Source organism: Hydra vulgaris, chromosome 01, assembly GCF_038396675.1.
Source record: "Hydra vulgaris chromosome 01, alternate assembly HydraT2T_AEP".
Lineage (NCBI taxonomy): Eukaryota > Metazoa > Cnidaria > Hydrozoa > Anthoathecata > Hydridae > Hydra > Hydra vulgaris.
The window spans coordinates 4,433,574-4,505,662 of NC_088920.1; the positions used below are offsets into that span (position 1 = coordinate 4,433,574).

At 27.2% G+C, this 72,089-nt stretch overlaps 1 protein-coding gene and 1 long non-coding RNA gene across 4 annotated transcripts; both read right to left on the reverse strand.

Annotated features, from left to right (window-relative positions):
- Positions 1-3,993: 3,993 nt before the first annotated feature.
- LOC136075039 (NACHT, LRR and PYD domains-containing protein 3-like) lies at positions 3,994-38,572 on the reverse strand. 3 transcript variants are annotated; one of them, XM_065787261.1, is made up of 5 exons: positions 38,395-38,572; positions 29,498-29,782; positions 20,660-20,707; positions 8,734-10,080; positions 3,994-4,765 (listed from the first exon to the last, which is right to left on the reverse strand). In XM_065787261.1, the coding sequence occupies exons 1-5, from the start codon at positions 38,417-38,419 to the stop codon at positions 4,137-4,139; spliced, it is 2,334 nt and encodes a 777-aa protein (XP_065643333.1). In that variant the 5' UTR covers positions 38,420-38,572; the 3' UTR covers positions 3,994-4,136. The 3 variants fall into 3 exon arrangements, with proteins under 3 accessions (XP_065643333.1, XP_065643335.1, XP_065643334.1); XM_065787263.1 differs by lacking the exon at positions 38,395-38,572 and adding an exon at positions 34,198-34,263; XM_065787262.1 differs by lacking the exon at positions 38,395-38,572 and adding an exon at positions 31,842-32,176.
- A 12,428-nt stretch (positions 38,573-51,000) lies between these two features.
- Positions 51,001-53,097, reverse strand: LOC136075040 (uncharacterized). The gene is made up of 3 exons (XR_010635648.1): positions 52,947-53,097; positions 52,293-52,468; positions 51,001-51,099 (listed from the first exon to the last, which is right to left on the reverse strand). It is a non-coding gene; the product is annotated as an uncharacterized LOC136075040 (long non-coding RNA).
- Positions 53,098-72,089: the final 18,992 nt, after the last annotated feature.

A 72,089-nucleotide genomic window follows, 5' to 3' on the forward strand; every position in this document is an offset into this window, starting at 1 on the left:
TAGTAATTTCTTATGTTTTTTTTTAGGTATTGGCAGGCTGTACTTGACAACTTACTTTCCTGCAACGAAATCAAAAGAACCTTCAACTAAAAACCAATTTAAAAAATTTTCATAGCAGCATTTTTTTAGAAGAACTTTCCCTTTATTTTATTTACTTATCAGATAACTTATATTTCATAATTTCTTTAAGTTATTTTTGGAGATGTTTAATTTTGATGTTTTACAAAATTTTAGTTTAAAAAATAATATTTACATTTTGATTTTTAGTTTATTGATAATTAATTTTTATTCAGGAGTACAATTATAATTGTAGTATCCAATTTTTTGTAGTATTTTTTCTGTAAATATCAATTTGATATTATGTTATCAATGTGAAAGTATAATCTCAAGATATAATTAAAAAAATGGTACGACGAGGTACATAAACATACGCTTTGTTTGCTAATAAAATTCAGGTTTTGCGCAAAATGTCTGTACCAATAGAAAACACTCGCAAAATTTTTTAATTTTGATTGGTCTATTAAAATTTTACCGTTATTTTCACATGGCTTTTACTTACTATGACTGTAAGTGGAAAAACACGCGCAAACTGGCGATAGGGAAATTCTTCAACAAAAATTAACGCCGTGGTTGAAGAATTTGAAAGATAATCTTAAAAAATGTTTAGATCGAAGACGAGCTGTTACAAGATCTGGAGCTGATCAAATGGTTTTCCTTTATGAAAAAAAGTTCCAACAAACCAACTGACAGTAATTTAAAATTGACTACTGAGTTGACAAATCCTAAAACCCTGACTGAGAGTAATATTAGTTTGACTACAGAATTGACAACCCCACCTAATATTTCTCATTTGTTTATACCTGCAGATAATTCAAGTGAGAAATGTATAGATATACATGTAAATAAGAAACAAAAATCAGTTATAGAAAAATCAGATAACCTTTTTTTTAAAGCAAATGAAAGATCTTGACAATCGCATAGTTGATTCTTTGGTAGAAAAAAATAAAACAATCTGTGAAATGTCATCTTTTTGTAATAGTCTTATTCCTGTGTTGCTAGGATTGTCGATAAAAAAGACAAGATTAGCCAAGTTAAAAATAAATCAACTTTTTTTTGAAATAGAATTTGGAGTCGAATATGAGGACATTTAGAAGTTGTACTTATTTTTCTCTCAAAGATAAAAAACAAAAAAGTAATTATTATAAATTAATATATAATACTTTTAAACATAATTTAATATTAATAGTTTTAATTTTATTTTACTTGCTTTACGATATCTAACTGCCAATCGACTGCACCTTCTTGATTAAACAATTCTTTAAGGTGGCTCATATAAAAAAAATACTCAATTAAAAAAAAAAAATTTAATTTTTTTATAATATACCATTTGATTCGAAATTTATAATTCTTTCATAAAATATATACATTTTGCATAAAATACTTACTAATATTACCTTACTTAAACTTTTTTATTGGTCAGTTTCATTTTTTTGCTAATAATTTCTATTTATCGGAAAACTTTGGTCATGATTTTCATAGCTTTTTAATTTTATTCTTTTTTTGAACTTCAAAACATGATATCTCGAGATTAAGAAAAGCTTTTTGGCTGAAATTTTTAGTGTATTTTCCTTAATCATTAAGATTTCAGATGTACTAAAATGATCAACTAAGAATAGTTTTATCAATTTTTATAACACAACACCCGTTTTTTATTACGTAAAAAATTGTGATTTTTTTAAGTATTGCGTCCCGTTTGCATATTTACATACTCCACAAGGCGATAGCACACATGCGTAAAAATCAAAATGCAAGACCGGAATTTTTTTTTTTTAATAATGATAGACTGCCTGCCCCAACCAAACCCTCAGTCGATGTAGCAGCACTCCCTTGCGGGTCAGGCTATTTGTCAGTCGATGTAGCAGCACTCCCTTGCGGGTCAGGCTATTTGTCAGTCGATGTAGCAGCACTCCCTTTCGAGTCATTTGTTCCATTTTTCGTACTTTTTTATAAAGAAACATATTTTTAAATTTGAGCCTGACTTGAAAGGGAGTGCTGCTACATCGACTGACAAATAGCCTGACCCGCAAGGGAGTGCTGCTACATCGACTGAGGGTTTGGTTGGGGCAGGCAGTCTATCATTATTAAAAAAAAAAAATTCCGGTCTTGCATTTTGATTTTTACGCATGTGTGCTATCGCCTTGTGGAGTATGTAAATATGCGTCCCGTTTTTGATATTTTAACTATTTTTTTATTCTTTTAGTAGAAATGAATGAAAATAATGTAATGAAGCTATAACCAAAAGGTTTTTGAGTTTAAACCAAAATTAATCAAGAAACATTGTTTTGAATTTTTTCAAATTTGCGTTTTTTCCCTCTTATTTTGTTGAAAGTTGCCTAAAATATAATTCATCTACAGTTTTTTTGATGAAATTTGAGTTTCTTATATCATCAAAAATAAATAAAAATATACATGAACCGTTGCAATTTATTATATTAAGAAATTCTTTTTTTCTATATGAGCCACCTTAAAGGAGTCCCTTATTTTTTTTGCAATGTCAGTGTAGTTATTTGATGTACTATTTATAACTAAACCATTTACACTTGGCGCCTCTTTTCTCCAATCATCAAGTTGTATTTCATTCGGTCCATTCCATTCCTGATCAAAGTTTTAAAGGCAGTAACTATTATTGTTATTTATATTTTCAGTCATTAGAAAATTATGTAAAGCGACTACAGCCTTTGTTATTGCAATAGTTGAAGGTTACATTCGAAAATTTATAAAAAATCTCATGATTATAAAGTGTCAAATCATTAAAAAGAGTCGGATATTCCCCCTTTAACTTTCTCTCTTCGTAAATCTTTCTTATCCAAAAACGAATTTTTTTCTTTTCTCTCTTTGCCATATAAAAATATTCATGTATAACTTTCTGACAAAAAGTAAAAATCTTAACTTTTCCATCTTATTTTTTATCGCAAATTTTTATAAAGCAACAAAAGCTTTTGTTTTCATGTGGAGATTGACACATTTTCGCGGTACACAAGTTTGATTCATCTGCGCATGTGGAGCAGCGAAAAATATCGCGCATGGCGACTTTAATTCGACTAGTGTAAAAGCGCCTTTAAGGTCTACTTATTAGTCGTAAAAAAAATGTTTAAATTAATTTTTAAAGAAAACTTTTCACAAAAAAATTGAAAACCATTTTTAAAAAAATATATTAACTTAAAATATTTATTAACATTTTATATTTTATAACATTTTGATCGATTAAGTAAAATTTAAAGACGGTTTAAAATAAAGTAAAAACGTGAGATGAAACATGAAATTTCGAACTATAAAGCTTTGAAGAAAAATTCTTCTAAACCATCGAATTTTTTTATTTTCTCGAAGACACATATCTCTTTAATAAAGAATGGCGAAAACCTTAACAAATTATTTCTTATAAACATAAATTTGTGTAAAAAGTGTTTAAAAAGTGCAAATCTAACATAAAAACATTTTTTTTTAAAATTATAAAATTATGTTTGTTCAAAATTCAATCAAATCAAAAACTTATGATTTTATCTTAAATATAGTACGATACTATTTGAAAAGAATTAGATAATAAAATAAAATAAAAAATATATATTTAATTTGCATATTTAGTAAAGGTTCTTAAACATAATAAAAAATAAAAGTATACATAAAATATTTATCAAATATTTATTAACAATATACTTGAAAAAATTATTTATTAATAACATAATAATTAAAAACTGAAAATATAAAAATATAAAAAAAAAAACAATAATTATGTACCGTAATTTATCACTATAATTATTAGTATAATATTACTAATAATAATAGCAATAAAATTAAATATATATATATATATATATATATATATATATATATATATATATATATATATATATATAAATTTATAAACCATATTAATAGTTATATTTAATAATTTATATTATAATTATTACTATTAATATATTTTAAAACGAATTATTTTATGATATTTTATTAATAAAAATTTAAACTTTTAAATAAACCGGAGAAATTAATTCGTGTATTTAAAAAAATATCTATTGTAAATTATTACTTAAAATATTTCATTAGTTATTTGTAATTATTGTTTTTATTTAATATAATTAAGGTATTGAATATTTTATGGTGTTTTTTAATTTTTCCAATTCGTCGAGGTTACTAATATCTTTTTCATGGTACGCGATCCTAAACTTGTTGATTTTCGAACAACTAATCCATTTATAAATTTCTTTAATAAAATTTAATAAAATGTCTCTGTGAAGGTCAAGGTCTAATTCTTTACAAAAATTAATATACGGAAGAAAATTCTCAAAATCTTTTTTTTCTATAAAATATTCTGGGATCCATATATCCAACAATTTAATTAAATTCAACACTTCAATCTTATCGTTCGGTTTCCATTCTTTGAAATTATTCGGACTAATAAAGCAGACATTGTAAACATTAGTTGAACATCGAATTAAAAGTTTTTTTTCTTCATCACTTAAAATATTTTTATCAACACTTAACAGCGTTAACTTTCTTCCAGAATTTAAGTAATGATTTACGAAATAATTTTCGCAAGAAGTTTCGTAAGAAGTTTTTCCATTGTTAATCAAAATAATCCACTCTACTTTATCAACAATTGATTTTATTTCATCAGTAAATTCATCAAATGATGATTGACTTTCATAAAAACATTCAATGAATAAAACACGGAATTTGTTCATATCATAACTTTTATATAGACGATCTAAAGTAAAATTAAATTTTAATTAAATAAAAATAAAAATTAAAAATAATAATCAAAATTATGACATATACATTATAATATTCTACATATTCATACATATAATTTTTATGAATTTAATGAGTGAATAAAAAATCATATAAAATTTTTTATTTTTATTAAATAGATTATATTTTACATAATAACATTATACACATAAATTAATATTAGATTAAAATGATATATAAAAATATCAAAATTTTAAATAAAATAATTTAAAAACAAAGATATTTTTTTAACTTTGTTAATTTAAACATTTTATCACATTTTTAAAACAAAATAATTTAAAATCAAGTTATAAATTAAACATATCTTAAAATAACATAACAAAAATTATTTATTTATATAACTTAAAAATATTTTCATTTTCCAATTCCTATTCATATTCCAAAAAAATTTCATTGATCGGTTGTTTTAATTAAACATAAAACATTTTATTAAACAAGTGAATGTTTTTATAAATTAAATTTCTAAAGAAATTTTGTAAAAAGAATATTTGTTTATTCGATTTTGACGTCGATTAAAAACTTTGACGAATTTATTTCTTTAAGGGCGATTTATATTGCATTAGTATAATACTGAAACTTTCAACAGGTCAGAAATAAAGTGCAGAAAAAAAGCCAGGAACAATAAATCGCACTATATTCCCACAATTTACCTATTCAAAATATCCGCATTTTCGCATTTTAACTGTCTCCCAAAATGATAGGTTTTTATAATTTATAAGATAAAATATAAAATCTGCGTTTCTTGAATTAGACTGAGCAATTAAAGCCTAAACAGAAATACGACTTATGAAAAAATTCTGTCATGGTGAAATACAAAGTAATTAGAACGGTTGCTCACACACACACAAACAAAAAAAAAGATTCATAATAAGGAGACATTTACTCATCATAGTCATCATACCTCAGTAAAATAAGTATGACAGATACTTACATACCTTAATAAAACCTCATAAAATAATTATGAAATAGATACGTACATACCTTAATAAAACCTCTTAAAATTAGTATGACATAAATACGTACATACCTTTATTATATTGTACTAGTTTTTGCATACTAAGGCATGCCAAACATTTTTTAACGTGAAAAATTGGTAAAAGCAATGTTTTTTCGCTCGACAAAACCAATTTTTTTTTAAGCAACGTAGAGTTTTTGTGGCGTAGGTGATGTGTTAACTTATACTTCATAAAAGAAGAATATTTTTCAAGGTTTATAAATATGCATTTTTTTGAAGGTAACTTGATTTATTTTTCAACATATTTATTATTATTCGATTTACCTATTCATAGAAAAAATCTCTTTTTATAAAAAATCTTCGTGAGACCTGGAAAGGCATAATTAAATTAGAGTTGGTTAGGTTAACTTATGTACGTTTAATTAACGTTTGTTTTGTTAACTTGTAAACAATTTGGAGGTACATTATTGACTTTTTTGACATTTATTAGACTTTATATTTCATAAAAACTTTATGTATGAAGTCAAACAAACAACTGTCGATCTTAATTTCGTAACTTATATAACACGTTTATCCTAGTAGTAGTATTATCCTAGTAGTAGTACAATTAATGGATTAGTAATTAATAATAGTACTCTATTATTAATTACTAATCCATTAATTGCGTAGATATTTATTTGTAGGGATCAAGAAAGTACAAGAGAGTAAAGTTTCAAGACCAATACTCCAGACTTTCAAAACTAAAACCAAGTCTCTAAACCAACAGCTTGTAAAAGAACCCATATTTCTTTAGTAAACTCTATTCTGTCTATTCTTGTCTTTGATATAAATGGGCATTATTAAGAGAAAAAATTGGAAATGTGCTTTATTTTGTTTTTGTTAACTATTAAAAACAAAACAAGTTTTTGATGTTTTTTTAAAAGAACATCAAAAAAGTAAAACATGCTGGTTTTCATTGTGTGTTTATAATCAAATTATATAAAAACAGTGTTGGTTAAAAATAAAAAAAAAATAAAAATATTCTTTCATTTATTACAATTTCATTATACAATGATATAATTACAATTATATGCAAGATTAACTATAAAACTTTAGAAACATCACTTAATTGTCTTAATCAAATCATTAAAATAAAGTGCAAAATTTGCATTGCAAAAAATAATGCATTTATTCATCACAAAAAGACAGTTTGAGATCCAAATGGATTAGAAAGTTAAACTTTATTACAGGAAACCTTTAAACATTTTTCAAAAATATTTTCCACATAACTTAGTTATGTTTTAAATATTTTTAAGCAAACATTTTGATGTCTTAGTTTTACAAAGACATCAAAATATTTACTTAAAAATCGTAACCGTTTCTAACCTGATCATAGTGTAATGTTTAAACTCTGATACAACACTTGTTTATGCATAGAATTTGTTATTTTTATTTTATAAAAAATGTCAGAAAAGTTTTTGTTAGAAAAATAAAACCCTAGCGCAAACTGAAGACATAAAAAATGCAGAAAAATTTGGCACAATTACTTTTGATAGCCTTATGTCACTTTTCCGCTCTATTAGAATTTCTCTATTACAACTTTTCCACTCTATTACAATTTCCGCTCTATTACAAAAAAAAAAGTTGTTTTTTGATACACTCAACTCAAAAACAATTTTAACAAAATATTTCTATGCAGTCATATGAAAATTAGTATTTTTATTACAAACAAGTATTGTTTTTAAAATTCTGTGAAAATATGCTTTATTTGAGATCAAGATTGACATAATTTTAAATAATTTTTTTCACCCCAAATGCTAAAGATTTAAACCCCAAAATTTCTAAAGCTTTTTAAGTTCACAAACATCAATTCAAAACAATAAATAGTAGATTCACATATTTTTAATGATCCTATTTTAAATTATACTTTAAATAATTTTATATTTTTTTAGTTCTAAACATAAAAGACAACAAAAAAAAGCTTATATGACTTTAGTCTCTATCAGCTTTAGCAGAACAGAACCTATACAAGTCTTAAACTTGTATATGTTATACAAGTCTTACAAAATTAATAAACAAAACACAGCCCAACAAAAACAAATGCTGCACTTAATTTATGTTATAAGGCTAAAATCAAGTTTATTAACTGGTTTTTTTCAGCTCTTAACTTATTAAAAAAATACACTCCAAGTTTACAGAATCTGTTCTTTTTTTTAGAATTATAGCTTATCTTACACACTAAAATAAATATAAAAAAATATATAATATTTTTTAACAAGTTGAAAAAAATGCATGTTTTATAAGCAAATATAAGAAACAATTAGTTACTCTACCAAAAAGATTTTGGTGCATTAAAAATCCCTTATAAAATTTAAAGATATTCACTCTAAATGTAAAAATAAAACTTTTTCAAAGTAAAATGTTATTTTGTGGATTTATCGCAAACTTTTAAAAACCAAGAAAAAAAAATAATTTAACTATCCTGTTGAAGGGATTTTAAAAGCGCTATTATGTCATAAGTTTATATTGTAAACAAAGTTGATAAAAAGTTATGTTATACTTTATAAACAAAAATTCTTAAAAAAGACATGCTACCAAGTACTGTCTTAATGAAAGTATATTTGGAAAAGTTGATACTTTAATGATTTGTGAAAATATTTTTAAATAAAATTAAGTTGCTGCTCAACTCTAGCATGAAAGTTAATGCAAGAACTAAATTAATTGTTTCTTAACTTTTGCATGCAATCAATAAAATCAAAAGTCAATGAATCAAAAAATTTAGCTGTTTCGCAACTTTTATATTGAAGAATGAATTGAATTAACATAAATAACATATTAAAACCTTACCTAATACAAATACAAACAAAGACAAACACTCATATATAAATATATATATTGCACTAACAAAATAAGATCTTAAAAATGAGTTAAAAATTTCAATATTATTTATATCTTATTGAACATCAGTGTGTTTATTTAAAATGACTTACTAAAACTAGAAAACCAAGGTGAAGATTTATTTGAAGGACTCAGGTTAACAAAAAACTTTAATAAACTGTTTTGGTTTTTATTGGCTAATCCACAAATCATTGATAAGCAACTCTTCAGCCTCTCATTGGCCATAATCTCATCACTACTTAAACAATTATATGCATATACAGATGCACAAAACTCCATTATCGTCAAATGTGCAAATTGATAATAACAATCTAGATCTGTTTTAATCTCTTCTATAAATCCCAAAAAAATACCTTTATTTTTATCAAAGTCACAATAAAAATCTTGAATTAATTCTTTGGAAAAAATTATTTTATTTTCAACAAACAGTTTATATGCAATTTCGCAAATATTCAAAATAGATTTTTTATTGGCATCATCTTCCATTATCTCACAAACCAATTTTTTCTTTTTAAAAATGTGTTCTCGTAAAAAATATAAAAAAATATTTGCATTCAAATCTGTCATTGTTAAGAGAAAATTTGAATCTATTTTGTTTGAATCACTTATAATTTTACACATAGAAGATAAATAAAACGGAACAGATGCCATGGCTTTTGCAATAGGAGACTCATTTAAAACTTCTTTTACAACTTCTTTTTTTTCTTTTATATGATTTTCTATATAATTATTTATTCCATTTTCATTAAAACCCATTATTTGAATAGTTAACTTATCACTATGTTTTGTAGATAGACTTTGGTATTGATCTATTGCATAAACTCTACCGGCAATTACATGTTTGTATTTTTGAATTTCTTTTAAAGTATTAACAATTGGATAGTTACAAGTCAAACTTGGATTTAATAACTCATTGAAATATTTAAACTCATCTAATCCATCAATTATAAACAGTGCAGTGTCATTATTAATGTTAAAGTCATTTACAATTTCTTTATAGAAAGCATTTAGTAATTCATTAATATTAGAAATATCTTGACGTTCATTAAGCCACCTGCATTCCAAATAAAAAACAAGTTCGACATTTTTCCAAATTAAACCATTTGACCAATCAAGCAAACATTTTCTAAGCAACCATGTTTTTCCAATACCAGCTATTCCAGATATTAATATTACTGATTTTTCTTTCGTAAATATTTTACTATATGGAATTGGTTTATAATGCATTTGTTTTTCAAGAAATTTCTTTCGTTCAACACTAGAAACAGCATCCACTGAGCGTTCCATTTGAGCATTCCCTGCATCAACAATACATAAGTCAACAAATGCTTGCATTACATCAACATCTGTGGATGGTTTTATTAACAGTTGAAGCTCACCAATTTTGGCATAAAATTTTTGATAAAATTTTTTTAGTTCAGCAGACATCTTCAACAAATCTAAATAAAACATAATTTCTAGTAATATCATTATCACAATTTGGCTACTGTTTATGATCATGACGATGATGATCATTAATACTGTAATTTTATATACACAAAAAATATTTAATATAATAAACTTGACATAAAACTTTTGATAAATCAAATGAATTTAATTAGTTTCTTGTGAAATGATTTTTATTGATTTAAAATTAAAATTATCTTTAACAAAATTTTTATTTAGAGTTAATGTTAATATATTTGAAATACTTTCTATTTGTTATTATGTCTGAAAACTATTTATTTAAATTATTACTTCTAACCAATTTTTTTTACTAAAATTGATTGAAGGTATGACTTCTGAAAAACTTTTTAATATGAAATCTAATTTAAGTATCACTTTTAAGAAACTTTTTAACAATGGCACTTACACAATTTTTTTTTTTTTTGCACAGTGGTCTTGTTTGCAAGTTTCATGTTTTGAGGTTAAGGTGACGTGAGAGACATAACCGCAATAAAAAAAAAGAAAAAAAAAAGGCAAGCTTAAGTTAAACAAATTTACCTTTTTATTTCCTATGATTATTTTTATTTCCTTAAATAAATAAAAAGTAATTATTTAAAGTACTTTAACACTTTTCAAGATGTAATTAAAATAAAACAACAGATCTAATAAAGAAACGTAAGATGTAATTTAGAAGATGAAAGTTGTAATTAAGAAACGCGAAATGTAATTTAAAATAATTAAAATTTTTTTAAAATTTAGAAAAATAAATAAAATACTTTACTTATTATAATTTATCTTTTCATTTTTTTAAAAAAATTTTCATTTTTTTTTTGTCGTTTTTTTTAAACTTATCAAAATTAAAGTACTACACCTTGAAAAAATATTATTTTATAGTCTTATTAGTAATTTCAATCCTAATAAAGTTCTGAAATTTCTTCACAAAAAAAATTCTTGTTATTAATATGAATTAAATTAATTATTATGTAATTGATTTTTATTGATAGTAATGAAGAATAAATATACTTTAAACCAAAATTATATTTTGAGTTAATATTTGACAGACATTTTTATTTGTTATAATTTCTTATTTAAGCATAGAATTGTTGGTTAAAAAACCTTCTAAATATAACTGATTATTAGTAAAAAAAACACTTTTTTTACTGAAATTTCTTATTAAATTTCTTGCCCAGGGATGATGTCCCTGTTTGTACCTTAGGTGTGCATTGTGGAGGCCACATTTGGAGCCCTTTGTTATGGCTTTGGGTTTGTTAATAGTAATGAGGCAATTGCTTGGGCAATTAAGCAGTGTTCTGAGAACTATCTATGCTTTGAGTCAAGTTCTTCAATCTAATTTAAAAATTAATAAAGTACTAAAAACTAAAAAAAAAAAAACCATCATCATCAGCAAGTTCTCTTAACCTATCATTCACTAATATTCGTGGTCTTTGAAGTAACTTTTCATCTGCTGAGTCGTACCTCTTGCAAAATTCATCAGACCTACTTACTCTTTGCGAGACTAATTTGAGTTCAGCTGTCTCATCTTGCGATCTTAGTGTTGATGGTTATCTTCTTGACAGATTTGTTGACAAGAGATCATGCAACATCTTACGACAAATGTGCTTCTTACATAACTTCTTGGATTAAGGATGGCATGGAATCTTTTGTTCCCTCTCGGCGATTCCAAGTCAAGCCTCATTCTCCTCTATGGTTTTCCTCACACTGTGCTGCTGTGATTGCCATTCGAAACCATTACTTCCATATTTATCAGCAAAACAATTCTCCTGAAAACAGACGTCTGTTTATTACTGCTGGAAAAAACTGAAAAAAGGTTTTGTCTAACGCCAAAGCCCGCTATTCTAAGGTCATAAAATCTGGTATTTCATGTCAAAAATTAGGCTCTCATGAGTTCTGGAGATCTTTAATAGTATTAATAATAAGGGCAAATCTTTATTTCCAGCTCTCTTGTATGGTTCAGACTATACAATGTCACCTCACCAAAAGACAAAGCTGAATTGTTTGGTAAATACTTTTCATCAATATCAACCTTGATTCCACTAGTTGCATTCTACCTGATATTGACAACAAACAGGTTGATCCACTGCTTGACATTCGCATTACTTCAGCTTCTGTATCTAAAGTAATTTCCTGCCTAGACACTTCTACAGCTTGTGGCCCGGACAACATACCAGTTATTGTCTTGCAGAAGTGTTCTCCAGAGCTGTTGTCTATACTCTCAAAACTATTCAACAAGTCCTTATCAAAGTCTTGTTTTCCAGCCTGCTGGAAAGCGGCATCAGTTATCCCTATCTTCAAAAATGCTGGAGAGCAATCTGATTTGTATAACTACAGTTCCATTAGTCTTTTTCTTATGATAAGCAAGGTTTTTGAATCTTTAATTAACATACACTTAATTTCTCATCTTAAATTTAATAACTTACTTTCTGACCATCAATATGGATTTCGATCTTCTTTTTCTACTGCTGACTTGCTAACAGTAATAACTGATAGGTTTTATTGTGCATTAGATAAAGATGGAGAGGTTAAGGCCATAGCTCTTTACATTTCAAAAGCTTTTGACAAAGTTTTGGATGCGGTTCTCCTCCATAAGCTTTATTCTTATGGTGTATCTGACAACACCTTTAAAATTATTGAATCCTACCTTTCCAATCGTAGTATAAAAGTTGTCCTTAATGGACAGAGCTCTTCTTCTTATTCTGTAACTTCAGGGGTTCCTCAAGATTCTATCCTTGGCCCAATACTCTTTTTAGTTTACATTATTATATCTTCCAGATATTTTTTTTGTTGTTGTTGTTGTTGTTGTTATTCACCTCCTCAAGACCAATAAAGCCACTACAGATGAGGAGACTACTTAATAGTGGTTACAACCCTCTCTCAACTCTATAACTCCGAAACACGAACCTTGACGAACAAGGCCGCTGCGCAGAGAAACAAGTTGAGCGCGGTACTACCAGGGATGTGGTGGGGATCGAACTCGGAACCTCTCACTTATGAAGCAAGCGCTTTACCACTACACCACTACCGCATAATATATTCTAATAGATATTCTCACATTTTCCAGATTTCCGTTCTTCACATATTTTCCAGATATTCTCATATCTAAGGTGGCATTGTTAGCTGATGATACTACCATTTATTCTTGTCGTGATAAGAAACCAACTCTCTCTGATTGCCTGGAGGGGGCATTTGAGCTTGAAAAGGATCTCACTTCTGATACAGCATGGGGCTAACAGTGGCTGGTGAACTTCAGTACAAATTAAACCCAATTTTTTTCAGCCAATCATTATCGCAATAATTTAGATCTTCCTATATTTATGAACGATGATGTACTCGATGAGTCATCTACTCTTCATCTTCTAGGATTAACTATTACTTCTAATCTTTTTTGGAAACCATATTTCATATCAGTTGCAAAATTAGCATCTGCTAAGGTTGCATCTCTATATCGAACTTGACACTTTCTTACTTCGGATTTTATTCTTTATCTCTATAAATCTCAAATCAGGTCTTGTATGGAATACTGTTGCCATATCTGAGGCGGATCTTCTAATGATGCCCTTTCTCTTTTAGACAAGGTGCAAAAAAGCATTGTAAACATAGTTGGACCTGCTCCTGGAACCAACCCTTAACCATTATCACATTGTCGTAATGTTGCTTTTCTTTCTCTTTTCTACAAATACTATGATGGGCACTGCTCTAAAGAATTAGCGTCTTTTGTGCCATCTACTAAAATTCATTCTCGTGTTACTTGTTATTCAATTAAGTCTCATCCTTTTTCTGTGACTGTTCATAAGTGCTCTGAAAACGCTTATTCGTCTAGTTTTTTTCCTCGAACATCAGCTCTTTGGAGTTTGCTTCCTTCATCTTGCTTTCCTGATAAAATTTGCAATTCTTTAAGTTGTCAGTCAATCGTTATCTTGCGCTACAATCTTTATCTTTTCTCTTTCAGTGGTTGCTTGCAGCTTTGTTGGAAGCAAAGATACTTAAAAAAAAAAAAAGTTAGAGTTTCCTAATGAAAATTTAATAACTTAATAAATTAAAAAAAAAAATTATAAGCAACAACTTTAAAAACTTTAACATAAAACTATTAAAGACTATCATAAGATTAATAGGAGAAAATCATAAGGTTCATAGAAGGTAATTATAAGATTAATAGGAGGTTATCATAATGTTAATAGGAGGTTATGATAAGGTTCATAGGAGGCTATCATAAGATTTATAGGAGGTTATCATAAGGTTTATATAAAACAATAATAAGGTTTATAGAAAGTTACCATCAGGTTCATTGAAGGTAATCATAAGATATAAGGTTATCATAAGATTAATAGGAGGTAATCAGGTTACAATAAGGTTCATAATATTTATTGGAGGTTATCATAAGGTTTATTATAAGAATAATAGGAGGTTACCATAAGGTTCATGGAGGTTATAATAAGATTCATAGAAGGTTATCATAATGTTCATAGCTAATTTTTAGCAAAATAAAAAAAAAAAAAGATAAATAACAACTTTAAAAACTAAAGGTTCATAGGAGGTTATCATAAGGTTCATAGGATGTTATCATAAGGTTCTTAGGAGGTTATCATAAGGTTTATGGGAGGTTATTAAAGGTACCATAAGATTAACCTGACATCAAAAACATCAAAACACAATCAAAGGCCTCAATATTACCTCAAAAATGTGTTACAAAACAAATTGAATAAAAAAGAAAAAAAAAAAAAGGCTGAAAACTTTGATGAAATTATAAGCTTAATAAAAGAGCAACTTCTCTGTTCAACCAAAGACCTATAGTACAACTTCTTAAGTTAGAGATTACTACGCTAAGATTTTTAACGAAAAAGGATTATAAGCTATTTCGCCATACATTAAAACAAACATGTAGAAATCATAATTTGCAGGTTTAATAATAATAAAAAAAAAAAATAATAAAGGTAGTAACAGCGAAAAGTAAATTAAAAGAATATTTTAATCGTTAGGATAATATGTCTAAAAGTTAGAATAAAATGTTTTTTAGAACTTTTTCAAATTAATATTGTTTAAGATGGAATAAAGGTATTTAAGGATATAGTTTACGGACTCATTCAAAATGCATGCAAGGCTCCTGTTCCATTCACAGACGCACTAATAAACAATAGAATTTTTACCATACTTTTAGGTTTAAAAAGATGGTAAATTTAGTTTTTAATTGCGTATATTTCTAGCAGAGTAGGAGTGTAATAGTCTACTTTCTGTGAACAAGTTTGTGATAGGAGATGGCAAGTTTTTATTTAAGGAGTCAAAAAAAAAAAAAAGATTATCATACTTTACTAGCGCTTGAAATGTTGGAATGAAAATATTTATCAGTTAATAGTATGTTTTTTAATTTTTATAAAAATAAGAATATACAAATAAAATCTATAATATATAATAAACTTTCGAAATTTTAACAATTTAAAAAACATATATTCAAATCATTTATTTATGTAAACAAATAATAATAGTTTAAAAAATTTACAGATATTCAGATGTGGCTGAATGAGCCAATTATAATAATAGTTAGTTTAATATTCTTAAAACAATTTTATGCTTGGAATTTCAAAACTTAACAAATCTCAAATAATACAAGTTTTAAAACATTTCAACAGATTAATCTAGAACATTTTTCTCTTGGTCAGCGTATTTTTTAAACCAATAGAATTAGTTTGTTCTTAGATTTGGCGAGTTTTTAGTGTTCGTGAATATTCTTTTTATTCATCTGCACTAAGATGTTTTAAGAACATTAAAGTTTATGTATGTTTCCATGTATGTCCCTAAAACAAATTTTTTTTGTTATACAGACATATATGTTCTCAAAACTACTAAAAAATCTGGCCAGTTTTTCACAAATAAATATTATTTCCATGGTCAGTAATCGAGAGCGATCGCTACCCATTCCCGACCAAGACTTGTGTTATACATAAAAAACAATCCAGAAATACAAAAGAGCTACTCAAATTATGCCTCATTTAGACTGAAATGGTGAATTTTGCAAGGTGTAGATGATACACATACAGTTTGTGTTTGTTCTTATCACCAAAATGCCATATAGCTATTGGATGCAGTAAACATAGGTAAAACATTTAACGATATACTTTCAAAAACTGTTTATTCAGCAAAAAACAAGGAATGCATGCTTGAACAATGTGGTGATATCCTGGTAAAGAAATAATTCCCACTTACTTGTATGAGATTAGTGAAAATGATGAAGATGATTTTGAGATAAACTAAAAGCAAAATAGAATACAAAATGGGAAACTATAGATTGCACAACACTATTGAGCTTGACAGCAGATATTTTGACTTTTATTGATGCAGATTTTTATGGATATTATGGATAGGACTATTAGTCTATTGTTTTAAAAAGCTGCGAGCTTGTTCTTTTATTGCCACTCTTAATCTCAGTATGTTAAACAACTAAATCAAAACATAGATCAATTACGCATAACAATTATTGGAGATTTTACAAAAAATTATTGTAGTCTGAGGTAAAATGCAGAGCAAAAAACACTCAACAAGTTAGAAACAAAATATATTTCAAAATGATACCTTTAGCTTAGAAAGTTATGTAGCAGTTGTCTAAATTCCCTCGGAATAATGAAAAATAAGGTTGGCAATAATCTGTGTGAGGTCGGCATCAAGTTGGCAGAAAAAATATAAAACAAAGGTTTGACCATAAAACAGAGAAATAAGGTCAGCCATTTTTTGCCGACCTTAAACATGTTTAGGTCAGCAGTTAGGTTGGTATTGGCGAATACCGACCCTATTTCCTAGGGTTGAGTCTATGATGGTAAGTGGTGGATCAACATAACTGAAATTAATCTAGAAGAAGTTGATTTTGAAGTAAAGTTTCACTAAAAGTTCCCATCAACATGTTTTAACTAACCCAAAAGTTTCCTTAACATATTTTTACTGGCCATAAATAGAAGACTAATATTTTATATTAAACATATTGAAAAAACTATATTTTCTAGAGCTTGCTTTAGTTCTAGCAAAAACTTTATGTTTGAAAAAGTACAAATGAAAGATAAATTAAAAAAATAAAGTGTACTGTTAAAGATGCAGTAAAAATAATTTATCTTTTTAATACTATAATCAATCATGCATATTAAGTAACTTTTTTAATTATTGTTAAATAAAAATAAATAAAAATTAAAACTTGAAATAAAAACTTTTTGTAAAAGAAGAAGCTTTGTAAAAAAAATAATGAAAACTAAAATTAAAAAACTAAAACTAAAATAAATAACTAAAATTCTAATTTACATTTTTATAATATAATATTATAATACAATATTATAATATTATATGCTAAACTCTTTTTAAATAAAGTAGAAACTTACATCTAACGATTGTTTAATAAATGAAAACATTTAAAAGTTAAATAAAAAGATTCTTAACAATTCTTTGCATTAACATAAATGCAAAAATTATTAAATTGTTTATTTAAAAAATTGATGTAGCTTTTTATTTATTTAAAGACATTATAAAAATACATATTTATATAAATATAAAAAAATATATATATTATTCATTGATATTTTTATAAAAAATTATTAGCAGTGATTTATAATAATAAACTATAATAAAGTAACAAATAATTTTTTAATAACATAAAACAATAAGTAAAGGTCAAAGTTATTTATTTCAAATGGCTTTCAAAAAAGTTTGTCTTTTTTTTTCTTCTCAACAAAATCCTTCTACTTTTCGAGTAAATTAACTTTAATGATTTTTATATAAAGTTTATTAAGGAGAACATTGCTGTTTAAAGTCGTCACTTATAAAATAATTTTTTTTTTTGTTACATTTTTTACTTTTTTTATTTTACTAATAAAAAAATCTTATATACTTTAAACATTTATCATGCATAAATAATTAAATTTTTTTCCTGAAACATACAGAAAGTTATATTGATAATTGATATTGTAAAAATAAAAAAATGAAAAATGAAAACTAGTACTCAATATTTAATTTAAAATGAAAACATCTACTTTGACCGAACTTTCAATACCATCTCATAAGTTTGGCTGCTATGTAAATACTAATAACATATGACAAACTTTATGTCACAAATAATGAAAACTAATTTTTAAATGTTTTATCGTAAAATTATGATATAAATTCAGGTAATAACAGTAACTAAGGAGGGCATCCCCTGGGCTTAAAAAAAAAGTCTTTTGGGGCACCAAAGAAAACAAGAAGGAAAAAAACATAAAAAGACCTTTTTAAATAAAAGTAGTAGTATTTTAAACTTTTATTGTAATTAGCCAACTAATTTATTACTTTAGCTATTATCACATTTGCTATGTCACTGGTTAATAAAATTAAAAATATATTTTTCAATTAACTTAAAAAAACTTTTTTAATTAACAAAAAAACACTACTTTGCTTTAAATGAGCAAGATCCACGCAACCAATCGTCACAGGATTCGCAACAAATCCTTAATTGTTGTTGAGCTGTAATTTTATCTCAAAAAATCACAAGCTTCATATTTTTTAAAACTCAAAGAACCGTCAGTTAATTTAAAATTTATAAAAAAAGTTTTATTAAAATAAAATACCATGGTGTGTATCCATTATAAAATGGTCAAAATTAAATTTTACATTCACAACACTTATCATTATTTCACCATATTACTGCTAATTGTCTCCTTCATTTTTTATCCGTTAATGACTGAAGTTAGAGTATTTTAAAATTTTACAAATTTTTATAAAAAAAGTAATTAATTTTCAAAAACTAAATAAATTTTTGTAAATATAACTAATTTGGTGATTCTTATTAATACTAAGATTAAATTTGATCATTTATTTTAATGATTTGCTAATTTTAGATTTTAATAGTTAGCATTTTTTCAAATTTTTTGCTAAAGAATTAGGTTGCATATAAACATTGCAGGTTGCATATAAACATTGTTATTTTTTTAATAGATTCATATTTACGAACTAATTACAAATATTATTTGAGAAAAAAAAGTTTGTAAAATTTGAGTTTTGCATGCTTGTTTTATTTATATATTTATTTCAAAATGACTGAAGTTACATGGTGCCCGAAACTTCCACTTTAGCTAAAGTACCTTAATTAAAAAAATAAACTATTTAGAATCAAAAATAAAAATTTTTTTAGGTAATCATGAGATTAGTAATGAAAGGTTAGATCATGAATGTGGATCAACATCATAACTAAAATCAATCAAGAAGAAGTTGATTTTGAAGTTAAGTTTCTCCACCCAAAAGTTCTATCAACATACTTAAACTGACCTCAAATAGAACACTAATGTTTTATTCTATTATTACATTATATTTTATTCTATTTTAACATACTGAAAAAACTATATTTTCTAGAACTTGTTCTAGGTTCTGGTAAAAAATTAATTTTTGAAAAAGTTGAAATAGAAAAGTTGAATGGCAAAAACAAAAGTAAACTTTTTTTTTTTTTTTAACATCATCACTTCTAATAAGGCTGCAAGCAATCACTAATTAAAATTTTTATTCAAAATAGTGGTCCTGGTATTCTCAGAAAACTATGGTTAGCATTTAAAGGAACAAATCCTAATGGAAGTGTATCAAGTAACATATTTATTAGGATATATGCAGAGAATACACTTTGCATAGGAAGCATTGGAATAAATATTATAGGTTTAGCTTGTGATTTATTATTCGCTCCACTTGGTGGACCATTTTATACTAACTCATTACAAAGTTGTAATATACATTCTAATATTGAATTAGGAGGATACTTTACACTCAATTCACCATTTAGATCTAATTTGAAAATTGAATTATACAATAAAACTGAAAATCTACTTACATATTGGTTGCAAACTTTTATTACAATAAGTTCAACACAACAAGCAAATATTATTTCATTAATACCCCCATTTATTTCAGATCTTTGCAATCAATTCTACTGTAAACAATAACTCAGTTATTCAACCTTGGACACCCTATAACTATAGTAATTATGCAATATTTCCTGGATATGGCATTAATAGCAGATGTATATACTGCTCATCTGGTTTAGTTGGGTTAGATTTTTATCTTCATTCGCAGAATGGCTCTCATATTACCTCATTTGCTAATAGATCATCTGGACTATTGTATCAATCAAAACCAAAAATTGATTCTACAACATCTCTTTTTACAGAAATTTTGGAAAAATGACTTCATTCCTAGCGTTACTAATGGTAGAAGATTAGTAGTAACAATAAACTCTGGTGATGAGCAAGTTGGGAAATCTGGAAGTTTTTCTGATTTAATAGGAGTAACTTACTATTATGAGTAGGACCTCAATGAGCTATTGCAGAGATTCCAGTAGTGGAATTGATTTTTTATGATCTAGTTACGTTAAATTAGCAAACAAAAATTTTATAATCATTATTTTCTTTATATTATGAGCTCAGAAATTACAGCTTGAAAAATTGTAGAGATTATGGTTAGGGATATGGTTGAAAAAAATATATATACTTTTTAAGTGAACAAAACGCGCAGATACTCAATTGGTAATCATTCTTTTGAAATATATTAAATATTAAGTAACTTAAAAAAAAACAGTATTATAACTACCTTTTTTGACAGAAACTCTGTTATCTCTTTCTGATGAACTTGATGTCTCTAAAAAATATAGTTAAATTATTACTATTAAAAAGCATAGGGGTGAAACACTTTTAATCAAATATAAATATGCTATTTCTAAATTATTTTATTTCTAAATTCCAAATTCAAAAATATATGTAATCAGAGTTAGTAAATTCAGTTGCTTCATTATGTAAGTCTTTTTTAATTAACTATTTTTACATTTAAATATACAGAATAACGTTACTGTGTTTTTCAGTATATTAAAATGCACAGAAAAAACAGTTTACTCATACTTAAGAGAACCTTTAGTATAAGATTTAAGAAACAAACTTTTTAATGGAAAATATAAAATTTAATAAAAAAAAATTAAAATTTCAATGAAAAACCAGGGTTTGGTTTTTTGACAAAAGTAAACCAACTATAAAAAAAAGTTAAAGGAATACACAATATATCTTTTGATGAAGAAAAGGAAAATAATAAAAACAATCAAAAAAATTTAATCAAATTTACTAAAGTAAAGTTTTTTTAAGTAAAAGTGAGAAAACCTTTTATGAAAAGCTCAGAAAGAGGAGGTCAAAGTTCTATTAGCTAGTAATCCAACTACAGCAGCAGGATTGGCTGGTTATACGGAAGAAAAGTGAGCTTAAGTCACAAAAAAGGGTAGGAAATAAAAAAGGCTTAGATAAAAATTGTTTCAATTTTCTAACATAAATATTTGGCTACATATTGTAACTTAAAACATACGAAAATGTTATAAATATAAATACATTGGATTTAAACTACAAACCCATATTTTGTGGGCTGAGTGTACTCTCTATTAGCTAGTAAACTATAATCACAAACTACTTTGTTACTTGCTCATTGTTTATTCTCGTTCTGTACTTATTGTTTGTTCATTATTTTCAAAACTATTACACACATGAGTAATTAAAGGTTTACTTTTAAAATGTGTTATTTAGATTCATGTATTGCTCTTTAATATTTGATTTTATGGTGCAATCAAATTTCGGACAGTAAAAATGTTCAAGTTTTTTTTTAATATGTGAAGCTAGAAAAGCCTTAGCAACTAAATCATTCATATTTCTTTGATGTTTCAAAAAGCATGTCAGGCTGACATGCATTTTTGACATTGTCAGTTGTACATATTTGAAAAGTATAGATTACACATTCATCTAAAAAATAAATAAAAACTTTCGTTATTAAGGTGTTTTAAGTAGACTTAACTAAATAGCAGTTTCACAAGAGAAAGAGAAAACCAAAGGGTCAAGTGAAACTTTACTTGAAACTTAAAAGCAGAAAAAAAAGATAAATTCATGTCTGTGTCCAAAAATTTAAGAAGGAACCACAGTTTTCACAAAAACAAAACACATTAGCTTAAAAATCAATTAAAAGTCACAAAAATAATCTCACTCTTCCTTAAGGTAGCATTAGTAGGAAGTTTAATATTATTAAGAAGTTTGATTTTAGTTTGATATTATTAAAGAGTTTGATAGGAACGTACACTTTTACCAATATGAGCAACAGCCACAGTATTATGTTTATCAATAAAAAAAGTGTGCAAACTAACAAAAAAGGAAAAAAAAAGATTAAGTTTATAGAGCAAGATAACAACTGGCAAACAACTTAAAAGATTGAAAATTATATGAATCAGGAAAGCAAGATGAAGGAAGTGAATTCCAAAGAACTGATGTTTGACGAAAAAGACTGAACAAACAAGAGTTTTTTGACCAATTGTCACAGTAAAAAGAATTGAGATGAGAATTAATTGAATGACAAGTAACACGAAAATGAAGTTTAGTAGATAGCATAAGAAATGCTAGCTCTTTAGAGCAGTGTCCGCTATAGTATTTGAAGAAATGAGAAAGAGAAGCAACATAAGACGATGTGATAATGGTTCAAGGCTGGCTGCAAGAGCAAGTCAAACTATGTTTACAATGCGTTTTTGCATTGGGGCACCATTGGAAGATTCACCCCAGATATAGCTACAGTAATCCATACAAGAATAGATTTTAGATTTATAGAGATAAAGAATAGAATCCAGAGTAAAAAAGTGTCAAGCATGATAAAGAGATGCAACTGTAGCCGATGCTGATTTTGCAATGGATTTGAGATATGGTCTCCATGAAAGATTGAAAGTAAGAGTTATTCCTAAAAGATGAAGGATAGATTTCTTGTCAAATACATCACCATTCATAAATATATAGATCTAAATTATTGCGGTAACAATTGGCTGATAAAAATTGGGTTTTATCTGAAATAAAGTTTACCAGCCACTGTGAGCCCAATGCTGTAGCAGAAGTTATATCTTTTTCAAGCTCAAAAGCACCCACCAAGCAATCAGAGAGTATTGGCTTCTTATCAAGAAAAGAATTAATGGTAGTATTAGCAAACAATACCATCTTTTATATGAGAATATCTGGTAGATTGGTAATGTAAATAAAAAAGAGTATAGGGCCAGAGAGAAAACCTTGATGATCCATGAAGTTTTAGGATATGAAGAAGAGAGCTGTCCATCGAGGACAACCTTTATACTACAATTGGATATAAGAGAGAGAGTATTGTGCATGATACGAAGACGACTTATGGGACTGTTGTTAAACCATTCATATAGCGCTCTCCATAATTTTTGAAAATAGGGATAACAAATGCTGCTTTCCATCATGCTGGAAAACAATATTCAAATAAGCACTTGTTAAATAGTTTTAAAGGTATAGACGACAGCTCAAGAGAACACTTCCAAAAGACAACAATAGGTATGTTGTCTAGACCACAAGCTGTAGAAAAGTCTAAGGAGGAAATCGCTTTAGATACAGAAGCTTGAGTAATATGAATGTCAAGCAATGGATCAAATTGTTTGTCAGCAATATCAGGTAGAATGCAACTAGTGGAATTAAGAGATGATATTGATGAAATGTTCATAGCAATTAACTCAGCTTTGTCTTTAGGTTAGGTGACAAAATCTGAACCATTCAAAGAAGGTGGAATAACAGATTTTACCTTATTATGGGTACTGTTAAAGATTCTCTAGAAGTCGCTAGAGCCTAATTTTTGAGATAAAATTCAAGTATTCATGACAAGGGAAAAGCAGGCTTTGGCGTCAGATAAAAACTTTTTACAATGGTTTTTAGCAATAGTAAACTAACACATGCTTTCTGGAAATTGCAACAGAACAATGTGAGGAAAACCATGTAGAAGAGTAAGGCTTGACATGGAATTGTTGGAAAGGAATAAAATATTCCATGCCAGCTTGAATCCAAAAAGTTATGTAAGAAGAATATCACCAGTAAAACAAAAGATTTCTACCTAAGTGCAATCACAAGGAAAATCAAGGAAAGAGTCCCAGTCAGCTTCAAGGTAGTTTAAGAAAGTATGATGATAAGGGGTTTCTTATGATAATGAAGAATGAGATAATAGTTTTAGAGATATCAAATCGTGATCTGAAGCACCTAAGGGAGATGTGGAGAAACTGAGAACCGACTAGGATCAGAAACAAGATATAGGTCGAGTAGAGAAGAAAAATGCCTCAGGGTAATTTGAAAATGGGTTGGAAAGTTGACTATTTGAGTTAGAAATTAGGAAAGGCGAAAGTTGTCAGCCTTAATGCCTGCACAGTCATTGACACTAGAGCCAAGCCATTCAGTGTAATGACCAATAAAGTCACCAACAACAACGATATTGAACAACAACAATGATATTGGCATAAAGATAAAATTAACAAGAGAGGGGGCTTAGATAATTTGATCAGAAATAACATCAAGAAAGATAGTTGCTGAACGAAAAAAAAGAGTGTCGCTAAACGAAAAAAAAGAGTGTTGCAAAACAAATGCATATAAAAAAATAGTTAATGAATTTGAGTTTTAAATGGATGAATTCTTAAGAATGTAAATGCCCAGGCAAAGCATGTGACTACTGGAGTCTTTACGAAGGTGATTTAAGTCAGAGTTGGCTTCTCCTAGCATTTGCCTAAAAGAGCTTACCCTAAAAAGCAGCAAGAAATCAAACACTGAATTACATGTTACCAGTTGCAGGATAACCTGACGTCAAATCTATAAGATATACGCATTAGGTCGGATTAAAACATTTGTTACAAAGGTTTTACTATAAAACATAATAAATAAGGTCGGTGATGTGAATATCCTTATTTAAATGTAGACCTTATTTAGGTGTTACAAAATATAAATATAATAGATATATATATATTATATATATATATATATATATATATAAATATATATATAAATATATATATATATATATTTATATATATATATATAAATATATATACATATATATAAATATATATATATATATATATATATATATATATATATATATATATAAATATATATATAAATATATATATATATATATATATATATATATATATATATATATATATATATATATATATATATATATATATATATATATCAGGGATGCGGAGTCCCAAAAGGACTCCGGCTTTATATCTCTACTTTTACCAAGTCTGTAGTGTCCAGAAGCTCTAAACATGTTTGTTGACTTATTATCTGCTACAATAAAAAAAATTCATGAGATTTAATGACTTGAAACTTATTGTTTTTGAGCGAGGAGTCCTGGAGTCTTTAGAGCAGTGCCCATTATAGTATTTGTAGAAAAGATAAAGAGAAGCAACATTACGATGATGTAATAATGGTTGGAGGTTGGCTGAAAGAGCAGGTTCAACTTTGTTTACAATGCATTTTTGCACCTTGTCTAAAAGAGAAAGGAAATCATTAGAAGATCCACTCCAGATATGGCAAAAGTATTCCATACAAGGCCGGATTTGAGATTTATAGAGATAGAGAATAGAATCCAAAGTAAAAAAGTGTTGAGCTCGATAAAGAGATGCAACCTTAGCAGATGCTAATTTTGCAACTGATTTGATATATGATTTCCAAGAAAGATTAAAAGTAAGAGTTAATCCAAGAAGATGAAGAGTAGATGACTCATCGAGTACACCACCGTTCATAAATATAGGAAGATCTAAGTTATTGCAATAACAATTGGCCTGAAAAAATTGAGTTTTATCTGTATTGAATCAGCAACAGTGAGCCCCATGCTGAAACAGTAGTGAGATCCTTTTCAAGCTCAAATGCCCCCTCCAAGCAATCAGAGATTGTTGGTTTCTTATCTCGACAAGAGTAAATGGTAGAATCATCAGCAAACAATGCCACCATAGATGTGAGAATATCTGGAAGATGGTTAATGTAAATTACAAAGAGTATAGGGCCAAGGATAGAACCTTGAAGAACCCATGAAGTTACAGAATAAGAAGAGTGCTGTCCGTTGAGGGCAACTTTTAAACTACAATTGGAAAGGTAGGACTCATTAATCTTAAAGATATTGCCAGATAAACCATAAGAAGAAAGCTTATGGAGAAGACCAGCATGCCAAACTTTATCAAAAGCTTTTGAAATGTCATGAGCGATGGCCTTAACCTCTCCACCTTTATCTAATGCACCATAAAACCTATCAGTTATTACTGTTAGCAAATCAGCTGTAGAACGAGAAGATCGAAATCCATATTGATGGTCAGAAATGATTCAAAATGAAATTAAGTGTTTGTTAATTATAGATTCAAAACCTTGCTTATGATAGGAAGAAGACTAATGGGACAGTAGTTAGACGAATCAGATTGCTCTCCAGAATTTTTGAAGATAGGGATAACAGATGCTGCCTAATAACAGGCTGGAAAACAAGACTCTGATAAGCACTTGTTGAATAGTTTTGAAAATAGAAACGATAGCTTCGGAGAACACTTTTGCAAGACAATAACAGGTATGTTGTCAAGGCCACAAGCTGTAGAAAAGTCTAGGCAGGAAATCACTTTAGATACAGAAGCTAGGGTGATAGGAATGTCAAGCAATGGATCAACCTGTTTGTTGGCAATATCAGGTAGAATGCAACCAGTCGAATCAAGAGATGATATTGATGAAAAGTTTTTAGCAAACAATTCAGCTTTGTCTTTTGGTGAGGTGATAAAGTCTGAACCATACAAGAGAGGTGGAATTAAAAGATTTGCCCTTATTATCAATACTATTAAAGATTCTTCAGAAGTCACGAGATCTTTATTTTTGAGATAAGATGAGAGATTTCATGCTTGAGAATAGCGGGCTTTGGCGTTAGACAAAACCTTTTTACAATGGTTTCTAGCAGTAATAAACAGATGTCTGTTTTCAGGAGAATTGTTTTGCTGATAAATATGGAAGTCATGGTTTTGATTGGCAATCAAAGCAGCACAGTGTGAGGAAAACCATGGAGGAGAGTGAGGCTTGACCTGGAATCGTCGAGAAGGAACAAAAGATTCTATTCCAGCCTGAATCCACGAAGTTATGTAAAATGCGCATTTGTTGACAGGAAGACTAAAGATTTCTACCTAAGGGCCATCACGGAGAAAATCACGGAATATATATATATATATATATATATATTTATATAAATACATATATATATATATACATACATATATATATATATATATATATATATATATATATATATATATATATATATATATATATATATACATATGTAAATTATGTTAGTGTATTTTACAAATAGAGTGCTCAATGTTCTTAAAGAACAGAGCAATAATTAATTAGTAAAAAACACTTATCTAACTTTTATCTTCGACTTGAAGTTTCACCATTGCTGGATCATCAGGAAGAGTTACTAAATCTCAAAAAGAATTCAATTTATAGAAAAAAATATTTTACAGGAAGTTATAAATTATTATAAAAAATTTTTTATATATATAAAAATATTATAAAAAATTATAAACATATATATATATATACTGAGGTACTGGTAAAGCACTCGCTTCAAAAGGGAGAGGTTCCAAGTTCGATCCCCACCACGTCCCTGGTAGTACCGCGCTCAAATCATTTCTCCGCGCAGCGGCCTTGTTTTCCTTGGTTGGTGTTTTGGAGTTGATGAGTTAAGAGATGGTTATACCCACTATTAAGTAGCCTCCTCATCTGTAGTGGCCTTCCCGGCCTTGAGAAGGTGAATAACAGAAAAAAAAATATATATATATATATAAATATATATATATTTAAATTATGTAAGTGTATTCATCAAATAGAGTGCTCAATATTCTTAAAGAACAGAGCAATAAAAATTAGTAAAAGCACTAATTTAATTTATTACTTGCCTTCAACAACTTGTTTCGCTGATGGCAAAACAAGTTGTTGAAGACAAGAAAAAATTAGATAAGTGTTTTTACTAATTTATATAAATATATATATATATATATATACATATATATTTATATACATATATATATATATATATATATATATATATATATATATATATATATATATATATTTATATATATTATACATATTTTTATAACAACAATTATAAATGTATTCTATAAAATAGAGTTCTCAATGTTCTTAAAAGAACAGAGCAATAATAAATTATTAGAAATCACTTATTAATTTCAATTTTTTACACAATGTTCCGTCAATAAACACTCTTCAGAAATGACTGCTAAATACAATAAACTTTAATTTATACAATAAAATTACAATAAAAATACAATAAAATTAAATTGACTTCCTGCAATTTAATTTTTGGTATAAAATAAAGTTTATTGTATTTAGAATTCATTTCTGAAGAGTCTTTATTGACAAAACTTTTTGTAAAAAATTGAAATTAATTAGTGATTTTTAATAATTTATATATACACATATATATATATATATATATATATATATATATATATATATATATATATATATATATATATATATATATATATATATATATATATATATATATATATATATATATATATATATATATATATATATATATATATATGAGGTTTTTTCAAATATACATCCAGTAATAGCCTAAAAACAACCACCAAATTTACTTAGACAACTAACTTCTTCAAAATTTCATTCTATTTCATCTATCAAAAAACGGGTTTATTCAAATGTAAAGATATTCGTTGTAAAATTTGCCAATTATATTTACAAGAAGTTGATAAGTTTGAGACGTCTAATGGAACTATTTGGAATATTAAAAGTCGCATTACTTGTAATAGCAAAAATGTTATTTATTATTGAAAGTGTTTATCATGTAATGGTTTATCTACTTACACTGGAAAAACAAATAATTTAAGAAACCGTACTAATGGTCATATTTCCAGTTGCAGAACAGGAAATTCTACAGACCAATTTGACAATCATGTATTTGAATGCCAGAGATTGCACAACAAAACTATAAAACCTTTTTTCCAACTCTTTGTTTTCCTTGAATTAAAAAGTGAAAAAAATTTGTTGTCATATGAAAGTCATTTACATAAACAAAAACATGACACATTTAATTGAGACTTCCTTTTTTAAAAAAATGTTACAATGGTAACTCATAGTTACAATATAGCAATTTAATTTTTCTATTATCTAACTTTCTACAGTAATATAAAAAAATTTGATATAGCATTAAACATAGCACTACTGATGAAAATAGTGAAAGGCCTCTAGTGCTTTTTTATTATTTATATATTTATTTAAAAGAAATAAATCTTTTTTCAAATTTCAAAAATTCAATTATTTTTTTTTTTGCTTGGCATACCTTTTTCCATTATATATATATATATATATATATATATATATTTATATATATATATATATATATATATATATATATATATATATATATATATATATATATATATATATATATATATATATATATATATATATATATATATATATATATACAAACATACATATATCAGTAAATAGAAGAAAATAAAAATAAAATATGATTCTTGCTTAGTATTGTTACCTCCAAATTTTGTTTCAATTTTATTCACAATATCTAAACGGTCAAAATCCATCAACTCTTTTTTTAATTGCTCCCATGAAAGATTTCTTTTATTTTGCTTCCATTTTTTCAAAACATTATCAGCTTTATCATAACATTTTTTGTTATCAGATCCAATGTTATCAAGATCTGAATCACTTAGACCTAGGTGTCTTCCCCATCGCAACCAATCACTTCCAATATTATAGCTTACTTCACCACAACATTTTGAAATAAATTCATCAGAAGCCAAATCATTTCTAGACACTATATATAAGAAATTTTGAATGCGTAAAAAAAAAAAAAAGGCAAATAAATTTAAAAAAAAAAAAAAAATTGGTGTTTATGGGTATATAAAAATGATTTTAAAAAGAATTTAAAAAAATTGGTCAACAGATTAAATTATTAGATTATTAAGTCATAATTGGTAATAACTATTATGCATTAAAAATGTTAAGATTAATGTTTTGAAAACAAGATCTATAGCAATATAAAAATCAACAAACTTAAGTAAACACATTTAAAAAATAAAAATAGTCAAAGAGCCGGAATTTACCTGCGGAAGAAACAAAATGGTGTTAAAAATTAAGAAGATTTTTGTTATTATCTTATTCAAGAATTTGTTTTGGAAAGTTAAATTAACTTTCAACTTATTTTCTAATGTCATGAACACAACTTTTCTCGCCACTTGGGGATCTCTTTAACACACACATACAAAATAAAATGATACAAATATATTTAGATATTCAGATTTAAACATAAAAAATTTTTTTGTTGTTCTTTAAGAAAATCATAATATTCATATTGCTACAAGTATTGGCTTCTAAATGTAAAAACAAATAAAAATAAAAATCATGCGCAAAAATGTTTACACCCTGCTTTGTTAATAGAAGGATGAAAGAGTTTTACTTTTAAATTAAACAAGTTTTATCTTTAAAAAAATTTATCAATAAACTTTTATAAAAAATCAATTAAACAACTTATCATTTCCTTCTTCCTAAACTCATGAGCAAGCATGATTTTATAATCTCATTACAAGCTAAATGAAAGTGATCCTACACAAGCCCTGTACATATATTTTTTCATTATATTATTTGAGTTAACACAATACGGAAATACTGGTATTGTGTTGGCTCAATACTGGTACTTAAAAAAGCCTGGTTATACCAGTAATCCAGAATCGGTTTACTGGTATAACCAGTAATCTCCCAGTATTAGATGAACTATTACATACAGTCGCGATCAAAAGTTTGGAGCATTTTAAAAATTTGCAGAAAATTTGAAATATTAAAAAATATTTATTTACATTGAAAATTTTGAGTACTATTATTATATACATACAAAATGTTATGTTTTAAACCTCTAAATTTGTTTTAGTCATAGCTTGTTGTTATTTTAGCAAAAAATAATAAAATAATAATGGGAAAAACTAATGAATTAACAACAGAAAAACGTGTTCAGATTGTTATTCTACGTGAACAAGGATTGACCTTGACTTCTATTGCTGCACGTTTAAACGTAACACATAGCAGCATTATAAAAACATTAAAGCGATATCAAGAAACTGGTAATTTTAAAAGTAAAGCTAGAACAGAACGACCAAAGGTGACTACTCAAAGGTCAGATAATTGCATTCATCGTTATACAAAAACACATCCGTTTGCCAGTGCATCTGTTTTTTATCTGAGATATTCCCAACTGGTGTTGCAATAAGTGTTGTGACAATTAGAAGACATTTGTGCAAACAATTTAACTTAAATAGCCATGTTCCGGCAAAAAAACCTTGCCTTTCTCAAAAAAATATTAGAGACCAAATCGCCTTCTGTCAAAAATACAAGCACTGGTCAGCGGAAGATTGGGAGGATGTAATTTTTAGCGATGAATCGCTAATCGAACAATATGGTTTTCATAAATGCTTATTAGGGATTCCAGAATCATGCAAAAAAAAATTTTTTTACAAAAAAAATGCTTTTGTACACACTAAATTTCTTGTATCACTTAGATTGAAAACAAAATATACAAAAAAAATTGGTCTCAGATCATTTTTACTAAATAACTTTTTTTTAAGAAGTGCTTTCGTACGCAAATATGTCTATACCAAGTCAAAAGTTAAATATAGACAAAAAAATAGAGCTTAGCTTGTTTTAAGTGTTTACTGTAAAATTCGAAATCTCTTGTTATTGAACTATAAACAGTGAAAATAAAATAACTTACAGCATGTTTCCTTAATTTACTTATATTAACATAAAATATAAAATATAGCAAGTTAAACTTTAAACATTCATAAGTTCATTATGAGAAAAGTCATAAAGTTTAATAATCTTACTTGCGTTTTAGTTAGACCCCTTGCTCAAACCATGGTTGTAATCTAGATCCCCTGCTCTAATCATGTTTGTAAATTTAAAAAATTTGTTGAAATTTAACAAATTTCTAATGTAATAAATATTTTGATACTCTCGTTGTACTGATGATTTGATAACTAAAATAACAAAAATGCTCTAATCTGCATTAATTGGAATAGGTGAAGTGAGATTTATTTGATTAACTTGTAATAGAGCCAAACTTAACCATAATCATTCATCATATATTTTTAGATTAGTCGTGCCAAACATAACTTTTTAACCTTTCTTCTCTAACTGCTCTAAATTAGTTTTATTAGCTAAGATACAACTATATTATCTTAAAATTTCGCAGCATAATTATAAAAATATATATTCCAGTTATAATATAAAACCATATAAAAACATTTTAATAAAATAGCCATTATACAACAGGTAGCAACAGTCTTGAATGTCATGACTTTTTATCTGAATTAAAGTTCACCAACCACTGAGAGCACAATGCTGTAACAGAAGTGAGATCTTTTTCAAACTTAAAGTTTGCAAATTTTTATTGGTACCTTCTTGACAATTTTACTGATAAAATTAGTTTTATTTGTTGATGATAAAACTATATAATCTAGTCTTGATATAAAACCATAACTTTTTGATTAGCTAGCCGTAATACAACAAATAGCAACAGCTTATCATGAAGTTTACTTTTCTTTTCTGAATTTTATCTTTAAGTTTACTTTTCTTTGTCTCCCTGTTTTTTTACTCCTATTTCAAATTCCATCCTTTAAAAAGCTCTTATTTATCTTTATATAGAATACTGTTATATTTTTTAAGTTTTTATGTTAGATCATCTAAATATGTTCTTTCTTTTTTTAAAACATATTTAAAAAATAGTATATAAACATATTTAAAAAGTAGGTGAACTTGCTAGCATTGTAGTTTGATAAAGGACAAAATATCCTTTTTGCGAAAATTGTAAATGAAATAAGTTACTTCATAGTTTAAAAACCAGAGTCACTTGATCAATACTTATTATACCAAAAATACCTAAATTTTTAAAATTTGATAGGCATAATAAAAAGTAAATTATAAAATCACTTATATTACAAATTACAAAATTTTATAAAAACAAAAAGAAGTAAAAGCATTCCTTAAATTTTTATTTTAACTTTTTTTTCAAATCAAAGTTTTTATGTTTTAAATGTGCTAACTTTTTTCAACAAATTTATATTTCTTATTTGTTATTATTAATTTAATTAAATTTTTTTAAATTAAATATTTTTTATGCAGTATAAATACTATTTTTAAACACTATTTTAAACACTATTTTTACATTTTGATTTTACAAGACAACTTTAATTTTTAAAAGTTTTCTTAAAAACTTCTTAAGAGAAAAGTTTTTAAGAAGTTTCAAAGAAGTTTTCTTAAAAACTTCTTTATTTAATGAAGTTTTTGCTCACACCCAACAAACAAAAATAATAGAATTAAAAAATTCTAACTGTAGTAATTTTTTAAATTACGCTTTTCTAGTATTCTATCTGTCAACACTATAATTTACTAACCTACAAAGATTGATTATACAACTATGTTTAATGGATATCTTTCAAAATATTTACGTTACAAAATTATAATCTACTAAACAGAAAAAACTAAACAATGGAAACTATTACTCATAAACAACTTATTAAATATAAAATACAATAGCAAAAACTATTTTTAAATTAAAAAATTTTTAAATTAATAACTATAGCAACCACTTGATTGTGACTTATAATATTTATTTTAAAGAGTAAAAAATTTTAAAATAAGGTAAATAAAATGAATATTTTTAATATATCTTAAACTTAATAAATAAAATGTTACACAAACAAACAAAAGAACTTATTTAATAAGGTGAAAATAATTAATACAAACTAAGGGCTGTTACTAAGTTATCAAGATTAGATAAACCAAAAACGAAGAAATATAAATTTCTTTTCTAAAGCTCTTTGAGTTATTTTAAATCTGCTTGAGTCAAATCTTGGAACTGTGTCAAGCAAACACACATCTAAAAAATGACAAGCACACATACTTTCTTATCATATTATTTTGTATTACGATAAGATAATATGTGTTATCATATTACTTTGTAATATAATATAAATATGAATAAATGATTGTTATTTTTTATCTGTGTTGAATGTATACTTTATAACAAAAATAATAGTTTAAAAAAAGAAAAAATGAGAGTTACTATATTATATGACATGGCTGTTACACTCAATATAAAAGCGAGCTTGACGTCACAAGAATTTTTGTGTTTTAAAAAAAAAAAGAATTTCCGCAAAAAAAGTATAAAAATTTACTAACTTTAAATTAGTAGTATTTTTTTTCTATAAATGCTTTCATCTTTGAATTAAAAAAATATAAAAGAACTATCTTTCTTCGTTAAATAAATATTTACATTAAAAGAAATAAAAAGAAGCATTGTTAAAATATTTTAAATGATTTTGGATCACTTTTCTGTTTTTGGCGATTTTTACGGAAAACCTGTCTTGGGCCAACCAAGATTCGCTAACATAGCTACATGGTTGAAATTTGGAACACTTATCAATGAATGTCTATTCTATCAGATACCTACGTTACCCGTGTAATTTTTTACTATAACTCAATTTTTAATGCATTTATACTTTTAAATTTATTTCTATTAAATGTAAAATATTAATTTTTTGATGGATGACAAAAGTTATTGAAATTTCAACCTTTTATGCAGATGAAGATATAAAAATTATTTTAAGTACCTCTTGCTATGTTAGCGAATATGTTTTTAAACTTGGCATGTTTTATAACCATTTTTTTAGTTTTACGCTTAAACTTGTGTTGACATTTCTAAGCGATGACGTAACTTTATTGCGTTACTTCCCAAGCTATTTACTAACGAATTTTATTGAAACAACTGTTTCGGCGAGACAAATTTTGGAAGTATAAAATAAGCAAAGATACGCGGAATTTTCTCTCTGGCTAATTATATTAATATAAATCAGATAAGTATAACTGATATATATCAGATAAGTTGTTAAATCTTCTTTTATCTAGTGCATCTATTTGTCAGTCAATATTACTTTATTTGCTTGTATTATATTATTACTACGTTACTATGTATTCAACTGAGAGGGCATTTTTGAAAGTATACATTGGGTGGGAGGACGGTTGGGAAGATAAATGTACATTGTAATGTAACTTTTCTTTTGTTAAGAGAATAATTAACGCAGATAAGATCACTTATAATGTCATTTCTATTTTAATGACAGTCTTTAAATTAAGAAGGAATTTATTTAGTTTTGTGAGCTTTATTTTGCCAACTGATTTTACTTTGCCTATTTTTAATGATTTCGATAAAATGTGCCTAATGTTAGCACGCCAAAAAAAAGATTATAAAAAAAAATATTTTGAAGCTTCAAAAAACAAAGCATTTTTTAAAAAGCAACTGTCTCCAGCTCCACTAACAAAAAAAAAAAGAAAATCAGCAGATGCAGATTATTTTTCAATTTTAAATAAGAATAAGGAAGTAAGTAGTCAAGTTGAATAATTAGCTTTTAAAGAAGAAACTTATGTGGAGCAAATATATCAATTAAAAATGCAGGTACTTAAGTTGGAGTCTAAAATTACAGATTTGAATTCTAAAAACAAGGCTTTCAACACACATTGTAACTCAATAGGTTCTTAATTAGAGACTATGGGTATTAGGGTAAAACAGGAGGAGCAGTTCCAACTTATTTCAAAAAAAAAAAATCAAAATAGCACCACGTAAATTTGCATCTGCTTGTGCAAAAAATGTAAGATTGCTAAAAAAAATCTAATTTGAAAAAAATAATGCAAAAATTAGTAATATAAACCAGAATGGTTGCCAAATTTGCAAACATTTTTTAAGCGGTGAAAAAGATTTAGTTGTTGTTGATTCTTGTTTAGGCTATGGCAACGTTGGTTCTTCTGAAATGTTCTGTGGATTTAAGTTAAGTAATCCACAGAATATATCAGTAAAAAGGCCAATAGTTGGGAAAAAATATACTTACGTTAAGTTAGGACATGATAAACCTTATTCTAAGTTAGGTAGGCATGCTGCTGCTAGATGATCTAAACTTGCTTTTATATTCCTTCGATTATTAGCTTGTTCAGATTTAGAATGTGATATGTCTACATTGTTTTGTGATTTTATGTCTTGTGAAAAGTCAGTATTTCATTGTGTCACAAATAAGTTAGGTTTAATTCCTCAGTTAAGTGTTTCTGATGCAATAGAGTTGCAGAGCCAATTAAGGATGACGAAGCTGAATTCCGTAGACTAAGATGTATTCTGTGTAATCTTGGTGCAAGGATTCTCCCCTGTGAGCCTAAGATAAGACAAGAACAAGAAATGCGGACAATGCATGTCAGTAAAGAATATGTTACTGTGAAGTCCATGTTGCTATATCCATCTGCGAATGAAGCACCTTGTTTAGTATCTGTACTGATGGTTAAGAATTTGACAATTTATATTAAAGAGGTTTTCAACAGTCTTTACGTTCGTGACCACCTTAACTCAGATGTTGGTTTTGGGGGGGTAAGTTTTTGCTGGGGATAAGGGTGGAAAGTATATGAAATTCCATTTTGAAGTTGTCAATTCTAAATCATCAGGGTCTGTATATGATGTTCATTTGTTTTATATGTATCAGGGTTTAGACTGTTGTGAGAAAATTGCCTTAATTCTTGGGCATTATGCCAACAACATTAAAATAATTCAGTCTTCAGATTGTAAGCTTAAAGGCAAAATAGTTAAGTTATTCTTAGGTGGAGATTTTCATTTCATCGATGATGTTCTGGGACACCAGGGTTCAACTGCTAGCTTTCCTAGTTCTACAGACCTAGTTGAGTTGAATTCTCTAAGAAACCATGCTTCTATGCTAATTGAAAAATCCTAAGGAGAAAAATACAATCTCTAGAAGGTGCTTGCAATGAGAACTTGTGTGAAGATAGACAAGGTGGAAACCTAAGGACTTTAAGTTTTATAATTCAATTATTGCTCCTGTGATTTTCCCCATAACAACTTTAGATAATGTAGTGCCACCTGTTTTGAATATTATGTTAGGAATAGTGTTAAAACTGTTTAAGTTATTGTTGAAGGAGTGTAGGACTTTAGATGGTTAAGCTGATTCGTCTTTATCTCATAAGGAGGATGTGAAAACGAATGAATTGTGAGCAGCTAAAAGCGTTGAATATTCTAAAACAGCAGAAGCTTTGCCTTTATTAGGTAATCAATTTGTAGACGTTGCAAATCTACAGGCGCGGTGGTTAGCTTTAAAAGAAAATAATTTTTTTGAATTAGAATGCATATCATTAAACTCCTCCAATAAAAAAAACACCTGTAAAAAGCAAGAAATTTGTGCTAGTATCAGGTGTTTAATTACAAAATATGATTCTAACATTGATTGGGTGCAGCGTGGTTCATGTCAAAAATGGTTTAATCAATTTTGTGAAATTATTGGTGATTCTGAAAAGAGTGTATTGTGTGACAAAATTATGCTTGTTTAGTTTGTCAGGGCGAAGATATAGAAGATCTTATTCTGTATATATCTGAAAAAACTTCTTTTATACGAGCACAACACAAACTTTTAGATGTTGAGTGAATTCGATTGCAGATAGTGTGAAGATCTAGAAAATATATCCAAACGTAACATGGAGACTCATGAGAAGTCTCTTAATAAGGCCCTTGAAGATATGAAGGTGGAGCGATGAGCTTTCCACGGTAATTTGTTTGTAAGTAATCATTGTAAAATAGTCTTAAGAAACCACTATAAACTTTGTAGTGTTATTGATGATGAAGCAACTAAAAATAAATTTGTACGTGTGTTTAGTGTTTTAAATAAATTGCAACCCATTCTTTTTAAGCGAAAATTTCTTTCTGATGCAGAAATTACTGACCTTCATCAATATATAAATTTATTTGCTATTGAGTTTCATGCTTGCTTTCCAAAAGAAAGTATTACGCGAAAAATGCATAAACTCATTTTTAATGTGCCACTATTTGTAAATTTACATAAAACTAATGGATAGCTGAGTGAAGAGGAGGGAGAGTCTTTGCATAGCAGCGTAAAAAAAGAATTAAAACAGTTGCATTCAGTAAGAAATCAGGACCAGAAGCTGCATCTTCTTTTAAAATGCTTTGAATTGCACAGCAAAGCTGATAGGAAGCTTCAAGCCTCTAAGGCGAGAAAGTATGTTGTTTGTTCGGAACATGGCGAAAATTCTTTTTATAGAAAAGGCCTCTGTCTTGTTTGTGGTCATCAAATTTAGTTTAAATATTTTAAAAAGATTAAAAATAAAGAAATCATTGATTTATAAATTAAGGAATTTCATTCTGTTAAAGTATGTCTGTAATGTTTGTTTAAATTATTATTTATTATATGTAATATTGCTTTTATATATTGTAGGGCAGTTCTATTCTTATCTTCAGAATTACCCAACAATTTTATCAAATTTTAAAAAATACAATCACATGATAAAGATTAAAATAAAAAAATATATAAATAGTACCTAAAACACTTGGAAGATTAAACATTAAATATAACTATTGCACTTTTGGTAACAATTAAATCGATTCCATTTTGAATTCGATAGTAGTTATTTTTAACAAATTACATGACATAAAAGAACATTACTAACCACAGTACTCTGCTGTAAGAACAAGAACTTAAGACGTTCTAAACGCCATAAAACTTATTGCCAAAATATCACATGGCATTAACAAAATATTTACTTTTCATTTTGCAATGTTGACATTTCGAATGCGAGAGCACATTTAAATGCACTTAAAATAAATGGCGTCAATAATACTTTGAGGACTTTATTAACTCGTTGCACAACAGGTACAAAAAAAAAATTTGTAAAAATGAAAAAATGATTCCCACAATTATATTATCATTTAGGTTTATTTAGCTTAGAAAATGTGAAAGTTTCAAAAAATTTGGATCGTCCAAAAAAAAGTTATCATGTTCTGAAATTTTACTTTATAAAATGGCTTAGAAAGGCCAAAAGAGTTTTTCTGGATTGTTTTATTCTTATTTCTTTGTTAGTAGCTATGTTTAGAAACTTAATTTAAAAATTAAACTTTAACAAAAAGGTTTTTTTTTTAAAATACTGGTCTCATTCTGTTGCTCTCATCTGTCCACAAGTAAGACCTGCAATTTATCTTCATGTATTATTGATAATATACAAAATTTAGTTTTAAAATATGTCAAATGCTTATGCGAAATATCTTTAGAAATTATTTTCAGAAAACTCAAAATGAAGATAAAGGGAAAAAGGGTGTAGGAAAAAAAAAACGTTGAGTTTAATGTTAATTTTTTATTTTCCCAATTTTCTGACTGGATAGAAACTTTTTTGTCTGGATAGAAACTTTTTTGTCCGGATAGAAGCTATTCTGATTTACGGATATAGTTTTGAACAATTTTGTCAGTTAGCACTGTCTGAATTTAAAAAAAAAATAAAGCTCGTTTTCAACTAAAATCTTGATGGAAACCCATTCTTAAGACACAAAAATTTTTTTTTTAAAAATTTGTCATTGGCTTATATAGTAGCCTAGGTCCTAATTTAGCCAAATTTTGTTCGAAATTTCGAAATGGTTTAAAATTTGATTTAATCAAAAACAATTTTTCGTACCGTTTGAATAAACACTTTTTACAAATCACAGAAATGTTGAAGCAAATCTTCAATTGGTGAATAATAAAAGAATTATTTAAGTGTTAAATGTTCATAAACAATCTGTATCAGAATCATTTTCTTCAATAATTTTAGGATTCTAATGAACAGAGAAGATTACAAAACTACAAAACGCTCTACAAAATGGTATATCTGAATTTTTTGTACGTTTCAAGACCGTAAAAAAATCAAGTAATTTTTTCAAGTTACCGAATCTCAGCAGGAATCTTTTGATGGTCTAAATCTTTTTTGGCCTTTTTAAGCCATTTTATAAGGTTAAATTTCAGAACGAGTTATAACGTGATTTTTGGATCATTTAAATGTTTTGAAACTTTCACATTTTCTTAGCTGGATAGTCCCTAATAGATTGTGGGAATCATTTTTTCATGTTTACAGAATTTTTTTTGTACCAGTTTTTTGTTGTTCTTTTATGTTTTATGTTTTATTCTATTGATTTTTGTTGTTTTATGTTTTTTTCTTGGATTATTAATTACTTACTAAAACTCCTTCAAAATTTTTATTTTTTAAGATGGCACCAAAGTCACGAAGGGCAAAAGCTAATGTGCTAAACCTAAAGAAAGCTGTTGTTGCCAACAACAAATTCCGGCGAGTTCTCCATGGAGTAAAAAAAGGTGGTGGAAAAGTGAAGAAACATGTGAAGAAAACCTCCGAAATTCAATTAGATCATTTTAAGGACATTTTCGACAAGACAAATCAGTTAAAGCAAGCTTCGGACATCTATCAGTTGAAGAGACGGAAACGAAAGAGCAGAAACAGAGCTTTAAACAATGCGCATATTGTCAAATCTTTTGAGCAAAAAGCCGCAAACAAATTTTAGGAAGTTCATATTGCTGTTTCACCCGAAGAAGAGCTGGGCCTGAAAAGGAGTGCAAAATTATCGAACATGGGAATGGCAAAGGTGAATTCTTTCGCTATAAAAAAGTTTGAAAGACCGATTTTGTCAAAAAGAATGCTTGAAAAAGCAAGCAAAGATCTTGAGGAAATGATTAGCTTCAAAGAGAATATAGCTGGAGGTTTTGTGCTGGACAAAGTTGACAAAGTTTTATTGGAGAGAATTTCTTGCTTAGAGCTGAACGACCGAGAGAGTAAGCAAGTTTTGCTTTCTGTTAACAAAGGGAATGGAAGAGTAACAGCAACTGTTGCTTTTATATTTTACGACAAATCGTCATCGTACTATAATGCTCTGCCCATTCAGTGCTGCACCGAATCGGATACTTACACTTCTCTGAAAGATCACAAATTCAGCACTCAATACGAAACTTTAATTTATGCTGGATTTACGATTTATCTAGACGGTGATTTATCTTATCTTACGACTAATTATGAACTCAGTTGTAGTATGATTTATCCATGTTTCTTCTGTCAGAAACCATTTGAAAAGGGAAGTCAAAGTTGCCCTGATTTGATTGATTTTACAAAGTATCTAGCTCGGGATGAAACTTTGAAGTTTTTGTTAAGAATCGAAAGCTTGATGCGAGGAAAAGCCCATTGATTGATGTCCCAAAGAAGTTAATTGTTCCTCCAATTCTACATTGCAAAATAAAAATTGGGAATGTGTTATTTGAAAAGTTCCAAGATAACGAGAAAGATTCTTTCAAGAAATAGTGCAAAGATGGAACCTTAACGTGGATAGGAAGGCTGAGGATATTGTCTACTCGAAATTTCATGGGAACGATATAAAAAGATTGTGTGAATCTCTTCCCGATTTCGCCACTTTCTGATCACTCTAAACAAATACTTGCAGTGTTGAGAGATTTTGATAAGTGGTCGAAAGCTGTTTCTTCAACAAAAGCGAATATTTCTTCTGAGGAAGCTGCTGTAATCGCATGCAAAGAGGTTCATTCTGCTTCTAGAGATTGTTGTTAGACAGCTACCCTAGCCACTGGTCTTAAAACGGTTGGCGGTTTTGGGACAAGCCCTTTAATTCACATGATGGTGATGCATCTCGGATTTTTTGTGCACAAAAATAAGTTTATCAGAGCAGGATCTGAAGAAGGAATAGAAAGTTTTCACAGTAAATTATCAAACGAAAAGACTCGGCATAAGTTGTCAGGAGAAAATCGATTGAAGAATGCCCTAAAATGGACGTGTATTGATGTTTTGTTTTTGGATTCCGGTCTAATTTTGTAATATTTTTGACAATCGATTTTGATGTTTCTTATTTCTTAATGTTGTAGTTGATAAACTTGTTGTTTAAATTATATTGGCATCTCTGTTTTGAAACATACAAAAAATTCAGATATACCACTTTGTAGAGCGTTCACTCCTATTCAACTTAGTAATACATTGTGTTATGCATATTTCAGCTACTTTTCGAGATAATCCAGAAAAACTCTTTTTAGGCCTTTCTAAGCCAAGGTAGCTAAGCTAAGGTACAATTTCAGAACGTGATAACTTTTTTTTGGACGATCCAAATTTTTCGAAACTTTCACATTAGCTGGATAGTGCCTAAAAGATTGTGGGAATTATTTTTTCATTTTTACGAAATTTTTTTTTACACTACGGCGGACTCGTTGCGCGTCGTCTGTCAGTTTGTCTATGAGCATCAAATCTTGTAATCAATTTTTGATTCACTTCCTGATAATAGATTTTATTCAAATTTTGCATGCATGCTATTGCTTGATGACAATACAATATTAACTAATTAGCTTTGCAATAAGTCAATTAATTTAGTTAATTTTAATTAAGCTTATTTTTTGTATGGAAAGAAGAAGAAGAATTTTAAAAATATGTATTTAAATTTAAGTATATTAATTGGATGGTTAAGTGCCAAACAAGTCTATACAACAAAGTTGAAAAAAATTAGTTTATATTGAAAAAATTATTTATGTAGTGTTACTTAACAAACACCAAAATACTATAAATAAAATTATTAATTGCACTGAACTGCAATTACTTTTAATTTTTTCGGTTTAGTGGCTTTTGTTAAAGACTTTTAAATTTTGCGTCAAATTATCTCATTTCAACATATTTGTTGTATAGGCTGATTTGGCGCTAAGTCATCCAATCGTTCGCCTACTTGAACGCGTGTTAGTCTTATTGGGATAAGGCGTTGACTTCGTAAAAGCAATGTCTAAAGTTCGAGACCCGCCTCTTCCTGAATTTTTTGTTTTGGTTTTTTACACAAGCATACAGCCGAATGTTAATAAAATTAAATAGCAATATCAGAAAAAATTTATTGAGAAATTTGTGTTTTAATAACATATAAAAACGTTTGGTTTTAAAAACTCGTTAAAACTAAATACTAATAAATAATGTATAAATATTTTTTATATTTTAAATAAATAAACTTTCGTGTTAAAATATGGGACATAAGATTCATTGTCTATTACTAATTACTAATCTATATAGATAATATAGCCTAAATATAACTATTTAATAAATTTAAAATGTGCAGGAACAAAATTTGCAACTTTTAAGTATTTCCAAAAAGTCATACAACATCTCCTTCTTTAACAAAAAACCCAACAATACAAAAAATACACGGAAAACAATAAAAGAAATAAATAACATCAAAAACCCTCCATATCAATTAAATCTAACATTCTCAAACTTATGGTAACACTATCTCAGAGAAATGGGCTGTTGCTAACATTTTCAACAAATATATGAAGCAATACAATGCCCACCCAATAAAATAATTTCTTAGTAAAAACCCAGGAAAAATAATTTCTTTTAAAAGTGTTTTATCTGATTATTTAAAATTTCAAGTTCTAATTCTTTCTTTCTTAACCCAGTAACTAAAAATGAGGTGTCAGATTTAATGAAAAATACTTTACAAAATGGTAAAAGATTAGGCCTAAATATTATCCCCACACGTTCTTAAACTTATTTCTCATGTTATTTGCAAGTCTCGCTGTATCATATTAAATGATTCTTTTTAGAAAGGCCTTTTTCCATATGTTCTTAAGCCAAAGCCGTTCCTATCCATAAAAAAGGTTGTCGAATGGACCATATAAATTATCGACCAATTTCTCGACAAGGTTACAAAATATTTGAAAAAGCTATATACAGCAGACTTAATAGCTTTTTTTGACAAAAACCAATATCTCTACAAACATTAGTATAAATTTTGCAGGGTTGACAATACCGGGGGGCAGTGCCTCCCCCCCCCTCGCTTTTTTTCTGAAGGCCCTTATTTATTTATTTTTTTTTCTTAAGAAATTTTTAGATAAGAGACCTTTTTTTAAAATTTTACGATTGTGCCCTCCACGTTGAAACCTATGTGATCGGCTATGTTTTGTGACAAACACTCCACAACTCATGCACTTATAAAAATTGCTGCGCTTGGTAAAAAAACATAATATATTTGTTTTAAATGCCTTCTTTGTTAATTGTTTTATCATACCAGTTGATGCTATGTATAGGAGTGTGAGAATATGCGTAATTCGCCATTGCATTTTTTTTTTTTGCATTGGCGAAAATAGAACTATGCCAAAACAACTCACCACAAAGCTGCTTAGCTAATTGTTAACCAAATAAAATAAAATTTGTATTTATTTAGAAAAAAGGTCAACCTATACTTTGATATACTATATTCATGTTTTATTTTATAAATAAATAATAGTGTAATTTTGCGTTGCAAATGTTTTTCCACATGTACCACAGTTCATAAACTTATCATAAGTATTTTTTAAAGTTTTAGAGTATTTTATATCATTTATTAAACAACCATTTCTGAAAATTTCGAGTAAATCTGAAAGGTTGCACCAATCACTCAAGGCATTGTTGTGAATATACAAAATTTTGAGTTCACATAGGAGAGTTTTGCAAGGTAGTTTTGTTGAAATATGATTGGTGCAAAACACATATTCTCTTATTTTGTCAAAAAAATTTAAAACTTTGTAACACAGTTTTTAAGCAAAATAAGAGAATAAACTTTACAAAGTTACATAACTTTTTTAAATTTTACAAAGTTTAAAAAAACAACTTATTAATTAAATTAACTAATAATTAAAATTTGTTGGCTTAACTAAACAACCTATAGATTTTTATTTCAGTTTATTGCTTATTATATTTGTCATAAAAAAAATATTATAAGTTGCTATAGAAAAAATAAGGATAAAATATACCATTATACTATTTATTTATTTTTTACATATAAAACTCTATATTTATTTTTACATTTCTAATTCTATATTTATTTATACATTTATAACTCTATATTTGTTCAATATACTCTAAGCTTTATTATGATATACAATTTGTCCAATTTTTGGTCCATCTTTCCATATATCAAAAGTCATCCCTTTAAAATTGTATAACTTTTGCAATACTTGACCTGCAGAAATGATTTTTATATTTTTTTGAAAATTTAAAGTTGCAAGGTTAGAAATATAGGTTTATTTAAAAAATATTGTTGTATTTTTAGATTTCAAAACTTTCTAACATCCCTAGTATAAACTTTGTTTTATTTTTATACTTTTTTTCCCCTAATTATAAATGTTAAACTTGATACAATAATAATATATACTTAAAGATTTTTAAATAAAATGATTTAAAACTATATGTAATAATATAATTTATATTATAAGGATTTATTATTATTAATATTATTATTGTTATTATTATTATTATTATTATTATTATTATTATTATTATTGTTATTATTATTATTATTATTATTATTATTATTATTATTATTATTATTATTATTATTATTATTATTATTATTATTATTATTATTATATATATATATATATATATATATATATATATATATATATATATATATATATATATATATATATATATAAAGATTTACTCATGCTGTTTCAGTATTTTTTGAGTATGAAAGAATATAGTAAAAATAAAAGAATAAAAGTAAAAATCCATGTTGCCAAAACAATTACAATGTTAATATTAAAAGTTATTAAATTTAAATATTAAAATTTTAAATCTAAAACTTACAGCAATTTATGCAATGTTTTATAATCAAAAATAAAAAAAGCATACTTTTTAATACAACTTTCTTTGATACCAAATGAAAAGGATAAAATTTTTAAAGAGATTTCTATAATACTTTACTTTCACAATAAAATCACAATAGTTATTTAACTTTGAAACATTGCCAAAAAAATGCTATTAAAAATAATTGTATCATAAAATATTATTGCGTTTAGATTTAAAAATAAGTTAATTTCCACTAAAAAAAAAAAAATAAGAAAAGTACATATGGGGTAAGCAAAGAAATCAATTTAGAAGTGAAATTTTTTTGAGGTTTAGATTTCTAAAATTTAGAAATGTAAACCTCAAAAAAATTTCACTTCTAATCTGATTTTTTTACTTACCCCATATACTTTTCTTATTTTTTTAAAGTTGAAATTAACTTATTTTTGTTAACCTAAAAGTCAAAGATTAGAAGGCCATTAGAACCCTTCACCACCTTTGGGGTGGTGAAGGGTTAAAAAGGTTGAGGATTAGAAAGTTTAATAATTTATTGTTTAACAAAGTATATTTATGTTTAACAAATTTATTGTTTAACAACGTATATATATGTTTAACAAAGTGAAGCATTAAAACTACAATATTTGCATGTGATTTGAATTTCTTTATTTTTATAGAAAATAATGTAATATATTAGTATTTTATTCATTATATTTTAGTATTTCAGTATTTTATTTATTAACGTAAAGACTTCTTTAAACAATATTATGTATATCATTTTCAGCGTAAAATAAAACAGAAATTAATCATCAACTTACATCAGCGTACATCTCAAAAGAAGGTAATGAAAAACTTTTTGTTTTATGTTCATCTTCAATTAGCTTTGTAAAGTCTAAATGTGATGTGAGAAAGAATTTTTGGTGAAATGAACAGTATATGTGCTGGAATTAAAATACTTCGTGTTCAATGCTACAATATTCATATATAGCACATGAGTTAAATAATTTCAAATTTTGAAAACGTTGAAGGTCCTTATATAGTACCATTATAATTCGTTGAAGTTAAGTAACATATGAAAAAAATATGATTTTCCGTTATCTCAAAGATAAAATAAAAGTTTAATGTGAATTTAAATTTTTGACGAATACTACAAGTGCCGAAATACAATAAAGTGTATAGCTTTCAAATATGCTAGAAGTTATAGAAAGTATATTTAAATTATTTGGTTTATACGAGTTTGATCAACTTCTACTCGGTTATGTGGTCAATTGATGATTATGAAAAGAGCTTTAATATATGCAGTTGTACGATTTGTCTGTGACTTTATTTAAAGATTGTAAGAAGAAGGATAGTGAGCTTTTCAATTTGATTTAGTTATTATTTATAAACAACAGTAATTTTTTCGCATTTGACAATTTGAACTTAAATGCATTATTTTATTTTCAAAAAATTTAAATTTTAAATAGTATAAATATTTGTAATAGTATTAATAAATTTTAATAAGTCTTGTATTTTCTTCTCATTTATTATAGTAATTTATTGTGACAATTCGGAAAAAGTATTTGTCCTACATAGTATAAGTAAAAGTACTTTTAGAAAATTGTCTTTTAAGGTCAAAGTTGTTTTATGTTTAAAAGCAGTTCCGGGGTTAGGAAGTATCTAAAACATCTTTTGACACCCGGAGGAAACGCCTCCATCAGAATGCTCTTGTTATGTTATAAATGTTATATATCCCCCGCGTAAGAAAAGTCAAGAACCTATTTCTAAACCTATTTATGTTCCTCGTGGCATGGAGCTTTGATTGCTACCGGACAAGATAATATACTAATATTTGGATGCTGTTGTCATTGTCTTTTTTAATGAAATTCTCCTATCCGGTTGAGGTTAAGATTGTTGTCGACTTAATTATTATCGGGTCTTTAAAGATATTTTGCTGACCAAGACAATTCCATCAAACGATCCGATTTCTAAATTATCACATAAGTTGAATTTAAATAAAAGAAGGTTTTGAAGGAGTTATTTATGCATGAAAATTAATTATAAATATATATTTTTCAGATTTTGTTTTAATGCAAATAGTTTTTGCAAAACATTTTACATAGCAAAATATAGACCTAGGCTAATTTGTTTTTTTTATTTTATCTCTCTAAGGTCTGCAATGCTACGAACTTACGGGTACTCTGTTAATTAGGGTTCTAGTTCCTAATGTTATGCGAAATTGTATGTTGTTTTATACAAAGTTCTAAAGAGTTAACTTAATTTAGAAATAAGCTGTCCAAATTAAGCACTAGCGTCAATGATTTAACAGTTTGCAGAAAAGCCATAGCGATTTCGTTCTATAAAAATTACAGCATCGCGATTACCTAACTAAATATTGCATTCGAAAGCGATTCGAAAGATTATAAACCCTCGGTTTATAATCTTTATAACTTACCGCATTACAGAAAATAATCGAACTCCGAATGCCAGTGTTTAGTCTAAATAAACTGCCGACGCTTTAGGACAATTAAAAAATCTGAATACTAAAACCGTTAAGGTAGGTCATCAATTGGTTTTACCGTTTGAAGCTTTGAATTCAATTGTCCCACCACATCAGAATGGCAATAAAACTATGTGCGATAATGAAGATTACTTATAGTCTGATTTGTCGGATATGATTCATGTCAGATAATGATTCATCGGAGGGTAAATATAATGATTGCTAGAAATATATATATATATTTTTGCTTTCCATTAACAGCTACATTATAGTTAATTAAATTAGTAATATTTTTTTTATTATCACAAATTTTTGTTATATAGTTTATGAGGTGTTGAAATTAAGTTTTTATTTTTATTACGTAATTAACTTTTTTAATACTACAATTCCCTTAAACATGAAGAAAATCAACAAAAAGCATAACTAATCAATAATTGACAAAAATATTTTTGATTGCATTCTTAGCAATCAAACTGCAGGAAAAAATTTTTTGTCCTAGCTTGGTGTAGGCAATTTACTGTGCGCCCTAAATTTTTTTAATTTTATAATAAATTTGATGTCTGAGTCTTTCCTTGAGAAAAACGTTTAATAAATTGACTCGACCGACAAAATCTCTTGTGGGTATAGCCGACATAAATGTGGGTATAGACCGACAAAATCTCTTGTGGGTATAGCCCTATATTATAATATTCTATTTGTCCCCATCACCTTGAAACAGCCCTGATTAATTATAAAAATAAATAGGGTGACAGTATATTCTCAATTCTCATAATATATTTAAAACGTAAAATAATTTCTATGACATCATGTTTTTAATAATATGTGGTTATGAAAATAACCGTTTTTTAGAAGCTTTTGATAATCACAAATGGAGATTCTTCACTTTATACCATTGTATCAAAACTCACCATGTTACTTCTATTTCTGAAATAAAATTAAAAAATTCAAATTATAAAGTATTAATACTTTTCAAACTTATATATACAACAAGAGAAGTGGGTGAGTGATTCATTTCCAACCCCAATTTGGTTAAACTTTTTTTCCCGAAAAAACCTTAAAGTGACCCGACAATGGTAAAATTAAAAACTACGAAGCAAGAGTATATATATATATATATATATATATATATATATATATATATATATATATATATATATATATATATATATATATATATATATATATATATATACATATATACATATATACATATATACATATATACATATATACATATATACATATATATATATATATATATATAATATATATATATATATATATATATATATATATATACATATATATATATATATATATATATATATATATATATATACACATATATACATACATATATATATATATATATATATATATATATATATATATATATATATATATATATATATATATATATATATATATATATATATATATATATATATATATATATATATATATATATATATATATATATATATATATATATATATATATATATATATATATATACATATATATATAATATATATATAAATATATAAATATATATTAACACACACACACATTTATGTGTGTGACATTTATTTAAATATACATCAAAACTTTTACAAAGGTAGTTTAATGCAGGAAACAGTCCGAACCATAATAAAAAGTAACAAGATTTCTAGTATGAACTCTTTTAACTGGCACCGATGACCTGCAAAATGTCAACGTGGAGGAGAATGCCTTAATATTTTTTTCATGCACAAAAAAGCATGACTTCTTGTTTGTTTTTGATTGCACTAAATATTATAAGCAGAGTTTTTATTGTTCGATAAAATAATTCTGATGAAAGCCAGTGAAAACAAACCGCAATCTACACACCCGTCTTGCTGCTGCACTGGTAAAACATTTAATTCGATCATGGGTTTATTGTAACTCAATAGATGACATATTTGCTTCTGTGTAGCTAAGGATAGATGACCTAAAAAGTTACTGTCTAGTACATTTATTTCTCCATATTCACAACCATATGTGCTAAGAGCAAGCCAATGGTTGTTCCCATTATGAATAACTTGAACAAATGGTTGCGAACATAGAATCTTAAAAAATAATTTTTGTCCTAATATTGGATCTTGAAGCCCATTTGATGATAAATGACTTTTTTTAATCAAGTTTTGGAAACAATGTATTACACTATCAGATAACATTTGGTTATTTAAAAGATCTTCTAAATCATTACTTGAAAGTAGTGGAACATTTGAAATTGCATTTTCGGTGTTGCTTTCAGATGATACATTTGCAATCATTTTGTTGGTTGTAAATGTAATATCTCCTGTTATTTGATGCAATGTAATCAATTTTAATGTTAGATGCTGAGTTGAACAATTCAATTTTCTTACCTACTCGATGTGCAGATACTTTTTTTTTAATAATAGGCAGATCTACTGTTTTTGTATGATTATTAGCTACATAATCGTGTGAATGCGTTGTTCTAACTGGTAAGCCTTTTTCTTTATTTCTTGTTTGATACAGATTTCCTAAAACATTTGAAAGCATTCCATGGAGATAATCAATTTCTTCCAATGTTTCATCAAAATCAAATGTTAAATTTTTAATAGTGCTAAGCATTTCACGCACTTCAGAGGATTTAGAAGGTTTTTTTCTCTTAATTCTACCCAATTGATTTGATGGTAATTTAGTATAAACATTATCAACATAATCATGACTATTTTTATCTTCATGTTTGGATTGACATATATTTGAATCATTTAAAACCATATCATTTTTAATTATATCTAAATTTAAAAATAGAGATTGCCTGTATAACAATGATAAAGAATCCCATGACCATGCTTCTGGAAATTTTCTAAATACTAAAAAAAAGTGTTTACATAGGTAACATGATCGTAACCAGTCTTTACAAGTACAACTCGGCATGGTATTTTCATCCCCAAAATAAACAGCCTTTCTGTTTATTTGAAAAACTATTTATTGAAAATATTCCATGACCTTCCATTCTCACCCCATTTATATCAAAACTATTAGCCAAAGATTGTTTTTTTAAACACTGTTTAACAAAATGATGTGGTCGGTTGAACAAGTATTCAGGTACATCAACACTGTAGCGTTTATATCCATGACTCATTTTGTAATTAGACTCTGAATAACTTAAAAGAAAGTAAATAAAAATCTTTAAGCTAATACAGTAACAATATAATATTAGTAAATCACAGTAATAATATAAACTTCTCTTTTTTAAAAAATACATGTTTTGACTATATACTAGGCATAATCAGTTTCAAATTAAAAATTTCCTGCATTATTATCATTGAAATATGAAATCAATTAAAAAAATTTTATGATACTAATCTTACAAAAACAAACGAAAGAACATTAAGAAAAGAAAGGCCAATAGATTAATGATGGCTTTTTTAAATTTATTAATTGATTATTTATTAACTCATAAACTTTATTTTAGGTGCCCAAAGAATTTCTTATAGTCTTAACACAGAGCACAGTATTTTCTTACTCCTGATTTCATTCTCTACCTTTATATACCTCTTATTTCTAATGATGCTTTTCTCTTCTAGACAAGGTCCAAAAACGCATTGTAAACATAGTTAAATCTGTTCTATCTGCTAAGCTTGAGCCTCTTTTCCATCGTCGTAAAGTTGAAAGTCGTAAAGAAAATCTCTTTCTGCTCAAAGGAGCTATCGTCTCTATTTCCGTCAACAAACTCAATCTCGCTTGACTCATCACTCAGTAAAGTCTCTTTCGTTTACTGTATCGGTCCCTGCTTGCTCCAAAAAATGTTTTTTCTCTAGTTTTTTTCCCCACACTTTAACTCTTTGGAACTCTCTCCCATTTTCATGTTTTTGTGACTCATACAACCTTCAACTTTTCAAGTCTTCTGTCAACCATTTTCCTTGCTCTATAACTTTATTCTTTTTTCTAGTAACTCCTAACTTAATAGTAGTTGCTTGCAGCCTTGTTAGTAATGAATCAAAATAAAAATAAAAAGTTATTACTTTTCCTATGTTAAAAATACTATTTCCCACAAAAAAGAAAATACTCTTTTCACAATTTCAAAAAATGGACACGGGAAAAATGGACACACCCTAATACTATGGTCTAAACATGTATTTTAATAATTGAATGATTTTAACAAACTTTCAAAAATTTTTATCCTTCTTATTATAATTTTTTTGTTATAATTTTTTTATTAGAATCTTTCTTCTTACAATTTTTACATATTTTTTCCTATTGAGCTATAGAATCATTAACAGAGAAATTCATTAAAAAATTTAAAAACATTTACTAAAGATAATAATAAATATATAATATGAAAGTATATACTAACTGTTCAAATTTATCAGCAAAAAATTCTTCAATTAATAAGGTTAACATTCCAGTAATAGATGAGTTTTTGTGGCGCTGAAGATAGGTGTACTTAAAAGTTTCATTTTGTCTTTCAAGACCATTGTTGGTATTTAGATTGACTAATAAACGATCCTGGCGATAGGCCCATATCCATCTCTTAATTAAATGCAAAAAAATGTTTCACATTTATAAAATAATTAACAAATTTTAATACTAAATTCAGCCTTAAGTTATGCTATATTCTAAACTACATGTTATAATCTGTGACAATAATGAGGAAAGTCATTGTGTCAGGAACTTATGATCAAGCATGTAAAGATTTAAGCATCTTATATATAGTTTAAAAAAACACTTAATCATTTAAGTTTACAAAATTTGAAACTAACTTAATGTTATTAATATTGTTTATTATTGAATGTCAAAAAAAAAAATGTAATAACCATTTTGCAGTTTATAAATATTAGGCAGCAAAATTCTTTGAGCAGTTTTAAATATTCAGAAGTATGATAAAATAAGCAAGCATGATAACAATTAATATGACACAACAGATGATTATAATAATTATGACGGGGTTTTAATAAACCATGGTATGAATTAAGCTTTAAATATCAAATAGAAATTGAAATAAACTTACTTCTTTGTTGCATAACCAATAATTAGTTATATACTTCTTAAATTTATGAAATTTACCATCCAACCAAAAATTTGAAGTATTAAGCTTTTCAATTGCTGCCTCTATCTCATTATTATTTTGCGCTCTTGCAATACGTCGCAGTATTGAAATTATGCTTTCTTTGAAATCTGAACAATTGTTTGTTTTTTTGGAAAGCCATCTATCCCATGCCTGCTCCCTGTGGAAATCACATATGATGACATGACAACCTTAAAAAAAAAGATAAATTGTGTAACTCCAAATTAATTCAATAGACAGTAATCAAAGTTACAAACACTAAGCATATTTACCTGGAAAAACAGTTTCTAATGACTCAGTTTCTTCATTGCAATAGTCTGTCATACAAAGAGGGCTGAAAGGATGAATTCCAATCTTTTATGATAGTTAATGCTTCAGTGATAGCATTTTTCGTTTCATTTTCAGTGACAAAAGTGGCTACTACTTGGTAATCTATGTTAGTCTTTACAGTTAAAAAAAATAAGGGTAGGGAATATCTTGTAGTTCTGTAAGTAGCATCAAGAAGTATTATTTCATTTCCATACCTCAAAAGAAGGTCTTTTTGCCACTGTGACTGATATACAAATAGAAATGTGGAATTTTTTTCAAAATTTTGATTTGCTGTGACTTCGCATTTTGGTTGAAGTAAGACTTTAATGAATGGATCATTTTTTTTCCATTCATCACACTTTTTTAAGAGACATTCTTGATCAATCATGGAATACCTATAAAATTACCATACACAAAATTAGCACTATAATATAAAAAAAAAAGAAATTGAGTTAAAACTTGGAGGTTTTAGTATTTATTAGTTAACAAAATATGCAGTATCAAGACAATGGTAAAATTTGTGATGAATTATGACAATGAAGCATAGGTTATGACAGTTATATCAGTATGCAAGTGGAATTCAGGCATGAAATGAAATAAAATAAACATGAGATAAGAGAAAAGAAGATTGATTGGTTTGGAAGATTATAAATTGTTGCTAAAATACAAAAACAAGTCAAGAGTAAAGGTATAATGAGCTATACTCATTATACCTTCATGAGATATAATGAATCTTAATGGTTGCTTAGAGACATCTGAAAAAAAATTTACCTTAACTTTTGTCTCATTTTAACAATATGCGATCTTATAGTACTAGCACATGGATAAAATCTCCTATTATTTGGAGGAGGAAGGTTTTCATTTTCAAAAATTTCTTTGACAGCAAGTCGAAGAAGGCATTTCATTTCTCTTATTTTATATATTCCTTCCTTGACATACTCTTCTATTTTTTGGGAAATTTGTGGATCAATTGCTTGTGAAATTAATTCAGCCTAAAAATATTTAGCAAAAAATAAAAAGGATATGCAACATATGCAACTATTATTTTGATTATTTTTTTTATGTTAATATTTTTCAATTTAGAATCAATATATACCTGCCTAACTGGATGTTTATCATGAGAGGACAAATCATCAATGACAACAACAATGGTTCGACTATATTGTAATTCATTTAAGGTTGAAGTTTTTAATTTTTGTCTTAAAAGTTTTGAGGCATTATTTTTTCGCCATACAATTTTTTGTGATATCTAAATGTAACAATAAAAGACTTGAAACTTTTTGCTTTTCTTTTTAGGGTTTAAATAGTTAACTTATTCATATACCTTAAATTCAGGTAAGTGAATTATTTCTCTCATAGTTATTTTGGCGCGGCACATAAACTTTTTACTATCTTGTAGAACTATATAGTTTTTTTGAAAACAATGATCACTCTTCTAAAATTAGTTTAGTTAACAAGTTAACAAATGAAATTATCTAAAAATGTTTAAAAATCTTATAAAATTATCTTTTACATATCTTATGAATAAATAATTTATATAAATAAAAAAATATTATGTTCTTGTAATATTATAAGATCATATTTATAGCAAAAATGAGTAATAAATTTATAAAAAAAAAAAAAAAAAAAAGATCAACTTACATCACATATTTTTTTATTTTTTTTGTAATTACTCTTTTTTGAAATATTTCTGTCAAACCCATGGTGACACTCTAACACTTTAGAAGAAATAACTATATAAGGAGTTCCTGAATAAGGAATAGAAAGATCTTCCCATAATACATTATGACTCTCTGTAATTGTATCTAAAAAATAAAAACATTCGATTATTTACTGAGTGCAAATTAAATAATTTAAAATTCTGAAAATAACTTGAAAGTAAGAACGCCTGAGTACTATCTTACCTGTCTAACCAAAATTCTTATTTGCATAATACACTACAAATTGCGTTGTTGTGGCTAGTTCGTATTTTTTAATACATTCCAATGCCTCTTCGTGTGATTTAAAATGATAAATGAGTTTATTTTTTTCTCCTAAAACAAATTATAAATTCCAAATTTAAATGAAATTATTTTTGTCTATGCTTTTGTTAAAGTAAAAACAAACCATTATCAGTGCGATCTACTGGCAAAAAATCAACTTCTGGGACATTTGCATTGTATTCCACAATTTCTGGGACATTTGCATTGTATTCAACAATTTCTAAAATAATAAAATAGTTTTAAAAATAAAAAATCTAAAAGAAATGCAAAGTAAAATGTGTCTAATTTTTTAGCTTAAAACCTTTATTGATTAAATTTGATGCGACATAAAAAATTGAGGTATTACGATCAAAAACTTTAATCTAGATCTTTAATAAATTAATCCATCTAAAATAAATAACCTTTTGAAGTTAGATTTTCCTCGGAGCTTTCGTCAGAGCTTTGCTCAGAACTGCTCAAATTGAAATTATTATCGCAATTATTTAAAAATAGATCCATGCTATTTACTTTAATCATAGTTATAAGAAAGATATAGTTTGGAAGCGAACAATAGCGCATTGTTTTAACTCTTTCATACTGTTTTTTCTCGTTTCCGGACTTCCGAACCTGCACAAAAAGATTGTTGTTGTTAGCGGTTGCCTGTTATTTTTTAAAGTTGTCTTTCTATTTTTATTGAAATTGATTTTTTTTGATATGCCTGGTGAAAATTGTGCAATATTTGGTTGTTCAACTTCAAGAAGACACAAAGGTATCAGCATTTTCAAAGTTCCTACTCCAACTAATGATGCAAATAAGAAATGGAGTAATGAGCTTATTAACGTAATTACTAGAGACAGACTCATCGATGATTCTTTGAAAAAACGAATTGATTCCTTCAACATTTATATTTGCGAGCTTCACTTTACTGAAGATCAATTTTGGGTTTACTCATCTCGAAAAATTTTAAAGGATGGAGCATTGCCAACTCTAAATCTCCCTAAGAAAAGTAATCAATCACAGCGAAGTTCAATATCCATTACAAAACGTGAGGAGTTTTTAGTGACGCAAGAGTTAATTTCTCGAACTACAACGTCATGTTACAAATCTTTTGATGATTTTACAAAACGTATTTTAAAGCTCTCTCTTGATGATTGTTGGAAAATTTCTTTGGATGATAGATTTATAGTAATTACTTGTAATTCTCCAGAACATATTTTACCAAAGTATGAAATTTATGTCGACGAGTTGCTAGACTATTGTGTAAGAATTTTTGGTTGGATGTTACCAATAGATCATCTTTTGTACCTTCAATATAAAGGATCTTTTTTAAATGTTTCTTTATCAAAATTTATAAGTCATATTGAAACTCTTGTTCTTTGTCCTGGTGTTGAAGTAAAAAGTTTAGACTTAATCAACCAAAACTTTAAATTTGAAAAGCATGTTATAACTAAAAAATTTAACTACTTGCTTTTTAAGCAACTTCCTCTTAAACCTAGATTAAATCAAGATGAGTTTTATCGTTCACTTAATTGTAATATTTTAATAAAATCCCAGAGTTGTTGTTATTCATGCCATTCTTTGCAACTTAAAACTAATTATGAAGTAAATAATAAAAATAAAACTTTAAACCAACCTGCAAAGCTGAATGCTCCTCTTAAATTTACCTCCACCGAACGAATTAAATTAAGTTTGCAACAACATCGTTTAAAATGCAAACAGTTGGAAAATCAGATTGAACATATGAAAACAGTTTTGAATATGGAAAGTGAAAAAGTTAATTTAGAACTTGATCAAGACCTTAAAACATTGTACTCTGGTTTTAATCAAAAAAATATTCCAGACTTCATGAAACTATTTTGGAATGAGCAGCAAAAGTATATTAAAGCTTCTAGCCCCTGTAGTGTAAAATATCATCCAATGATAATAAAATTTTGTCTCAATTTAGCAGCTAAATCTTCGTCAGCATATTCTGATTTGCGTTTTGATAGTAAGACTGGTTCAGGATTTTTAGTTCTTCCAAGTTTACGCACCTTGAGAGACTACAAAAATTATATACATCCTTCAAGAGGTTTTAATCCTCAAGTCATTAATGATCTTGCAAATAAAACTTCTAACTTCTCTAGTTCTGAACGATTTGTTACAATTCTGTTTGATGAAATGAAAGTTCAAGAAGATTTGGTTTGGGATAAATACTCTGGTGAGTTAATTGGATTTGTAGATTTAGGAGATATTCAAACTAACTATGCAACACTTAAAAATGTGAGAGAGCTAGCCTCTTATGTTTTAGTTTTTCATGTTAAAAGTATAGTAAACCCACTTTCCTATAGTCTAGCAACATTTGCCACAACTGGAGTAACATCGACACAACTTATGCCAATATTTTGGAAAGCAGTGCGTTATCTGGAGAGTATAAATTTGAAAGTCATAGCTGCAACTGCAGATGGTGCATCTCCAAATAGGAAGTTTTTCAAAATGCATAAGAAATTAGATGGTGGCTCAGGGAAAAAAATTATATATCGCACTAAAAACTTATTTAGTAATGATAATAGATTCATCTTTTTCTTTGCAGATGTACCTCATCTAATCAAAACTTCTCGAAACTGTCTAAGTAATTCTGGTTCTGGATGTAAATCACGCTACATGTGGAATAGTGGATTTTTTCTTCTTTGGAATCATATTTCAACATTTTATAATTCTGATTTAGAAAGAGGTTTAAAACTTGTTCCTAAACTAACAAGCGATCATGTAAACTTAACACCATATTCTGTGATGAGGGTACGTCTTGCATCCCAAGTATTGAGCGAAACGGTAGGAAATGTTTTGAAGCAGTTTGGACCACCAGAAGCTGCTGGAACTGCAGAATTTTGTTTAATGATGGATATGTTTTTTGATTGTTTGAATGTAAAGAACAGTGTTGAGCATATAACAAAAAGAAAGCCATTTTTAAAACCTTATGAATCAGTAGATGATTCAAGATTTGCTTGGTTAGATAACTTCCTCTTATACTTTAAATTGTGGAAAGAATCTATAGATCAACGAGAAGGAAGTTTTGATGAGAGCTCAAAATCAAAAATGTTTATTTCTTCTCAAACTTATGAAGGTTTGCAAATTACAGTGCATTCATTTAAAGAAGTTGTTAAATTTTTACTTGAAAATGGTGTTCGATTTGTATTTTCTGAAAGATTCTGCCAAGATGACCTTGAAAACTATTTTGGAAGACAACGTGCAATTGGTCGCAGAAAAGATAATCCATCTATCAAAGATTTTGGCTACAATGACAATACAATCAAGTCACAATTTTCAGTTCGTCCAATTACTGGTAACATTCAATCTACTAACAATAATATCATGGATATTGAAAATAATCCTTTACCGAAAAGAAAAAAAAATAGTTCAAAGTTAATTCAATTTACAAACCAACATTAAGTTCTGCTTTTTCACATTTATTAATTGAAATAAAAAGGTTATTTTCATAACCACAAAGTTTTAAAAGCATTATTTGTCATTATATTTATAATGGTAAGAGTATCTATAAATGAATTAGTATAAAGGCATTGTGTTTTTCTTCAAAAAAATATTTCTAAACAAAATACGATTGGCATATTTTATTAAAATAAATTGGCGGGCTTCCATCAAGTTCAAGTAAGTTAAACTACTGATTTTGGACCCCCTCCTGAGGGTTATTTAAAAGAAAAATTATTTTTTTGAATATTTTAGGGGGCGCGGTTTGACTGTTGTAGGGGACATGGGGGTCAGCTTGCCCCCCACGTCTTAGACTAATTCTGCCATAGGTATAGTAAACATTTAAAATAAACAAGATCAATACTTATAATTTTAATTCACTTGGAATAACATTTGCTTGTTTTCTATTTGCTTGCATAATTATTTATAAGTAAATAAAGGGGGACTGTGACCGACGGTCGCAGGTGTGATCAAAGTTTGCTTTGAAAAAATATATGTTAAATGAAAGCGATGAAGTACTTCATCACTTGTGTGACTATGTAGTGATGAAATACTTTGTCACTACAGTCATAAGAATATCTTTAACGTAACTAAAATTAATTCATTTCAATAAAATTTTATTTTATTGGCTCAGCCAGTACCGTAGCAACTGAAAATTGCCCCATGCGAGTAAGGTTATTGAGGTGCAAAAAGAAACATTTTTTTTATATAAATAGCTCTTTTTAATTATTAAAAAAATATTTTTATTCTTCCTTATGAAAATCTTTTTAGAAAGATATTGCTATTAAATGTCACAAAATTATTAATAATTTTGATCTTAATAATTTTTGGTTTAAAAAAAATTGATTTTTTTCAATTATTTCTAAAATTTGTATAAAATTCTGGTTCTTTTGAGACCCAGGTTGATATACTTTTTGAGAAAAAAAAAACTTTTATTAGGGAATTAAGGTATAATCAAGGTTCATGGGGTGTGTAACCTCTTTCAACGAAAACAATGACATTTTATTTTATATATATATATATATATATATATATATATATATATATATATATATATATATATATATATATATATATATATATATATATATACTTACTCTTGCCAACTATAGTGAGCAAAACATGATAAAATATGTTACCTTTCTTTAAGTGTGTTTTTTTTTAGAAAATTTTAGTTTATTTAGTAGTGTTTTTTTAGAAAAAGGAAAAATAATGAAAAAAAGCTGATCCCTGCCCTAACCCAAACCTTTCAATGTGCTAACAACTTACTTGCAGGTTCTCCCTAAATCAGTCTATGCATGTACCCTCGTCTATCCCTTAATCAGTGTGATGTCAGTGTGATATATATATATATATATATATATATATATATATATATTATATATATATATATATATATATATATATACACACACACACACATATATATATATATTAAATGATCAGGGTTATGATCAATTACGTATATATATATATATATATATATATATATATATATATATATAAATACGCAATAGATCAAAACCCACAATATACTATGAGATTTACAACAAAAATCTAACAAAAAGTTTATTGAAGTACTATTTTAATAAATTAAGTAAATATTAAGTAAAATTTTAAACAGAATTAAAGTAGTTTTATGCCATTAATGTTTTAAAAAGATATGTGGCTATGAAAATAGCCTTTTATGTTCAATATTTATGTCAATTTCCTTCACTTGCTTTCTTTATTTCGCATCGCAATGAACGAGTTTTACAGGTTTTCTTTCTCATCTTATGTTTTTCAATAATATCTTTGGCATAAGAAAATGAACGAACTCTTACAAATAATGTAATTAAGTGCTCTAGCAAATTCTTACTAACTTCAGTTGATTCTGGATCATTGCAAACTTGTTTATAAAGGGATAAAACAATATAATTTGTAGACATGGACTCGATTAGAACTTCAGGATCTAGTTTTAAAAAAACTTGTGTTGTTTTTTTACGAAAAATATTCTCATATGTCAGAAAAAGATCTTGAATTATATTGTTTACTTTCCACAAACCCCCTCTATCTCTAATATTTACAAGTGTCTGAGTATCATCTTCCATAACCCTACAGCGCAGTAAAATTGAAACACACTGTTGGCTATACTTACCTACATTTTTACTACTTTTAAATTTAGTATACACTCTCTGAAAAATATATCCAATAAGATATTGTAAACTCTTTCTCTCTATATCAGTTATTTCCTGAGTTGTATTTACAGATTCAATAGTATTTGGTTTTATATCAGAAAGATTGTTTAATATAAGAGAAGACATTTCAGTGAGTAGTGTATTACTCAAAGCTAGATCGCTGAAGTGTGAAGCTAGTAGATTTTCGCTCAACAATCCATAATATTCTTGATAAAATAAATCACTATTGCCTTTAAATTGTTCTATTATTGGTTTTAACTTTTGCCAAAGATTTTCAGCATCATCTAATGAATAACTAAATTTCTCGCATGAGAACTGTTTTCTTATATCAAATGGCAGACACATGTCCATTTGCAATAAACTTGCACATTCTTCAACTATGCTTTTCAGCTTTAGTGGTGACAATGTATTAGACGAGTTCTCCGTATTATACATTTTGGAAGAATCTATTTCAAAACTCTCTAAAATATGCTTCGATGCAATGTGTCTCTTTAAACCTCTAATTGTCTTGTAAACTTTGGGACACTGAATGCATGCATGCTGTTCGACATTATCTCTATAAATATCAATATCAGAAACAATAGAATCTATATCTGTAATTAAGTTAATGTCATTGTTCAAAAATCCTCCTTCAACCACGTCAAACAAACATTCCAAATCACTATTTATCTCGAAATCGCTGTTAAATAATGCCATTTTTTAAACTTGTGCAGGTTTGCCGGGTCGTTGTGCAGTTTTCAAGTTAAAATCGAAAAACAATGGAAACGGTCCGTGTTTCCAGACTATGTATTCTTATGACTATGCTTTAATCTACCTCGTGTTTCGTTTTATTTATTTTCTTTTTTCCGTAACAATTTGACGGCAAACGAAAATCTTGACCTAATTCTGAGCCATTGGATCGTCTGCCAACCTTGTACCGATGATATACAAGAGAATTTTTTTTTAATCTTAGTTATCAAAAATACAAATCGTAGTAGAAGTCAAAAGTACAACTATTAAAAATACAAATCATATAATAAAAGCCAAAAGTACAGCCATCAAAAGTACAAATATTGTAATAGAAGTCAAAAGTACAGCTATCAAAAATACAAATCGTAATAGAAGTCAAAAGTACAGCTATTAAAAATACAAATCATATTATAGAAGCCAAAAGTACAGCCATCAAAAGTACAAATATTGTAATAGAAATCAAAGGTACAACTATTAAAAATACAAAAAATACATTAAAAGCCAAGAATACAGTCATTAAAAGTACAAATCGTGTAATAGAAGTCAAAAGTACTATTAAAGTAAAGATATCAAAAGAGCAAATCATACAATAGAAGTCAAAAATACAACGCGAGTTGTATATCTGTTATCTGTTATATCGCTACTGAAAGAAATAACTTGTCGCTATTTTTTATATTGCGGTATCCGATATATCAAAAGAACTAATCGTGCAATAGAACTCAAAAGTACAGCGCGAGTTCTTAGGGAAATCATATGGAAAGACTAGTCATATGGAAAAGATTGCATCTTTTCCATATGACTTGTCGCTGTTTTATATATAGCAATGTCTAATAGATATCAATAATAAAAATTATGCGATAGAAATCGAGATTACAACACGAGTTATATCCCAGTCATCGATTGTATTTCTCTAATCATTTATTTTATCTACGGAAAAAAAAAATCTGTTTTAGAAGTCAAACGTACACAAACTATAATTACGGCAACTGTTTATAATTTGAAATCGAGGCGTACTTTTGACTTCTATTATATATTGCTTACCCTTTAAGTTGGCGCACGATTTTTATGTTTAATATCGTTTTAAATTACACGAAAATAGCGCATGCGTAAACATTTTTTGAGGTCTGCAATTTTAGTGAAATCAGAATTGTACTTTTGAACGAAGGGATATAGTACTAACCAACAGGATATAGCACTAACCGTTTCCGTTAGGTATAAACTAAAAAACAAAAGTAATCGTACTTTTAAATTTTTTAAAATTACATAATTAAAATGCCAGCCTATAATTACTCTATTGAAGATGTTTAGCAATATGTCTCTGATGGAATAACAAATTATTATAATAAAAAAATGTCAGCTTTGTGGTATGTGCATATATAACCCACTATTTAAGTTAAACTTTTAAATAATATATGAATAAGAGTTTATTATTATTGTATATTTTATATTATTTTATGTTTCTGAAGTTAATTTTGTACTATGCCTCAGCATCTCAAAATCCACAGTTGGTTTGGGACTTCCATTTTATGCATTGACTTATTGGTCAATTTTGCTCAGAACTATTAGTCAATTTTGTTATTAAGTATTAATAGAAATATTTATTGAAAACAATCTAAGATTAAATTAGCTCTAAATTTATAATGAATTTGAACATAATTTTTAGAAAGTGACCCTAGCTACAGTTTAAAAAAAGCTTATTGTATCTAGGGCCACTATGTTTTAAACCCTTCTACTTGATGGAATTTCGTATTTTATACTCAATATACTTATACTAATACAAAGTAATTAGTATAGAGATGTGATCGAATCATTTTTGCCATTTTTAGACAAGTCTTGAATTTGGGCATTGAAAATATCTGGCCATAGGTACACAAACTTCCCCTAGATCTTATTGGACCTCTTGCCTCAACAAAACTTGGAAAAAATATATTATTGTAATTACTGATCATTGAAGTAAATATATTGAAAAATTAACAATTTATGTAACTACTTTTTGTTATAGATTTTTGGTACTCTTCAAAAAATTCTAAAATTTTAGATTATTCGATAAAGTCTGCTTATTTTCCTCAAACCAATCAACAAGAAAAAGGTTCAGAGTTTAAACTGGTAATGGTAAAGCTTTGGAAAAAGCTGTTTGTTAATAATAGTATGATTGTAAAAAAGGAATGTCGAAGTTTAAATTTTTCTAAAGTTTTCTGTAAAGTTTGTCAATACAGTCTAAAGACAAGGCCTTAGATATTTTAAGAGACTCATCTGGCTGGCTTAATGACACCACAAAGTTTGTTTTTATGTCATTTCTCTACAACATATAGGTTTCCAAGTTTAAAATATCTGGGTTTTTTGCATTTTTAGTTGTTTTAATTCAGGTGGTTTTTAGAAAGCATAGAGTTGCACATGAAAATGATTGTGATCTTTTCTTAAAAGAAAGTGCAATAGCTTTCTGTAGCAGTATCAACTTAAGTTTAATTATATAAAAAGATAATGACATGAGTTAACATTACTTGAAATGTATTAAGAATGGTAAATTAGAGATGTTTCTTTTGCTACTGTGTTATACTGTCATAAAATGTGTGTCTTTAGTACTCATGGTTGTGAATGAATCCTATTATTTCTGCTGCCTATTATTTTTGTTTTTATGACTTATTTGGACATTTAAATTCAATCAATATAGATATAAATATGTTTTTTTGTTTTTTATTATTGGTTTGTTTTAGTTAATATTTAAAAATATGTTTTGGTTAATATTAAAAAAATTCATGTTTTAGTTAAAATTTAAAAAATTCATGTTTTAGTTAATATTTAAAATGTTCATTACACATTTTATTTTTGTAAGTGTATTATAGATGTATAAAGTTTTAGAATTGGCTAAATTAGGTTAACTAATGCTTGTCTTTATTTTGTTATTGGCATAATGATTTGTTTTGCTCACTTTGTAGTTGTTTTTTTTTTACTGTCATCAGTTATTCATTTTATCAGCTAGGGTTATCCATATAAGATATAGTTAATAGATAAAGTTATTAAAGTCAATTCTTTATTTACATACATTTGTTGCAGTTGCAGTTAACTATAGCTAATGTTACAGCTACTCCAAGAGCAGTATTTAAAATTACGGCTATTTTTAATTATAATGAGATACTTGATCAATTTTTTATAGAGTATTGTGAAAGTATAGACTATTCTGGCTTGTTGATACCATGGCCGTTTCAACATTTTTAACATTTATATAATTTAAAAGTTCAAATCCTTCTGGCACACAATTAGAGTTCATTTTGTAAATCAATTCAATGACATATATTGATCAATGCATTTATTCATTTACTCTTCTGGCACAAAAGTAGGCATTTTTATTATTATTATTTTTTATTCATTGCAATTTTATGATACTATTTATATTATACTATATTTCTATACTATATATGCTTGTAATTCCATGTGGAAAGATCGAATTTTTTCCAAAATGTCCAAGTTTCAACCAAGTTAACTTTTTCCAAAAGAACTTAAAGACCATGTTATTTTGCTATTGATATTGTGTAAGGATTATTTGATCTTATTTTCAAAATAATGTTTTAATGTAGCATGAAGTGGGTCGTTTCTTTAATGCCATTTTTATTTAAGACATTCACATAAGAAGAAATAGTAAACTATTATTGTGCTATACATACATTAAAACCGCTAAAATTGTCGAATAATACCAGTCTAGGTTGTTATTCAACGATAGTGCAGTAGTGGTGTAGTGGTAGAGCGCTCGCCTCATAATCGAGAAGTTCCGAGTTCGATCACCATCATCTCGCCGGTAGTACTGCGCTCATCTTGTTTCTCCGCGTAGCGATCTTGTTTGTTTGTGTTTCGGAGTTATAGAGTTGTGAGCGGGCTGTAACTACAACTAAAGCAGCCTCCTTGACTGTAGTGACTTTTGGCCTTGATGAGGTAAATTAACACACAAAAAAAAGCCAGACACGAATTAATAAATTCACTTCTTTTCTTAAAAAATATGTTTCTTGTCATACTTTACTATAAAGATATAAATTACTGTTAAAATATACCTCGTGAGTTAAATTTTATTAAAAGTCGTAAATTATCACAACAAAAATGCCGTAAAATATTAACAATTTACATCACAAAGTAATTGCTTTTAGTTCGGTTAGCGTATTTTTATTTTTAATTTGTTCGTCTGGGTTAACGAAAAATGCCTTGATTGTTTAATTTTTCTACTTATTTAACTATCTACTTATTTAACTTGACTTAATAATACGTTAAATAAGTATCCGTAATCTAACGCATGCCCAGAATATCGTTTTGTCTACTTATTCAACGATCTACTTTTTTAACGTGACACCGGTATACAAAACGAAATTGTTTCGGCCTAAACGTAATTATAAGTTTTAAACCAATTAAAATTGGGAGTCATCTCAGGAAGTAGTGACTTCTCTAAAACTCGAGTATTTGCCATCTTTTTTAAAACAACGGGTCATATCAACCCATTTGTAATCAGCTGTTTATGGCTAATCTGAAATTATCTAATTTTAATAACAATAGACACTCTTTCCTTTAGAGACCTTATTTTTAGAACATGAAAAAAATAGTTTAGAAAATACCGACATAATACATGGTAAGCACTGCTCTTTTATAGAGGTTTTAAGTTGAAATTATTTTTACTTCAGATTTTTTTTTAACCACTCTTTCGAGCAGTGACATGAAATGGAAACCGTTGAAAACGAATGAAAAACCGCATCTTTTTTCTTTTTTTTGACCATTTTATTATATTAAAAACTTTCAAAAAATGAGGGGGTCCTAACTTAATATGGCTTTATTTTTTGAGCGTCAAAATATATTTTTAATATTACTAATTACAAATGATCTAATATCGATTTAATGGCATAAACACGATAATTAGTCTCAATAAATTACGTCGATCGTCTGATAATTTGTTTAAATGAAATTATTTGTTAGAGTATTGATTTACGAGATTTAAAAAATCTACTACGGAAAATACTAATTAAAAACGTTTTTGTGCAAAATGAGTCTGCAAAAAGCAAGATTTCATTCAGAAAATAGGAAATGGATATGTTTCTGTTGTGTTGATAAAGACAAAAAGTGTTTATCTTTGGAGAAGAATGATCAAAAAAAAAAAGCTCAAAATGACCCAAAAAAAAAACTGTTCAAAATCTTGACGCCTTAATTACTTATCATCACAATCTAAAAACACTTTTTTAACTCCTTCAACTCAATCAATTGAAGTTTACCTTGGCTTCTGACCTCAAATTGATCAACTTAATCATTGGAATATCAGTAAGTATCTTATTTCACTTTTATTTTATGTACTAAGTAAGCAATACATATAAGTTATTTTCTATAATGAAGGGTAAAGGTGGAAAATACTCGTGTTACTATTGTGGTGGGCCGAGGATGAAAAAGGAGTTCAAAGGACTTTCGGATCACTAGCAGATGAATTCGAAAAATACCAATTTGATAACAAACCTTGTATACAGATGCAATATTATAAAAATGTTACTTATCCATGTCTGTTGGATGAGAAATTGACTGAAGAAATTATCAACATAATTACACCACCTGATTATGATATTTATGAACACCATGTTACTAAAACTATTAATCTTCTATTCACTGATAAAAATTTGATGGAGATTCTTGAAAAGAAAAATGTTATCAGGCATGGCTATAAAGGTGGTGGTTTTGATGAGCCTAACTGTGCCAAAGTTTTAACATCATTGGACGAAATGACACTTTATTCTCCAATTGAAACCCTGAGGAGGTTTAAAGAAGGTACTTCATTGCATTTTAAATTTTTTAACACTTCTTAGAACGTTTTTAATTCAATTAGTACAGATTGGGGACCATTGACCTACCAATCTTATTAAAATTAGGAGACACAAATACGTTAATACTATTATTTTCAGCAAGTTAATTTTGGTTAAATTTTGTTTGATCTAGTAGTTGAATATTGTGTTGAGATGAAATACGATGTTTGCAGTAATGTAATAATAAAATCAATTTTTTATTTAAAATCTCCGCTCAAGCATATTTTTACTTTGTCTCTTGAACAAGGAATCTTTCCAGATAAACTTAAACTTGCAAGGATGGTACCAGTCTTTAAATCTGGAGATGATACCAGCGTTTCCAATTACAGATCAATCTCAATACTACAATGCCTTTCGAGACTATTAGAATACATTATGTATCTTAAACTATTTACCTTTCTAGAAAATAACAATATTCTTTATAACAAACAATTTGGATTTTAAAAAAATCACTCCACAGATCAAGCAATTATTAATCTTGTTCAAATTATTTTTTAGGCATTTGATGAAAATAAATATACGCTAGGTGTATTTATTGATTTTAGCAAAGCGTTCGACACTGTTGATATTCTATTAAATAAACTATAAAATTATGGGATTAAGCACTCCATTTTTAAATGGTTTCAAAGCTATTTGTCAAATAGGAAACAATACATTTCATTTAGCTGCGGAAAAACTGATAATATGAATATAAAATGTGGTGTTCCACAAGGGTCAATTTTAGGACCACTTTTATTTTTAATTCATATTAATGATTTAAGCAAATCTTGTAAGTTACTAGACACTATTATGTTTGCGGATGATACAAATTTGTTTCACGCTTGTCACGATATTAAAATGTTTTTTAATTCAGTTAACATGGAACTCATAAAACTCACAGAATGGCTTAGTGCAAATAAATTATCAATTAATTTAGATAAAACAAAGTATTCTTTTTTCCATCGCTTTCATGAACGCGATAAAATCCCTTTAAAACTTCCAAAACTTTATATTGGCAGTCAATTTATAAAAAGAGAACAATCATTAAAATTTTTAGGAGTACTCCTTGACGAAAACTTTACTTCGACAAATCATATACATTATCTTGAAAGTAAATTCTCAAAAAATATTGGCCTGCTTTATAAAGTAAGGCCATTTTTAAATCAAACTAGTTTAAAATTATCATATTTCTCCTTTGTTCATAGTTATCTGAATTACGCAAACATTGCTTGGTGTAGCACAAATCAAAACAAAATTAAAAAACTTTTTAATAAACAAAAAAATAAAATGAGAATATTTTCTCATTTTATTTGTTTTACTCACTCCAAAGAACTAATTATAAAGCTGAATATACTCAATGTCTACCAAATAAATATTTTTCATCCTTTAATTTTAAGTATAAAGTTAATAAAAGAACTACACTAAACATTTTTAATTCGTTATTCAAAATAAATAAACATAGATACTTAACCAGATACTCAAACAACACCTATATTCAGCCCAAAAGTTTTTATGCCGCAACTGAGTTTTCATTACCCATTAGAGGACCAAAAGTATGGAATAAAATCCTATCTAATAAACTTAAGGTGGCTACCCACTATTTAAATAAAATCTTTAAATGAACCTTTTTATCCCCCCATATTTAAACATTTCAATTGCATTGGAATCAAATAAGACAAAAAAATACAAAAAATTTATATTTTTTAATATTACGTCATTAATTATGCGCATAATTAACTCAAAAATAGCATATTTTCTATCAAGGATAACTAGTTGCAGAGTTTTCTAAATTAAGTGAAACTTTTCAAAAACCTTGCTTCTTATATGAACTGTGTGCTGAGTCAAAAATAAAACTGATATTTTTATTTTATTCTCTGAAATTTACAATTTAGTATAAATCCCTAAAAAATGGCCCCATTGACCCAAATTTTAATTGAATACCATAGTATATATATTTTTGACTCAGCACATTCATCTAACTAAGTTTTATTTCTGTAAAAAATTTTAAAGAAAAATATTAAACAAAACCAAAGATATCTTTGTAAGAAATAGATTTTTGTGATCTTTAAATGGAGAAAAACGCATTTCTCCATTTAAAGATTTAAATGGAGAAATGCGTTTTTCTCCATTTAAATCTTTAAATGGAGAAAAACGCTTTGGAAAAAAAAATCACAAAAATAATAAGCTTCAAATTCTAACATGGTCTGATTTTAGTACTTTTGACGAATGTCATTTAGCTCGGGAATAACTTAACAGTGTAGATAAGAACTTGGTTGAGGTACAGTAAAAATATGGAGAAAAAGTGCATGTTAGTTCTGGAGAAAAAAAGTTCTAACTGTCACTAAGGCCGTTGCTAAGGAACTTTAGGATGTTTATCCCTTTTTAAGGAATAAAATTAAGAAAGAAAAATTTTTTTTTTTTTTTAGACTTTTAATAGTGGGTAGCCACCTTAAAACTCTTGAAACTCTTGACGAATTTAAAGTAAAATTGAAGCAAATGCTCCTAGTTAGCGATGGAGTGCTTGACTTTTTCGGGTGACAAAGATAAGTTTTTTCGATTTAGTTTAAAGTTTATCTTTGTCAACCCTTTTATGGATTTGGTTAAAGCATGCTTAAATACATATAAATATATATATATTTTTTTTAAATGGAAAGGTTCAATTTCTTCTCAATTCCGTGTTTTATTAATAATTATAGTATTTATTCTAAATCAATTAAAAAGAGAAAAAAAAAAAGTTTTTAAAAACCTTTTTTTTTTTTTTTATTTAATTGCAAGTTTTACTTTGTGCAAATTTGTATTAATCTTTATATACTCATTTATTTAATATTTATTTCTAAGAATTTGTTATTTCACTTTTTATTGATTATTTTATTACTTTAAAAGAAATTTTCTTTTTTTTTTCTTTAAATTTTTTTTTTTTTAAAAAAAAAACTTTTTATTACCCTGTAACTTTTTGTTTCGTTTTATCTTTTTAAAAATAAAGTCTTATTTTATATATATTGGTAACATTTATATAGGGTGGGGAGGGGTAATACGGATAGAATTTTAGATATATTTTTTTCTAACATAATTTTTTTTTTTAGTTAAAAACCACCATAAAAACTTTTGTTATTTTTCTTTACATTCAGGGTGTATACAATAAAATCACAATGAGTAAAACATAAGTATATTTTAAATAACTAACATACTAATCCTCTTTTAACAACACCTTTCATATATCCAAATTACCCCACTGGTGGGGTAATGCGGATACTCATTATATTTGATATAAGGATACTCATTATATTTGATTTGATATCACACTTATTGCTTTTCACGTATTTAAAAAGTCAAACTGTATTGGTTATGTCAAGCAGTTTTCTTTTACTTACTGATACAGTCTTCTTTTCAGCTTTATTCTTTTCTTCTTGTTGTAACCTTGCGACTACATCTTGTGTTATTAAAATTTCTCCCTTTTTGGCCTGGACACGAGCTCTGCGTTTTTTTGAATTTGTAAGTGCTGTCAGTGTAGGTTGACTTGGGCTAGGTGTAAGTACAGAATCGATTGCTCTCTGCAGGTTTTTTACAACATTTTCTTTTTTATTAAACTTATCTACTTCCTCGTGCTTTGGTTGCATATTCACTATCTTTTTCATAGGTTTTGATTTGTCAACAGAGTAAAGACCACTACCATTAAAACCACTTTTCAGGAGTTTGTTATCTATCTTACTGATAAGAGCTTTTAGTAAAGTTGGAAATACAGACTTGTCAACATTTTTATGTCTGCTTTCTCTTAACCAATCTTTAAGGATTTTCTTCCAATGGGATTTCAATGGAGCAAGAAAACCAACATCATCATTAGGAGGTAAGCAAAGTAAAATTATATGATTGTCCAGAGCCTTTTTAACAGTAGAATATGTTAAAAGGCTGTTGTGTCCATCACATAGCAGCAACACAGGCTTTTCATAATCCTTTATATGTATAATAAACCTGTCAATAGAACTTTCAAAAATATAGTCCTCGATCCAACCGGATTTTGTTACACCATACATTGCATTTTCTGGTCCATTTTGACACCATGCATCATTAAGGTAGATGGCTTTGTAGACGACAAAGGGAGGTAGACACTGTCCAATTGCTGACCCACAAAACAGTAAAGTATACATTGATTTACCACATGATGGAGCAATGTATAAGGCTGTTTTTGATGTTTTACGAACAAAGATTTTTCCTGCTGTAGGATCTGTACGTAAACCTGTTTCATCTAAATTAAATATGCAGTGTGGTCTATCAAATAAATTATTATTGTTTAATGTCTTCTCATATAACTCAAAAAAATCTGTCAATGTTTTTAGAGAAAGATCATTAGCTCTTGCTTTTGTCAAAAGTTCAGGCTTTCTTTTTCCAAGGACTACCTTCCATCTTTTTTCAAAAGACATGCACCAGTCTTTCCCTGGCTTGTCATCTTTGAATAGAGTTTTTTTGCCAATAAATGTTATATAGGATTTAACCATCAGTTTGATATCTTCTCTATCTTGTGGAAAACCCTTATCAGCTAAGTACATCAAGCTTCTACGAGAAGATTTTCCTTAGTATTATTCAAAACAAACCCACGACCGCTTCCGATTCATTTGTCATTCCTTTGGATTTGATCATGGGATCGTCTGTATA

What these genes read in the sequence shown, in the direction of transcription:
- LOC136075039 (XM_065787261.1), bottom strand. Translation starts at nt 38,419, where the DNA reads ATGTTTAATCTTCCAAGTGTTTTAG. An exon ending in AATTGAAACAAAATTTGGAG is followed by an intron (nt 20,708 to 29,497) that starts GTAACAATACTA and finishes TATATTTTTTAG; the next exon opens with AGACATCAAGTTCATCAGAA. An exon ending in ACCTTGGTTTTCTAGTTTTA is followed by an intron (nt 4,766 to 8,733) that starts GTAAGTCATTTT and finishes ATTTTACTTTAG; the next exon opens with ATCGTCTATATAAAAGTTAT.